This window comes from Chondrus crispus, genomic scaffold (assembly GCF_000350225.1).
Source record: "Chondrus crispus Stackhouse genomic scaffold, scaffold_31, whole genome shotgun sequence".
NCBI classification, from domain to species: Eukaryota; Rhodophyta; class Florideophyceae; order Gigartinales; family Gigartinaceae; genus Chondrus; species Chondrus crispus.
This window is the reverse complement of record NW_005179222.1, coordinates 46,702-118,790: the sequence shown is the minus strand read 5'-3', so window position 1 is coordinate 118,790 and position 72,089 is coordinate 46,702. Positions and strand designations below refer to the sequence as shown.

General features: G+C 50.1%; 2 protein-coding genes; one reads left to right on the top strand and one right to left on the bottom strand.

Moving 5' to 3' along the window:
* The first annotated feature begins 126 nt into the window (after positions 1-126).
* On the top strand, positions 127-354 carry CHC_T00005725001 (hypothetical protein). Its single transcript, XM_005717611.1, has one exon. It carries the CDS (start codon positions 127-129, stop codon positions 352-354), a length of 228 nt encoding a protein of 75 aa, XP_005717668.1.
* An 87-nt stretch (positions 355-441) lies between these two features.
* On the bottom strand, positions 442-1,513 carry CHC_T00005724001 (hypothetical protein). XM_005717610.1 is given in 2 exon segments: positions 442-1,051; positions 1,052-1,513. The coding sequence occupies 1 exon segment, from the start codon at positions 1,511-1,513 to the stop codon at positions 1,052-1,054; it is 462 nt and encodes a 153-aa protein (XP_005717667.1). The 3' UTR covers positions 442-1,051.
* Between the last annotated feature and the right edge of the window lie 70,576 nt (positions 1,514-72,089).

The window sequence follows — 72,089 nt, the reverse complement described above, 5'->3', positions numbered from 1 at the left end:
TCGGTCAGCACCCGCAAATGATGATGCCCTCCGCCCCCGGGCCCATGTATGCCCCGCAAGGCATGGTCATGTTTGCCGGTCCCCAGCACCCGGGCTTCCCTCAAGGCATGGTCATGCCGCCCGCCCATGCCGGGCACATGCAACACCGCCCCCAGGGCGCCGTCAAGCCCGAGAATTAGGCAGAGCGAAAGGATCGTATCGAGCACGAGAAGCAGGAGCTCATTCGCGAGTTTAAGAAGAAGACCAGGGAGGCTGCGTTGGTCAGGTTTAGGCAAAAGCGCAGAGAGCGCAGGTTTGGAAAACTTATTCGCTACGACTGCCGCAAGAAGCTCGCCGATGCACGGCCCCGCGTGAAGGGACGCTTTGTTAGGATCAAGGACGATGAGGATATGGAGCAGCCCCAGGTCGTCCCGGGTTTGAATCGGTGATACCTGCCCCTTGCGACGTTTCGTCTAATTTTTTCTCTGTCGCAACCTCGTGTGTGTATATAGTAGTGTCAGGTTTTTTCGCTAACAGTTCTGAATCTCTTCCCCCCGCGGTTGGGGGAACATAAAAACAAACTATTGACGTGTACATAATTCAACAACGACAGTGCCTGTTGCCTTTTTTTGCCCTTGTTGCTCTTGTTGAAGCCGGCGGCCGAGACAGGAGAGAGCGACGCGCCGTAGCCTAACATGTTACATACTTGGCACCCATCCTCTACTTTCTTCTGTCATTGAGTTGCACTTGCTTGTTTTTTTTTTTGATACAGAACCGTGCATCTCGCACCATCTCTTCAACGAACGCCTCTCATTCCCTTACCATACCATGATACGTATGCGCCCGTACTCTCTCTCTCTCTATATCTCAAGATCTGGCCAGAGAAGGGCACCGTGCCTCCTGAGGCACGTGCCTGAGCTACCTATTGCCACTGCCATTGCGCAGCAATTGGCTCGTTTCCACACCACCTTCAACAGCTGGCGGCCTTCACCACGCAACAGGCCTGCATTGCTTTCGAAACGGCATGTATCCATGTCCATCCTGTACCATCTTGTACCCTGGGTACAGTATCCTACCTATTCATCGTCAACCCGTGCATACGTCCCATGCATGCATGTCTCATGCCGATAGCATCGCCATGAGCGAAGTAGTGGCGCGCATCAGGCTGCGTTTCGCGCCCACTGACGCTTCCTAAACACAGACCTTTCCTGAAGACAAAATCACCTATTTCCCTCTTTTGTACGCTGCAGAAGATTCCACTCAGTCGACGCGCCCAGTAAACTGCGATTCTCAAGCCGCTATCCCTATGCTCCCAGAGTGATGATTTTTCAATCACTGAGAAATGGTGAGGGATGGTGACCAGCAGGTAGAAAAAGTGATGTTTTTTGGTGATTTCATCACTTGAATTTGAGTGAGTGATCACTTCAGTGATGTGAACATTCACAACAGTGTTGTGATCATCACTACTGTGCACGCAAAACGAGTGAGGTCGCTCAGAATCACTGCAAAATATCACTTTTTTCTCTCCGATCATCACTGAAGGACACTCAGACCTAGGTGACCTCACTTTCTCACCCCTTCCAGCTCTCAAAGTTCTGCCGCTCCCCCGAGAATCCTTCTACCTTTTGTCGCTCTACAATCACCCGGTCCATCCATTTACAAACTTCCGTTGTCTCCATCCTATTCTGTCGTCCCCATCACGTTTCCCCCAGTAACAATATGTCAAACAACGTCTACAGCACTAATCAGCAATCGAAAGCTGTAGTCCCTGCTGACCCTGTTCTCGGAAGTGACCATGGTTTCAACCACTCCTCCTCTGAAGACGAACACGTTGCTAATGCTGTCTGCGGGGCAATGTCTCATCAGGCGGAACGATCAGAATCTGAAAATGGAAATAATTTCATTGGCAATAGCTGTCATATGGAACCCCCTATGTGTGGTCAGGGACAAACCGGCCATTTTAGTACTCTAGATTCTGTTCATATTGAAGTGCCTGAAACTCCACCCGCCCTCCAGCCGCTACAAAACGCGAATGAGGCTCCACGAAGCCCGTCAATTGAAGAAGGAGATCGTTCTTTCTCACAAGAACTTGCCGATATGCAAGAAGTGTCATGTTCTGATGATGAAAGCATTTCGTCTGATGCCAGAATCACCGAAGAAGAATTGGCTGCTATCCAAAATTCTACCTCCTCAGCAGTTCAAAGAGATAGTTAGGCTGTGAATGCAGCTCAAAATTTTATCAAAGACTATTTCTCCGGCATATTTATGGGGGAAGATGCAGAACCTTTACAGGCTCATGGATGTACTGTGGATAATGATGATTCCGTTTCCATTCCATCCAATCAACACGTCTCTGGTGACACCGAAGACGCTAGGTCGAGCGCACAAAGGCGGGCAGGACTTCCTGGCTGGGAGTATTTATCTGCTTTTGCGAAAGTTGAAATAGTTGTGGATAATGTCGATGAGAATCTCGCCCCACTCTTTCTGAAGGAGGCCAATGCAGTTCTCAGCAATGTTTGCGAAGAAGTGCGAGGTGCAGATTATGATGGTCAGAATCGTCATTTGGGGAATATCGATGCATTCGTTCCGAATCGACTGGAACTATTCAAAGCTCCGTTGCCGAATAGTGTGCTCGAGAAGGTCCGGGAAGCAATAAATCGGGTGCTGGTGTCTCGTAACAGAACAGCGGTTGAACTCTCAGAGTTTATGGCTATTAATGCGCAGCACGTACTGTGCTCTTCATACGGTGAGTCAGTCACCACGGTATCGTCTCGCGAAAACAGCATTTTTTTCACATGGGTGTTGCTGCTGACCGCCACAACAACGTTTGGTCAGCTTTGAGCTGCACAAAACAGAAAAGGGCACGGGTCCAGTACACTACGATGGGATGGACTAACAAGCCACCACGAGGCAACGTGCTTATCACAGAAATGGAACAAAAGTGTGCTGCGGTGAACCGACGCCTTTTATATATACCTGGTGCCACGCTTTTCTGGCTGGATGATTGTAGCATAGACACCCCCCTGACGTAGAGGTGTGTATGCTTTAGCTCGACGTAGACCCTTCGGGGGAGAAGACAGGGAGAACGCACAGCTAACAAGACAGGGAAGCGGGCCCTGGTATCGTGGTAGAGCGGGACGGTCGGGGACGAGCGTACGCCCGGGCCGATCCACGCCTCGACGCCCCGGAGCAGCGCTGGGTAATGTACCAGCGCTGACGGGCGGAGGCGGATCTAGGCTCGCTCGCGTACGCGTCTGTCCCCTACTCGCTTTGTCCCGTTTAAGGCGCGCGAAGACGGATCGCGCGTGTTAAGTAAGCTGGAAGACGGACCTTGACTCTCGGTGGGTGACAAGTCCGTGCTTCTCCTCCTCCACCGCCGCCGGTCCGCGCCATATTTAAGGTACATAATAACCTATCATAATAGTACAGTACCGATGTACTGTAGCGACGTACTGTGGCGGTCGGTCGACACTGTAATACTGTCAGCCATCGGGGCTGACAGTACACGTGTGTGCGCGCTCTTCGGCCCCGCGCGTACACGTGTACACGTGCGCCCCCTGTACTTGGGGGTACACGTGGTGGTACTGTAGAGCATCGAGCCCTACAGTAACCGATCCGATTCTGAATTGATCTAATCTAAATTAAAGCCCCAGGGGGGGTTATACTACAACGATGATCACCTTCGGCTTAGCTCTAGAGCTATCACACAGTACACTAATTTACAGCAACTCAACAACCATTCTAAAGCACTGTGTGCCGTGAGCAATGCACTGTGCTCTGCGCTCAATCCATTAATTCTGGCATGCCATTACTCGAGGCCTCGACAGAAAATTGTTGACGTTTGGAAAAGGCTGCTGAGGTTCGTGCGAGGGGCTCCAACTAGGGGAGCCATAGCCCCCATGGCGGATGCTATTTTTGCCGCTGATCGCGGTTACAATGCAAGAGAGACAATATCGTTCATAAACGAAACCCTTGGTGCAACTGGCCTGGGAACGCATAAACGTTTGTAGTACAATTCCGCACCACAACCCCCCGGCGAGATGATAAACGCGGGGGAGGGCGGGTGCTACTGTAGCGAGCAGGCGTACACGCGCCCGCCGCCGTGTACAGTAGTACCCCAAGGGTCCGACGTGGGACAGCCGGTAACAGCGGGCGTGGCTACGGGTAACACGTGGCACAACCGTTAGCCGGGACCGTGGCCACGGGCACACGTGTATAATCCGTACGGTGGCTAACTAGTAATTAGTAGTTAATGGCACAAATTAGCCAATTTAGCACAGTAGCTGGAATACCGTAAGTAACAGCTACTGTAGCGGGACAGGTGTCCTGGTGTCCCACTTAGGGGTTAAGACCGGGGGCACCTGCCCCGTTCCAGTAAACGGAAGGCAGACTCGCCTCCTCTCCCTTTACGGCTAATTGCTATCCCGTTCCGGTTTCCCTTTTAGTCTCAGGCTTCTAACCCGTGACCGGGCGTCCGGATCTAACACTACCGACCGGCTGCGCGTCACCGGCCACGTGAGCCTTCTCTCTTTTCGAGTCCATCCGTACGGTCTGCGTGCGCGCGTGGGTTACCCAGCGGCGCGCGCTCCGTTACCTCTAACCCCCCTCGTTTCCGAGTGGTCGGGACGAAAGTAGTTATACCACATTTTGGTACTCTTGTGGAGGGTATAACTACCGAGGTTGAGCCCGCACTTGATCGCCAGCGCGAGCAATTGCCGATCGGATTGAAAGAGGTCGAAAATCACCGCGTCGATCGCCAGTGATCATCGACGATGAACCGTGCGGATTCCGCCGGAGAAGATACCGCCTCCGGGCGAGCAAGTACCCGCAGTGGCAGGGGCGCACAGCGCCCCCGGATCGACAATCCGGAAGCCCTGCCACGCCTGCCGTCTAGCAGGGGCCAGAAGACCCCTTCCGTTTCGGACACCACCGCCGGGCTACCGGCTGGTGGGGGGAACGGCGTACAAGTACTGTACGGCGTGTTACTCCCGCGACTACAAACCTGGATGGAGGATTTCCTCGCTGAGGAACTACCTCAGGTCGTGCAGGTTTGCCTCGACCGAACGGCACCAAGACTGGTGGCGGAGCATGCGGACACCGCGCTCCGCGCCCTGCTGGACGAGAAGATCGCCCCCCTCGTACGCGACGAGGTGGTGGCAGCGCTCGCCGCGGAGGAGGACAAATGTCCGACCGCATTGGCTCTAAAGGGAGCTATTAGCTCCGCCGTGGCCATCCGTCTGGCCACGACATTTACCGAAACGGGAGGCGCGGTACCGCCGCCGGCGCCGCGCCGTGAAACCGTTCCGGACTCAAGCTTTAATATCGCTGATCCGATCGGCGCCGTACCCGGGATTGAAAGAATGGACCCTCACCCGGAGTGTAGTGTAACTACAAAAGAATTAGATTAGAAATTGGATCCGGCTCTGTAAGGCACAAACCTTACAGACGGCCGGTACCACACGTGTACGGGGGCACGCGCCCCCACGTGTACTATACGTGTACAACACGTATACAGTCAGCCCCGTCGGCTGACAGTGCCGACTACAGTAGTGCCCCATAGTACAGTACGTACTGTACTAAGTTACGATAGACTAATTGTACATTAAATGACGGAGCGGACCGGCGGCGGCGAAGGGGACAAGGACGGACTTGTCCACGACCTACCGCCTAGGTCTGACTCCCAGCTTATCCTAAGGAAGCTTCCGTTAGCTACCTTAAGGCGAGACCGAGCGCGGGTAGAGGACGCGCGAGCACGTGAGCGAGCCTAGATCCACCTCCGCCCGTCAGCGCTAGAATGTAACCCAGCGCTGCTCCGGGGCGTCGAGGCGTAGATCGGCCCGCGCGTGTGCGCGTCCTCCCCCCGATCCCGCTGTACCACGCTACCCGGGCCCGTGATCCGGTTTCGCTATCTCGTCCGACTTCCCCCGTCTTCTCGTACGTACGGGTCTTCCAGGACTAAGCATACACTCCTATCCGTTTAGGGGTGTTTATGCTACACGGAGGGCAGAGCCATCTATCTCCCAACCGTTAACGGTGCTACAGGGAGGACCACAGAAAATGTCCTCCCCATACTCGCCGGTACGGGCGACCCCCGCGGGACAGACAACCGCCTGGGGCTCCCCGAGACAGGGAATCGGGACCCGTACCGGTTGAGCAGAAGACGTGCACCCGGCACGCACAGGACCGAAGCGGAATACACCCGGTATTCCGACGCAGAAGACCCCCGTCACAGGACGGATGAAGACCGCGAGGGACGCCGCTGGCGATGCCGCGATAACCGCGAGGCACACCACGGGCGATACCGCGATGGCAGAGGGGGAGGATACCCCTCCGATGATGACCCATCCGGTTCGGAAGACTCTCGCAGGTGGGGCCACAGGGCATGCCGCGATAGATGTCGAGACCTGCAGCGGCACGACCCGTCCGACTCGGAAGACTACCACACCGAGTCGGATGAGGAGCGTCGTCGCTCGAGCAGACACCGCCGGGCTGCCCCGAAGAGCGACGAGCGACGGCCCACGGTGATCAGGCCCCTCAATGACCTGTTTACCAAGGCCGTCAACTACAAGACCTACCGACTGGAACGGCGTAGCTCGCGCTACGACTATACAGTAGCGCGGCACATTAACCGTTACCGGAAAAAACTGGACGTGCAGATGAGGTCCCACACGTTCAGCGGTCAAGATCCGATTGCGGTATTGGGATTCCTCGCACGCCTCAAGATGGCGTGCGACCACAACAGGATTACCGAAGGAGCCGCCGTGTGGTGCTTCCAATTCTACCTGACCGGACAGGCTCACGCCTTACTCCAGTCCCGTCTCAATGGAAATACCATGGCGGTTGACGTGGAGCGGCGCGAGCTGCTCCGGACATACCCCCAGGTGGTCAACTTTCTGTTGCGCACCTATGCTACCGACGAGGTAATTTCCGAAGCGGTTGGGGACGTGACCTCCTTCCGTCAAAGTTCAAACATGACGGAGGAGGTCTACAGTAACCACCTCTGGGACAAGGCACTCCTCTGCGGTACGGTATTCTCGGACAGGCGGTTGAAGTCCTTGTTCGTAGAGGGGTTACTGCCGGCCACGTGCGCGCAGGTTCGTAATTACCTCGCCACGCACCCGGATGTGGACTACCAATCCGTTGCTCGTTATGAGCAAGCGATCGGGGAAACCAATCGGGCTTCCCGTCGACAAGGGATGTCAGCCATGGCTCACCGAGAGCCGTCCGGAGCGGCTAGAAGATTGGACCGCACCGCAAGGACGAGGCCCGTGCTGTCGGTTGAGTCGGCATCCAACATCCCGACGGCCGGGGGATTTGCTGAAGAAGCAATCTTGGCCATGACGGACCAAACCGCCACGCCGACCTCGATGAGCTCGCCACCGACGAGTTATTATCCGTCGCCGGCAGCTTCGACGGCGAGCGCCCCAGTTCCACCTGCCAACTCTGTCGACGTGCGCACAGGACCGTACGGGAGGCAAGGGCAGGATCCACGCGTCCGGTTCTCCGGCGGGAGATTTCCCGAACCGCCACCGTGCCGGTTCTGCCTTGACACCACGCACCAACAAGAGGGGTGCCCCGTCGTTGCCGATGCGGGCCTGCGGGCCAAGCTTCTGGAGGCACGAGAGGCCAACTACCAGAAGCTACGCATCCGGCAAGGCCTCTGCCTGGGATCCCTGTTCAACCGCCAGGGGCCGCTCGCTTGGCGAAACCAGCGTCAAACGGACCCCGCGGGCGTCAACGTGGTCGAGGAACCGCACCCGGACCATACCGAAGACCACGTAGCGCAAGCCGCGGATGAAACCCGCGAGCACTTGCTGCTGACGGGGGAAGCCCGGGAGGACGCGTAGAGGCGACGACGTCTCTCCCCGTGCCCAGCCTCAGAAGCTTAGGCACCCCCGATCCGGCTGCGCCAGTGGAAGCGCAGCCGGATAACCGAACAGAAGTCCAGGCCATCTGCTCCTTCAAGAAGCAGAATTACAAGATCTCCGCGACGGTTGGTCAGAAGCAGGCGTTGATGGTCGCCATCACGCCAGTGTTTGACTCAGGAGCCGGCCCGAACCTCATCCATTTACGGTGTGTCGCCGAGTCGTGGCGACCATCCATAAAACCGGTTCGGAGCCCAGCGCTTATCGACGCGTCAAACCGCGCGATGAAGGCACTAGCGGAAATCCCCCTGCTCGTCCGAATCGGTGAGTTTGTGGCGCGCGTCCCGTTCCTGGTAGTCACGAGCCTCGCTGTGGACTGTATCCTCGGTACGACTTTCCTGGATCGCCACGTCAAGGCGATCCTCCCACCGCAACGGAAGGTCGTGTTCCACGACGCGCCACCCGTGGCGTTGGTCGGAACAACCCCATCGAGGCACGACCGCAAGATGGCCTCGAGGAGCACCGCACAACAACTACCGCCGTCGGATAAACCCGAACGGAAGCAGGTGGCGTTCCCCGCCAACACACCGTCACGGAAGATCCGCCTCGTCAGAGGGGTGACAATTCCTCCGATGACGCAGGCCATGGTGAGGGTCGCCACGCCGGTGGGGGGGCTATGTTTTTTACAGAACTCCCCAAAAACCGCGCACAAGAATTTGACCCTCATGGCACAGGGGGTCATCGATGTTGCCCCCGAAAACCCGTTCTCGGTAATGCTCAGCAATTTTGGGCACCACTCGGTTCACATCCCGAAGCATACCGTAGTCGGACTGGCTCTTCCGTCGCCCACTCACATCCTGACCCTTGGCCACTCGGCCGCGGAAGCGGCCGAAGCTAACGAACGGGGAGGGATATTTAATTCCAACCTCTCAACCGCAAAGGATGGCGCGGAAGAAGTCGCCGACAACCGTACGGATAAGGGCGGGGCTGAACAAGCCACGCCGCCCAAGGCGCCCCTCGGGGCGGCTGGAACGGATAAATCCGAAGACGCCGCCGCCCATGAGGAGGACCCTAACGCCTGGCAAGAGGACGTCCACATCGGTGCCGAGGACGAGGAGGTACGCTCGGATGTCCTCGAGGTACTGTCCGAATTCAAGGGGATGTGGACCGGCCGGCTGGGAAAAATCGGGGCCACGAAGCACCGCATTGAGCTCAAGCCCGGTGCTCCCCCGATTTACCAAGCGCCTTACGGCGCCGGACCAACCGCACGGGAAAAAGAGAAAACGGAGATCGACCGCATGCTCCGGGCAGGGGTAATCGAACCCGCCACGGCCGAATGGGCAAGCCCCGTGGTATTGGTCCCTAAAAAGGATCGTACCATGCGGTTCTGTGTCGACTACAGAAAGCTCAACGCAGTCACCGTTCGGGATTCCTATCCGTTGCCGAGGATGGACGAGTACATCGATTCCCTCGGCGACGCTACTGTCTTTACCACGCTGGATTGCAACAGCGGGTATTGGCAAGTAGAAATCGCCGAGGATGACCGCGACAAGACGACGTTCGCGTCGCACTGCGGGTTGTACCGTTTCCTCCGCATGCCGTTCGGTTTGAAGAATGCCCCCGCTACCTTCCGGCGGGCCGTCAACATTATACTGTCGCGGGTAAAATGGGAAACCGCACTGATCTACCTGGGTGATGTGATCATCTACTCCAAGACCGTAACGGAACACTTCGCGCACGTCCGCGAGGTTTTGCGCCTTCTGCGGGACGCGGGTGTGTCGCTGAAGCTGTCGAAGTGCGCTTTCTTCGACACCTCGGTCACCTACCTGGGGCACGTGATCCGACCAGGTAGGTTGGAGGTCGAGCGCCGCAACGTGGTCGCCATCGAGCGCGCTCGACCTCCCCAGAACCAGACGGAATTGCAATCCTTCTTAGGAATGTGCAACGTCTACCGTCGGTTCGTGAAGGGCTTCGCAAAAATAGCCGCTCCACTAAACCGGAAGACGGGGAAGAATCAACCCTTCGAGTTCGAGGTTCTTACCGATGAGGAATACGAGGCGTTCGTGGAACTCAAGAAGCGCCTCGTGTCCCCACCGATCCTCGCTCTACCCCGTTACGGAAAGAAATACACCCTAGATACGGACGCTTGCGCGTACCAGGTCGGCTGTGCCCTATTACAGGAGCAGCCAAGCGGTGACCGCTTACCGATCGGGTATTAGAGCCGGGCTCTAACCGACGCCGAGAAAAATTACACTACCACCGAAAAGGAGTGCCTTGCTGTCGTGTGGAGCATCCTCACGCTTCGACCATATCTATATGGGAACACGTTCGACCTCCGTACGGATCACGAGGCCCTCCGATGGGTCCTCAACCTGGCGGATAGCTCCGGCCGGCTAGCGCGCTGGCGTCTCCGCCTAGCCTAGTACGACTACGACGTACAGTACCGACTGGGTATTAAGCACCAACTCGCGGATGGTGTATCACGCCTCCGAGTTGACGGCGCAACCTCCGAACCGGTTGACGACGAGGCCCCGTGTTTCGCGGTACAATGGCGAGAGGAGGAGCATAACCCCCGCCAAGGTACCGTACACTGGGAGAAACCCGTCGACCTGGGGAGAGCTGAGCACGCGTTCGCGGTTATACCCGAAGAACGCGACGTCTCATCCATAACGGTGGAAGAGTTCCTTCGGGAGCAGGCCGAGGACCCCTTCTGTAGGGCGGCCGCCGAGACCGTGGGGAACCCGGACTCGCGCTACGACGTCGACCGATACGGGTTCGTCGTCCACAAATCCCCCCTCGATGGGACCCTGCAGGGGGTTGTACCGAAACGGCTCAGGGCAAAGATATTGTACCTCGCCCATCATCCCCGCCTGGCAGGACACCCGGGCGGTACGAGGATGTATTATACCCTCCGGCGGGAATATTATTGGCCTCATATGGCGAACGACGCCTTCAGTACCGTACGGAATTGTGCCTCGTGCGCCGACACTAGGGGAACCCTGGTGCGGCATCAGAACGACCTCAAGCCATTCCCAGCGGCAGGGCCGCTGGATTTCATCGCCATGGACCTGCTGGGTCCTTTGCCGAAGACTGCGCACGGGAATCGCCACGTGCTCGTCATGACCGACCGGTTTAAAAATCTGACGCGCAGCATCCCGTTACAGACAACCACTGCGTCGGTCGTGGCAAACGCCTTCCTGGACAATTGGGTCTACGTATACGGCGCACCTCGTTACGTGCTAACCGATAACGGACCACAATTTGCCGCCAAGTCCTTCGACGCGGTGTGCGCCTTGCTGGGGGTGAGACACTACCTGACTACCGCCTATCACCCCCAGAAAAATGGGCAAACCGAACGGTTCAACCACACCCTGGTGCAGCGCCTCCGACACAACGTCGAGGAGCATCAGAGGGACTGGGACGAGTACATCCAGCCCCTGACCTTCGCGTATAACATGCAGGTCCACCGGTCAACGGAGACATCCCCGTTCGACCTGGTGCTGACGCGATCACCGCCCGGATTGGCACTGCCCGGTTGTAGGAACCAGCTCAGACATGCTGGTGTCGCGCGCAGTGTAGGAGCAGTTCTGTCCGTGGTGGCGAATACGGAAGGCAGAAAAGCCCGAGTATGCTACTCTCTGCACTATATTTGCTCTTCACCTCCGCTCTCGCTCTGCCTCCTTCCCTCCAGTGCTTCCGGTGTCTCTATCGCTCCATATGCATCACTATCTAGGAGAACAGCATGTCGCTCCTGCATTCAATTACCATTCTCGCTTACAATGGTCGACAATGCAATTGCCGGCTTTTCGCTACAGCTCGTAGACGTGAATTAAAACCCCATGCATGGGGATTGCTTTGCACCCTTTGGTCCTTTGCGCCGCTTGCCTCGATTAATCAATTCGTACCTCATGCATCCAACTACTACTATCCCATTCAATCCTGCCATGCTCTGTATGCTGCAAAACTGTACACGTTGCACAAATTGACACACACACCCCAGTCGACTGCGATCTGCTGTTTTCGGTCGCTGTCGACTCACCCTGCCAACCTCGATCTTCGCATCCCCCATTTGCATTGAACAATTTCGAAACTCCGGCTTAGTTCTCAGGTACTCGTTCAATTCGTGCACGTCCCTTTTACTTCCAGGTAGCGCTGTCCACAGCATATCCCAAGAAGAGATCGGGGGTTAGCCTGCCAGTGCCGCACATATCGTTGAGCTTTTTGTAAAGCTTGAGGTTTCTTCGAGGTTTCGAGCTCGCCTGACTCGAAGCTGTTTCTTATGCGTTGAACTGTTTGCCTCAAGCCGTATTCGGTACTTTCGTGCAGAGTTGTGACGGTGTCTTCCAGAGCTTTAGAATCTATGGAGAGCTCGTGACGTGTAGGACGTTTTGGGAATATGGAGTTGAATGCCTCCTTGAGGTAGAACCCGCGATCATCGGCACTTGCACAAGCCAGAATCTCGGCGCCGTAGGATGAGTAGCTAACCCTCTTTTGTCTGTGACTTGACCAATCCACCATGTGGAATATGTCATGGTTGTCCTTTTTTAACTGTTTAATTCTTATGACGCAGAGTATTCCGCTCTGTCCGTAATCTTTGTCTGTAGGGTGAGACGCATCAGAGAAGCTGCTTATGATGACTTTTTTAACGATTTTGGGTTTCAAGAACTTGAGGGTAGGTTCGAGTTGTAGAATCTCAGCAACCATGTCATTTGCATCAACAAGGTGGCGTATTTTGACGTCTGATATCTGCTGTTGCAGTACTGAAGTCACATACGACGCCTGTGGCAAAACTCCGTTTCCTAAGTACAGGAGAGTTCCCAGCTAGACTACGGTATTTCTTCTTCTCCATTTCAGATACTGATTCGTGGATTTGTCTGCGCCTTTGCTTTGACAGTGGTATATCTTTTAGCCTGTTTACATACCGGTTCATAGTCATTGTGATATGGCCTGTGTGATCTTGATCTACTTCGCATCCACCGAAGAAGAAACTCTGGTCGATCACTGTTTTACCAACCTGGAACTTGTCCTTCATTTTGCCAATGAAACGTGTAATGTCCGGAGGTAGTCGTCCTATGAGAAAGTCATCTGTGACTTTTGCCACCATCAGCATGATCTTTCCGAGTGTGTCACGTTGCACGAAGAGCTGTCTGAGGCCAAACACCGTCTCACGCCCGCCTTCCGTCAGCATCCATAGCTCTATCGTTTTTTGCCACTGTCTTCCCGCCTCCACAATGGTGTACGGGAGCTTGGTCAGTCTCCACAAAACTTTCCACAGTGTGCCTCGAGCTCCCTGCCATTCCCTCGGTGGTCCTACGTATATATCCCGTTGGATTGGACCGCTCTGGAGATAAGCACCTTTTATGTCCGCAAAGCCAAGTCGAAACCCCAGAAATGTAGCGATTGAGAGGAGTAATCTTATTTCGCACAATTGGGCAGTTGCAGAATCTTCGCGAATGTCGTTCTTCTCTACATCTCTGTTTACATGCGGCACGATACGCGCTTTGAGTGTACGGTCTCCGTGTTCATCAGTCTTAATTTTGTACACCGCATGTGAGGTGATAATATTAGCACGGCGTGAGACGTTGTTTTCTATCAGGGGCTCGTACGCATCTGACTAATTTTCTTCGTGCTCCTTCTCGAAAGCCTGATTTATGATCCACAGGGGCGCGAAGGCAAGCTTGCTACTGCTCACTTGCTGGGATCCTACGACGTCATGGATCTGGTCAAGGATGCGTGCCGTCTGGGGCTTCGTCGTGCACGGTTTCCGCATATCGGCCAATGTCATCTTCTGCCCCCTTGGGCTTATTTCCGGATGCTGATCCCATCAGGCTTGGGGTAGACGGATGAATGTCTGCCTCCGGTATGTTACTTACCCCCATCTGTCGGACCGTCATATCCGAGTTCATGTTCGACGGAGCATGACATGAGCTCCTGGGCTAGTTGTCCTTGAGGCGCGACACTCACGTCTTTGTATGCAACACGAATAGGCGGAACGCGTTGGGATCTACGGGCAATGAGGTGGTGCGGTTCGGCTTTGACGACCTTGGCCTGGACTCACTCCACTTTCTCGTTCTGTTTTGTCGTTGTGTAGAATACCCATACGTCGTCGTTAAAGGTGAACATCTCGGGTGTTGGCGAATCTGGTGCACGAGAGTGGAGAAGTCTCTGTGGTGCTCTGGTGGCGACCTGTGCCGCGTGCGCCTCTAGAAGCTGTTTTGTGACATCTGTTCTTGGGAGCCCGAGTAATGAAGGGCTGTATCCCCGTGCTAGCTCCAACGAGCTCATTAGTCGTGCACCTGAGAACACGTTAGACAGGAACGTTGCTCGAGCAACAATTGTGTCATGCTGTGCCGTGGTGATATCGGTGTCTAATTTACGAATGATGTCCTTCAAGGTCCCGTTCTTGCGCTCAACTATGCCGATTTTGTTATGGCGGCGTGCTGGCCGTGGTTTGAAATTAATGTCATGCACACGCAGGAAGTTAATGAGTTTCCTGCGATTGTACTCATCGTCAGCAGAGAAGTTTCGAGGTGCCCCGTGTACGCATATCCAAACGACTGTGAGTTTCTTCAAAATTGTGTCCATGTCTTTGTTTTGGACTATCGCTGTTTCGGTGTAGCCAGTGCCCGTATCGGTGATGACGAAAAGAATGCGTCTTTTCTTGCGCACTTCACAGTATGTAAAGTCTACTTGGATCTCTTGGTTGAATGCCTCATTAACGTGTGTGATATCTTCTTAGATGGGAGTGTGCGGCCATTTCGGACGCAGACCTCGCAGGCTTTGTCAACCTTGTCAATCGCCTTATCAAGCGTCTCAGTTCATATACCTGCTTTTACGCATATCGCTTTGACCTCAAGTGGTCGTGCGTGTGTGAAGCGAGGAATCTGCTTGGAAGAGAGCAGTAGGGAGCGTTGGGAATTTAGCTGCAGGTTTGACATGAGCGACTTCACGTTGGCGTTTGCCTGCATAGCGACAGCTATGCGGAGCCGTCTATCCGCATTGCCACGTCTCACCTCTGGGGATATGTCGGTGTTGAAGCAACGCTGGCTTACATCGTAAGGACGCTTGATTATGATGCACTTCTCGTTAAGAAGATTGAGAGTATTGGTAAATTCCTTCACATCCAGACCGATAAGTAGCGGGGAGCTGCCTTCTACCAGATGGAATGTGTAGGACGTCGGATTGTTACGTGTATTCATCACAGTAAGTATCCAAGAAGCTACGATTGGCTTGGCGTTGATGCACTCGTTGCCCCAGCTAAGGGACTGGTTGCTAAGTGGGGGATCGAGATTGAGTCTTTTCCCACGAGTATCGCAGAGGTAAGTAGCATTGTCAATGCCATCCCATGAGGTCGGGGCTCCTTCATCTAGAATCGGATTGGGGTCAGCGCGGAGCTTCGCTAACCCCTTTATTGAAAATATTGACTGCTAGGTTTAAAAGCGTCATTATTCACTCTGTCCGTATCGAATCGTATACGCTTAGGGTCTCTGCGGGTCTTGCATTCGGGGTCATTTTTCCAGTGGCCGAGTTTACCGCAGTCTACTCATCGCGTATTGCTTTTGGGACCTGTATTGGCGGGGATTCGTGCTTTGAACTTAAATCTCGGACCGGATGGCTCGTACGTGGTACTCAAATTGCGACCTTAATAGGAGTGGCGCTTCGTCATCATCGTGCCGGAGCGTCCTCCGTCATGGCTGCCAGCGTTGTTATAGGCTGATGAGGCAGGTGTGTGTGGTGGTGGTTTCAGATTTTGGTCTTGCGTGATGTCCTGAGACTTCACATCTTTCAAAGCGGCTACTACATCGTTCAAGCATATAGCATATGGGGCCTTTTCCTCTGTATCATAGCGAAATTTGTTCGTCTTTGCGGTCGTGATATTGAGTTTGTGCGCATCCCATAATTCCTGGACCTTCTGAGAGGCAACAGCTTGCTGTTCGTTGGAAACTTGATGCGTGAGGGACTTTTCCACATGTCGATGGCATTCTCAAAACTATTCTCAATTGCTGCAAACTTTTCTTTCGTAATTTTGAAGTACTGGACGGTCGACCAACTCTTATCTTTTGCATCCGCGATAAGGATACTGACAATGTTATTGAAGGTGGAGGATGGTAAGTTGGCGTTCTCGAGGAGGAGCATCGCAAAATTTTGGCTATCTTGAGATGTATCACCGGCATAGCAGGGATTACGTCTGACCAACACCACGAAAGCGCTCTGCAAATGAATCATACGTCTCATTCTCCTGTCTTTTGCGTGAATGAATCTTCTGGCTCATCTTTACTAGTCTACGCACTCCATCTGTAACAGAGTCCTTTGCGACTAGCTGGATGATTTTTTCGATAACATCTTTCTGATCAACAGCATCATTATCCTCATCGTCGTCCGAAACGAGCTTGAGCTCACTAGCTGTATTAGCGCTATCGATAACTTGGATGAATGAGTAGTCCATGGCTGAGTACAGTGTAATCCCTAGACTGTTGGCTTTGTTGTCTCCGCCTTTTGCGAACGACCGCATTTTCTGTGCCCAAATACGCACGGCTTGACGCCACATGAACTTGCCGGTTTCTGCATGAAGTTTTGGCGGGTCATATAGGCTCTTTGGAGCAGAATCTGCTCCTGGGCCCATAACTGTGGGAACCAGCTCAGACATTCTGGTGTCGCGCGCAGTGTAGGAGCAGTTCTGTCCTTGGTGGCGAATACAGAAGGCAGAAAAGCCCGAGTATGCTACCCTTCTCGGGGGCCAAATTTGGGACAGAGCTTAACTTGGGACACCTAACTTAAACAGATATGAACTGCTTCTCAACGCTATTAATCAACCGCAACTATGCATACAAGTGTTTGCCGTGGATTCGACAGCCCGTCAGAATTCAAACTGGCTGGCTGTTTGGGCGGGTAAACGATACCTGTTTTTTTTGTCCAGAGATACTGTCCTTGACGAGGCGGTCTACCGCTTAATCCTGAAATTACCAACCATGCCACATTCCATGCGCAGTCAAACGGCTGCCTATATCCGGCGCCAGAAGCAGGGTGAAGAAGAGAAGCAACGCCGGGCTCGTGCCTTGACTCTCTTAGGGAATGGAGGTCGGTAAGGGATGTCGCGTCAATTTGTGGAACTTCAAAGTCCACAGCAGGTCGCATTCATACTTGCCTGAAAGGCAAAGACAAGGAAAAATTAGAAAAGCTACTTAATCCTCTGAATAACCGGCGTGGTCGAAAGACTATCTGGACGAATGAAGAGTCTAAAGCTTTAAACGAACGCATAATTACTGCGGCGAGAAGAGAATTTGCTGTGGATGTTCCAACACTACAGTCGACATTAAAAGAAATTTGTGCAGATGGTCGGCAAGGATATATTAATGGGATCCCTTCTCGAGCTGCTATAAGAACGTATCGCGCACAGAACAGAGAATTGGTCTACAGAAACGCTGAAAATAAAGAAGCAATCAAGATAAAAGCCGAAAACTACTATCACGTCCAACCTTTTCCGAAACGCTCAAAAAAGTGGAGCAGCGTCATCCGGGAATCCTTAACGATCCAACAGAATCTGGAATATGGATGAAACGCATGTGGACGGAGAGTTTGGACGTCGAATTAAGGTTTTCTCTTCGGCAAACAGCAACCACGGCGGTGCAATTGCCAATGTTAAAGGTTCAGCAAAGCACTTGACCGCTGTTCTTATTGCGTCAGCATCAGGCCAACTTGCCCCCCTTTTCGCTGTAGGAGGCGGAAAGAACGTCATGCAGTCACGGATGGCACCCCTTCCGAAGAAAGAGTACACAAAAGACAACGTTCCCCATTGGTTAACAGACGAGTCTTGGATTCCGAGGGACCGTGTTTTGAGATGTACACAGAAGGGATCCGTCGAAATGGACACAATGCCTCATATTATAGAACATATTGATAAATTTGTTCGAAAGGCAGTCCCGAGGGAGAAGGCATACATTTTGTTCCTTGATGGCTACAGGTCGAGAAAGGGAATTGAGTGGCTTGAAAAGGCGAGGAAGCACAACATAGAAGTAGTTGTGCTCCCCGCAAACACAACACATTTTTTACAACTCTGCGATAATCAAATTAACAAAAGCTTCCAGAAAGCGGTCAGGAATACCAGAGATGAGCTTTTGTCATTGGCATCCACCAATGTACATGCCATGGGGTTTAAACTAAAGCTTGCAGTAGCGGGGCATGCTGCAGTCACAGCATCAATTGTGAGGGAGTCTTTCGTGAAAACAGGCATCTGACCAATGGACTACCGATTCTTAGATAGACTCAAGACAGAAGCATTTGAACGCGAACAGACCCGCACAGCACTAATCAATCGCATTGACAACGCAGGACCGACGTCGGCGCTTAAGAGTGTTCGAAAAAGGCTCAGTGACAGTGACACATGGGGGAAGCTGAAGACAATATTCACTGAGACTTCAGACAAAACAGATTCCATCAAACGCCTCCGCCTTGCATTGGCTGACAATGATTCTGTCAACTCGATATTATTTGGAATCAGTCGAAGGCCAATCGCCCAATGTGGCGGAGAGGCGAGGAGAGTGTTGGGGTGCGGAGCACCGTCGTGGTGCCTTACAGTTGGGGACCTGATTGAGGGGCGCAGACAGAAGGACAAAGAAGCAAATGCTGAACGGGTTCGAGTGGAGGAAGAGAACCGTTCGAAGGCAGAGGCGCGAGTACAAAAAAACGCGGTAAGGGAGCAAGGGAAAATGGAGCGAGATGAACTGCGTCGCCGAAAGCAGGAGGAAAGGGAGGCGATGACACGTGCGAAGTTGGGCAAGAGGTGTCGTTCCCCTTCATGTACAGGCAACCAAAAGGCAGAAAAGAGCGCGCAGAGCACTGGACAGTCGACGCCATCCCATTCGCAGGACGCTGCGGAGACTCTGATGCATTTAAGTAACAATAATTGTTAAGTACCTCAGATTGGCTACTGTCTCAAATAAACCCCTTTTCGAAAATTTCAACACTCTGGAAGCAGAACGAAGAATTTTAAACGTCTTGATTGACAACCCACCAATGGGCGGTGTTCCAGTTTACTTGTATTGGGGACTCAAGGACACTTGCCCGGCATATATTCGAGGGCTCTTTAAGGGAACTGTTGTCGATTTATGGGAGTTCCCATAAATTGTGTCCCAAATTTAGCCCCCAAGAAGGGTACTCTCTGCACTATATTTGCTCTTCACCTCCGCTCTCGCTCTGCCTCCTTCCCTCCAGTGCTTCCGGTGTCTCTATCGCTCCATATACATCACTATCTAGGAGAACAGCATGTCGCTCCTGCATTCAATTACCATTCTCGCTTACATTGGTCGACAATGCAATTGCCGGCTTTTCGCTACAGCTCGTAGACGTGAATTAAAACCCCATGCATGGGGATTGCTTTGCACCCTTTGGTCCTTTGCGCTGCTTGCCTCGATTAATCAATTCGTACCTCATGCATCCAACTACTACTATCCCATTCCATCTTGCCATGCTCTGTATGCTGCAAAACTGTAAACTTTGCACAAATTGACACACCGGTACTGTACCGCAAGACGCCGGATCCCACACGGAAGACCCGCGGACCCCGGTACAGTACAAGCGCGCGACGTTGCGGAAGCACCGGGATGCCCTCGAGCGCACGCGGGTGAAACTAACCGCGGCGCAGAGGAGGTACAAAGCCGACTTCGATAAGAAGGTGCGCTTCCGTCCGGTCATCGCGGTGGGAGACATTGTCTACGTGGACCGTCCACCGCGGCCGTTGACGAGCGCCGAGCGGGGAGACCTACCGAGCAACTGAGGAGGACCCTCCGTCAAGCTCTTACCGAAAACAGAAGGCCCTTTTCGGGTCCGATCCGCCACGGAGGCCACAGTGGTCGTCGACCAAGACGGGGTCTCGAACCGCGTGAGCATCGATCTGGTAACCAAGATGCCGCGAGGACCCCACGACCCCACTGTGGCCGCACTGACAACGGACCCACCGGCGGGAACACCTGAGCCGCCAGCGGAGTACGCGGTTTACCACTTGGTCGCTCACCGGGAGACCCGCAGCGGCACCCAGTACAAGGTCCGCTGGTATGGTTCTACCCCTGCGGACGATACCTGGGAACCTGCCGAAGGCCTCCCGCAACCCTTCATCGACCGCTTCTGGCGCGCGCGGACAACCGCGCGCCACCGCTAAAACGGCACGGGACAGGCCAGGCGCGGATGGAACGGACCCGCGGGCGGAGCGACCCGACGCAGCGATGGCCAAGGAAACACTCGGGCGGGCTACGTCTCACCCCCCTCGGGGTGGATAAAAGTGAAGCCCTCTTCCGAGCCCGGGTCAGCACCCGGGGGACAAGACCCAACGGGGAGATACCGGTGCGGAAATACTGTCATGGCGAGCCCTCGCCGGGCTCTCAAGGGCGCAGCGACCCAAGACCGATTGGATGGCAGAAACCGTGCCCGTGCGGATGTAGTCCGCAGAGCAGCGGAGGCGGATCGCGGCGCCTCCGATGAAGGGGAACACCCAGTCAGAGCTCGTCAAAACGCCGAAAAGGCACCCACCGCAAGGAAAAAGCAGGCGGAAATTACCAAGGAAAAGGCCGGTTTCGCCCCAAGCCGGTAATGAGTACGCGCACCGGGTGTTGCGGGCGGAACGGGAACCCGCCCCCGCAATGACCCGTCACGACGATAGTGCGGTCGCCCGCCCGTCGGGCCGCGGTACGGGTCAGCCCGACATGGAAGCGCGGAGGAAAACCCGCTGCGGTACCCCCGACCAGGCAGTCAGGAAGATCTCACCTCGACGGGCGACCCGGGGAGTAGGCCACAGGCCGCACCCGTTGCGGTAACCCGCCACCGCAAGAGCGCGCAGGCAACCGCGCGCTACCGCTGCCCCGCGCCGGATTGACCCGGCGCGGAAGGGCCCTGGATGGCAAGGAGGTGACTCCGATGGCCGGATTTTAATTAAGCCCAAAGGGGGGCTACGTTTTCCTCCCTAGAAGGGTGGAAAAAATCGTAGCCCCCTCCCGTTGACGGCATTGCACTCCCCGGGTCCGCCCGCGTCCGGGGGTGCCATGTTGAAAAAACCGCCCATATGGACCGCCAGGGAGGTTTGGGGACGGGGACGGCCCCGCCCTACCTCGACCAGAGCGGGATACAGTACCACCGTTCTTTGGAAACCCCCCTGTTTCCAGAGGGATGGCCCCGTTTTTAAATGCGTGGGCAGGGGGTACCTTCCCCCACGCCGGGGGTACCGCACCTCTGCGCGGAGATGACGCCCTGCAGTGACCGCGGGCGGGCAACGGCCGTCGTAGGGACCACGTCGGGAAACTGCGGGTCCACCTATCGCGACCCGCGGAGCCGACGGACTACCGATATCGGCTGGAAGGGATGAAATTAGGGGAAACCCGTAGGGGCCAGGAGAAGAAGGACGCGAACTCGAGCGACAGGGCCAAGGAGGGAGCCAGGAGAAGAAGGACTCATTTACTGAAAGGAAGGGACTTAGTCCCCGGAGGCGGTTCGATACTCTCCCCGCCTCCGGTACCAGCCTTAGTCGCGACGTTGGCGCTTGGCGGAGGGCTCCGTCCCCTGTGTCGTGCCCGCGAGGTCGACATCGACCGAACCGTACGGTCTCTTGGCAGCCACCTGCTCGCTCAATACTGCGAGGTGGTCCTGAGCGGCGCGGATACGAGCCATCGCCTCACCCCGCAAAAGGTCCTCGCCGGTGTCACGCTGGCGGATCGCGAACTGGAGGCCCGCCACCCGCGCCTTGAGGTGGGTCACCTCAACCAGCCAAGCTCGCGCGGACGTGAAACCCGCTGCAAGAGTGAGCGGCGCGGGTACACCCGCATATCCGCACTCCACTTGCAGGGCGCGCAGGGCAGCCTGCGCGTCCGGAACCGCAGCGGGAGCCCCTCCATTCGGTACGCTCTTAGAGGCTTCATCAGGGACCACCGAAGGGGTCTGAGTCCCCGTCCCGGTCATATCGCTGAAGGGGAAAGCGGCGGAGTCTGGTGGCGACGCGGGTGCCACCTCAGGCAGATTTACCGCCGCTGGCTCTACAGTAGGGTCGGAGGGAGGGGGCGCCACCGGGGCAGATGCCGCCACGGGCTCTCCCTCCTCCATGGCTCGCGGGGAGTCCGCAGCCACCGGCACGACCACTTCAGGCGGCGTCGACGGACCGACTGGAACACCCTCCGTGGTGCCGGTTGTACCCGGCATCGGCGAGAGCGGAGCAGCCGTGACCGGCAACGACTCGGTTGAGGGCTCGAATGGGGCCCTGGCGGAGGTGACCGCCGCGCTCCATCCGTCGCCCGAGGCAATGACGGCGCCGTATGACGCGGTATCCACGTCCGGCAGGGGCTCGTACCAGTTGGCGGCCTCCGCCGAGGTTCCATCCCAATGCCGCATCCGCAGGGAGCACCCGCGGGCCCAACTGTACCAGACGAAGTCGCCCCGCTCAGGGAGGGACCAGTCCAACTGCTCGGAGAGGTCGAGGATAGCCTCGGCGCCAGTCGGGTCGAAGGACGCACCCTCGAGGATGGCCGCCACTCCGACCGACCGGATGAGCTGCAAAAGCCCCGGAGATAACCGGAAGAGTGAGCCCCGCTCGTCGCGGTCATTCGCATTCCGGCTTGCCAAGCGGGGGTCCGGGCACCTTGTGAAAAACGGATGGCCGTCCCGTGCGGCGTGTAGAAAACACAGCAAGGCCAGGACGGCCCATTCCAAAAGAATGATCGCATCGATCAGCCGGCGCGTCCCCGCCGAGGCTTCCCGACCGAACGGACCCACCGGCATCCAGCGTGCGGCGACGTACGCCAGCACGCTGGGCGTGGGGACATAGAGGTACTCCGGGGCCTCGAGGCTACTCCATCCGTCCGGTAAGACGGGGTATAACTGACCCCGGGGCGACAGGGGGACCGCGAAGAATTCCGTGCTGTGCCACATGGGGAAATAGGCATCTACGCGGCGCCACCGCAGTCGGCTCTCCTAGGCGGAATTTTCACCCACCGGGCGCGGTTGGCCACACTGTACCACCTGTCGAACGGGCGGGGGAAGGCCACCAGTTGGACGCGGGGCCCGGGATCCACACCCCCGCCGAACCGCTCGAAGAGACCGAACAACTGCGCGTGGTACTGCTCCTCGCCCGCGCAGCGGACGTACAGGAGATTCGAACGAGAGTCGGCCATCACCAGATGCGGTGCATGGAGCCAACGGGTCCTCCACGCAGCCGAGCGGTGTTCTTGACAAACTCGTCCGCGAGGGGAGGGCGTGCGGATGCCCCTCCGCCTCGGGATGGCCTGAAACCGGGCGGAGTCGGGGAAGGCCGTACCGATGTAGGCATCGACGGTCATCGGCGGTTGCCCGTGCGAGGGGTTCCGACCACCCCGTGACGCCCGGTGGTCCAAATCGCTCCCTGGCAACAGAGACCGGACGGAACGCACCCCGGCGCGGAGCCAACCTGTCGGCGGCGTCGCCGCCGCCGAGGGCGTCACCGTGTACGGATCACGCCGCGCCGGCTGAGTTTCCCCTTCGGTTGCGGGGCGTCCCGCAGCTGCGACCCAGTCGGGCGACTGCCCCAGAACGGTCAACTCTCCGACCTGGGGAGCCGGGGCTGATCCTAGGGGGCGCGGCAAGGGCCCGCACTCGTCGGGAGAAGGGCCCCGAGACGGGAGGCCGCTCGCGTGGGGGCTGTCCCTGTTCCGTGCGGTGATCTGCCATCGGATTGGTAGGAGGAAAGAGAAGGGAAGAAGCGTGAGGAAGGGTGTGGATAGTGGTGGTTGTGGAGTGTGTCGTGGGGTGTGCTGTGGGGTGAGTTGGGAGGTTCGTTGTGGGGGACAAGGGAAGCGTGAGGAGACCTGCCACCGCACCGGAGGAACAGCCACGGTTAAATACCAAAAACTCCATAGGCTCCCCTATGGAGTCGACCGCAGTCCGACCGCGTTCCCGCGGTCGGCGCGGGCTTTTCCGTACGGTGGGCGCCGCTTGCAAGCCGGTCATTGCAGACATCGGCCGCGACGGGGACGTGTCGCGGAGTAAGGAAGGGGGTCTGTAATACAATTCCACACCACAACCCCCCAGCGAGATGAAAACCGCGCGGGAGGGCGGGTGCTACTGTAGCGAGCAGGCGTACACGCGCCCGCCGCCGTGTACAGTAGTACCCCAAGGGTCCGACGTGGGACAGCCGGTAACAGCGGGCGTGGCCACGGGTAACACGTGGCACAACCATTAGCCGGGACCGTGGCCACGGGCACACGTGTATAATCCGTACGGTGGCTAACTAGTAAATAGTAGTTAATGGGACAAATTAGCCAATTTAGCACAGTAGCCGGTATACAGTAAGTAACAGCTACTGTAGCGGAACAGGTGTCCTGGTGTCCCACTTAGGGGTTAAGACCGGGGGCACCTGCCCCGTTCCAGTAAACGGAAGGCAGACTCGCCTCCTCTCCCTTTACGGCTAATTACTATCCCGTTCCGGTTTCCCTTTTAGTCTCAGGCTTCTAACCGGTGACCGGCCGTCCGGATCTAACACTACCGACCGGTTGCGCGTCACCGGCCATGTGAGCCTTCTCTCTTTTTGAGTCCATTCGTACGGTCTGCGTTCGCGCGTGGGTTACCCAGCGGCGCTCGCTCCCTTACCTCTAACCCCCCTCGTTTCCGAGTGGTCGAGACGAAGGTAGTTATACCACAACGGTCTCTAGATTTCCCATATGTCTTTGGGGATGGCCCTGTCGCTAAGAGGCATAAAGGAATGCCTGTCTCGGAGAAGGGATGCTGTGCCATATACGGGGCAAGGAAAAAATAGCAGGCCGGAGCGGGAGAACTATAGAAGCTGCTGTCTACAGGGAGAGCGCCAGTGGCCGTGTTGCTGCTATGTACCACAACAACGAGAGATTGTTCTCAACCAGCAGATTTACATTACTACCACGCAGCACTTTCAGAGACGGCCTGGATGCGGCTAAGTTGGAGCAGTTACAGACAATCTATGAACGCCTAAACCAAGCTCGCACACCTGGGGACATGACCCGAACAGCCAGGGATCCATACAGCGTACGACGGAAAGTTGACCAAGTAATTTCTCGCGTACGACAGCTGACGTTGCTTCAGTCTGAAGACCGTGGGTGGTTTTTAGCCCGGGCGTTTGCTTTCACGTCCAGGACGTCGCATAGCTTCCTATTGGCTACGGCTTGTAATTATGAAAGAAACATCACCGGCCTTTCGGTTTTGCTAAGGGGAAGCAGTTAGATACAAACACTACCCGACTTCCAGACGATGTGAGTGACGTTCGGCAGCTGCTGCATCTAAAATGGAGCATCACGTGTGAAATTTTAAACATCTCAATGAGATCTGTTGGTGTAGATGTCGAACAGGGGGCTGTGACCGCATTTATGGAGGCATCGGAAGATGAGCTAAGCGATATGCGAAAAGACGACCTTCTGGGTATGCTGGCTAAGATCGGTCGGAGACAGCCCTCATCCCTACGAAAGCAGCAATTAGTTAACAAAATTATTTCAATTCAGCAATCTGTCCTTGCTGGAACAGACACTCTGCAGGGGTCGGAAGTGTTGGATGATGAGGGACGCATGGGGAGGGACGCCGAGGCTGTGAAACATGAGCTGCTGAAGGCTTCATTATCGTCTTGGGTAATGAAGCCTTTAGTTGCCACTGCTGGTATGAAGGAAGGATCTATTAATGAAACAGAAGTTCTAAAAGCTCTTCCTTCTTTTGTTGCGAGCACCCTGTGTCTCGAAGCAGGAGCAAACAATGGAGCGATAAATTCTTTATTTGTCGGGGACCGTGGTAGCACGCATTTGCGAGTGGACTACATCAAAGACTTGGTCTAGTATGTCAAAGAGGCAACGACATGCTCGGTGACAGTCCAGATGGTCTGTTCGGGCTTCTGGGAACTTCTAATGAAATTATTTGCGCGGATATTGAGGTTAAGACCATGACCTCTCCGCGGACCATTGAAGACGCAAAACAACTCACTGATTGCCGCGGTCGACTTTTTCATATAGCAGATATTGGAACGTCAACTGAAGATAACAGTTATTTTGAAGAGGTGGTACCGAGCACGCCTTACAGACTTCAATGTCTGCACCACACAGTTGTTTTTGGGGTAGACCAAGTTCTATTTGTAGTTGCAAAAGGGAGCTCCATGGGCACTGGAAAAATTCTGTATGCAGTCCTTTTACAGTTCTCCCAACTGCTGACAAATTCATACCAACATTGCCTTGAAGAAATTCAGTTGGCCGCATTTAAGTGGGTGGGATTACCCTCTTCAAGTATACCGCAAGAATACGACGATATGTTGCAGGCATCATTTGCTTCTGACCTCCACAGTTTTGCATCCTTCTACGGGCTTAGCATGGCATACAAAAAACTGGTACGAGATAGAGGCATGCCTCTGCCTCCTGCTCGAATGATAAGGCCTACACTGCTGGTTTACTGGAACTCTTTAAACGGCGGCGTTGACGAGTACAGTAGAGCAATGAAGTCTTTGACAAAGACCAACACGTCTGAGAATCCAATCGTTAGCGTGATTGGACGTATCTTATGTTCTCAGGTTAACAACGCGGCTATTTTACACCGCCTAGCAGTTGCAAGAAGCAAGGGGCTACTTACGAGTTGTTATGTGGCAAGCAACACCAGTACGTCCAGATATACCAAATTACGTTATGGTATAACGCAGTGTGAGACGTTCGGTGCTTTTGTTAGAGGCCTTGCAGCTGAAGTTAATGACTACTACATGTTATGTAGTGGGCGACGTACGTCGCAGAACGCTTCTTCGCCAGTCCTACATGGTCCAGAACCTATGTCTTTAAAGCCAATGTATGGCTCTGAAGCTGCCAAAAAATACAACAGAGCAACAGACAAAGCGCGAAGATTAAGTTCAACACCGATACATCGCACTGTCAAAGGACAAGCGACATACTGCTCTCTTTGCTCTTACACTCATGTTTTTAAGTATAGAGGGAAGCGCTATACAAAGAAAAATGGACCAAGAGAGCGAAAGTGGTGCGTAGTTTGTAGGCAAGCAATATGTACAAAATGTTGGGAAGAGTGGCACTCCGTGGACACATTGGTTCGCGCGTCTATAACGGAAGCAGAGAAAAGTACATTTCAGTATACAGTGAGAGCCAAACATAGCAGCCAGGGACAAGAATCTGAAGATGTTTGAAGAATATTTGCTTCTAACCTGTCTGCACGTCTTTTCGCAGGCGGGCATCGCCCGTATCAGTCCGCAAATAGCACCATTATGTCTATCTACTCAGTCTGTAAACTTTATCGGTAATGCATGCAGGAGAGTTTCCCCGTGAACTCGTACGGCAACAGAACCGCAGCAGAACGTGAAAAACTGGATTGATCCAGTGCGAAGCCACTTCGCACCTGGGCGGGCACATGGAACTTTATGACTTTCAACGTTTCGAGAAAGCTGCTCAATGCCAAACGTAGAACATGGTGACGCCAGAATGTGTAGACGTATCGGGCAGCGTGCAGGATTTTTATTCAGGACAAGGGAGGTCACTCGGGGAATGGGTCTCACTGAGTGATGATCACTTATCATTTGGGTAATGATCACTATGAGAGATGAACTCTGGCCATGAGTGATGTCACTGCCCTGTGTTGAACAGGTGATGTTGAGTGATGATCACGCTGAGTGTTTCACTCTTGCCATGAGTGGCGTCACTGAAATAGAGCGCTCATCAGCAAGGGCGGCATATCTCCGCATTGCAACTGTCAACTCAGCCCTCGCTGCCGAACCCTCACCTTGTGCTCTGCTTTTAGTTCTCCTTCCCTCGTTTTGTGCTCGTTTTTCTTCCCTTCCTTGAGAGCTTGCAAAACAAGTTCGCTTGTCAAATGAGCTCCATTTGCTGTACTGATCCTGACGCGCCCTTCCTCCTCCTCGTCTGCATCCCTAAGTAAAGATCGCTGGATTTTGTTGAAAGCAAAAATAAGTTTCTCTACAGTAACCTCGTCACCAATTTTAAAAAGTCTGGAAAGCGCGTTTATATCTGTTCCGCTTTTTCCCTCGCTCCAGAGCCCGTACTTAGAATAACCCACCTGAATTCTCGGGCGTACAAATGACTTCAAGTACGCGTTATGAATACATGACGCAACAGTAAAGGCATTGAGCGTTGAGTTTGCACGAACAGAACGATGCAACTCAGCTTGCAAGTAGGATTTGTAGGCCCCGAACACAGACACATCGAGCGGCTGGAGTTCATGGGATGTGTGTGCAGGAAGAGCAATAACTAGGATCCTGTTCTGTTTCATTAAGCTTAAAAAACGATACTGGACATGCGCAGAATACCTATCCAGAACGAGTAGCAGCCACTTACCTCCTTGACGAAGCACAGCTGTTTCCTCCACAAACTTGGCAGCCCAATTAAAAATTATTGAAGAGTCGGCTCCTGGCATCGGACGATAAAACAGGTAGCAATCCATCAGTACGGAGTGCAGGGTTTCCGTTTTTCCTCTAATCGTTCGGTAGTGTAGTCTCTGCCCTGGGAAGATGATAACCGGCTTGTATGGCTTGCCATCTGACACGATTGGCATTATAGTAACTCTATCAGGTGCACCCTTTATGCGAACTGTTTTTTGTAGCAGAACTACGTTCTGTCTTCTAACGCCCTTGCGAAGAGAGCGACCTACAATTTTGGCCAACGACATTCCAGACTGATCCATATCGAACACTTGAGCAGGAGATGAAATATTAAACCGAGTCATAGCAGCACGCACTCTAGATATGTGTGCCGTGACATTGAGAGGAGAGAGTGCATCCAACCGCCGACTCTCAACCTGCCTTACGTGATGGTACCTCAATCCGTTCCTTGCATGAAGTTATTGATGAATTTTTGAGAAGGTCTGTCGTGTTTGAATTTAAATTGACTTTGTTCTGCCGGAGCAAGCATTTCTCGGAATTGTACAATAAGGTCCATGACGCCGTTTCTTGTCAGTGGCGTATTGTTTTCCACATAGTAAGATGCTGCTTCAGCGAGCAAAAGTTCGTGTCGTTCTGGTATTGCGTGTGGCCTTCCAGGGGAAACTAGGAGGATATGGATGTCAGCAGGCGATTGTGGTTGAGAATTCGGGGCATTAGCGCACCAGTGACGGAACGCCGTTCTAATCTTCGAGACGGAAACCTTGTGCTTGATTGCTAGAGACTTGTAAGGGGTAGGGGACTCTGTCTTCCGATCGACAACCGCTTCCCGAAGACGAAACGTTTCGGAGTCCATCGTTGAAGAGGTGGCGGTTCTTTGCAGTTCTTTGCAAATAGAAGGATATATAGTGTCGTGTGTCACGAAAAGGCGCCAATTTTTGAATCGCAGGGGAGTTTGGCCTTTGTCCATTGCCATAAATCGTGGAATAGGGGACTATATTTTGAGAAAGACGAAGTTGTGTTAAGAGAATAGTGTTTCGGTGTCGGGGTTCGCGGGAAATGCTGGGCTGACGATCAAATTTTCGACATGTCAAATTTATCCGATTTGCTAAATTAAGGCATGTACTGTTACCTCGGAGTGGAGGCTGCGCTGCCGGTAATATATGAGCGCACGCGCAGAGATGAATAAAAAGGGGGGCACTACACGACCAACCCTCACTTTACACAATTCCCAATCCTTCTCCCCGAGCCCTCACCTTACACCACTTTCCCATCTCTCGTTCCCCTAAGCATACAACACTTTCCTCCAAGTTGGTTGGGTGGGACGTCAACACAGTAAAGTTAGATAAATCAATAACGTTGCCCGTAAAGTCGCGAAAACACGTGTTTTGGCCACGAGTTTGCTCGGATGTTCTAACGTTGTCCGTAAAGTCGCGAAGACACGTGTTTTGGCCGCGAGTTTGCTCGGATTTTCTGATTGCAAAATTTTCAGACAAGTAGGGGTTGTCTACTGGCTACGAGTGCAGACACGCTCCGAGTGCAGATATGAGCACCGAGGCTTCCCGAGGGCATCATATCGCAGCACGAGGCAGCGTGTCCGCACGATGTAAGCCAGGAGACAATATGCTTGTCTCCCGGCTGCTACCGCGACTGTCAGCCATCCTAATTACAGTGGGTTCGAGTAAAATTGTTGAATTGCTTATTGTCTGCACTGTGGTGCAGACATTTTCGGCAGTAGTGCAGACATCCGCAATTTTTGCACTGTGCTCAACCCCACCAAGCCCTTTTGAGTTTGCCCTCGTTTGTCCCCGCTGTCACGGTGCGTATGTCTCCTCAGCCGGTAGACAACGAGTTTTGCAAAACTCACAGCATACCGAAAACTCGGGACATGTGAGTTTTCCACGGGGTTTCACATCCGCCTGATTACTGTACGGCAGTGCCGGATCGACCCGTCTTGAAGGAAAACGAAGTGGGGTTTCCGCTCTCTCATCAGCACAAACGAGTCTCATACTGCACGGTTCGTACCGGTTTGCGTCATGGACGCCCCTATCACTTCATCTATCCAGAGTCTATCAACGGATCGAAGCACCACAAGATCTGCCACATATGCCGCTAAAGCAATCGCAGAAGACAGACAGGTAGAAGCTTCTAAAAAGCGGTCCTCTCTAAACGGCCCCCCTCAGGCCGTCAAGAAGACGAAACACATCGCCCTTTCGACTGAGAACTATTCTATCCTTGTGGCGAGCTACAATATTCGCTTCGGCGAGTATTGGCCCGGGTGCACGTGATCCGTCGGACGGCACAACGATGTACCAGACTTGCGTTTGTTGCGGGCAGGTACCTTGCTGGAGGTCAGTCCGCAAAACTGGTGGTGGGATTTTTCAAACTCAGGTTTACTATACGTCCAGCGAGTTTGTGGGCAAATGGAAAATAACGACCGTTTCATGATTCTTTTCATGTTTTAGGGCGGGTTCTCCCTGGTTGTAAATAAAGTTTTTTATCATACGCGATATGCACCGTGATTTTAATACAATTCTCAATAAACTCAATTACAGTAGGGGCAAAGGAAGCCATTGAATTTCTTGAAAAACTCAAAGTATGCAACCTATCACAGCACTCCGCCTGTCCAGTCCAAATATCCGTCAACAAGTAAACATTTACTTTCCACGGGGTAAACATTGACCCCCGATCAACAAGTAAACATTTACTTGCCACTGGGTAAACATTGACCACCCGTCTAATTTTCTAGTAAACATTTACTTGCCACTGGGTAAACATTGACCACCCGTCTAATTTTCTAGTAAACATGTTCCCGCTACTGGGCAAATCAATATGAGAATACCATTTCCACTGCTGCATGCGCATGGACACTCAATATTACCTATGTGCCGCACTTGATCTTCTGGATGATATAAACTGGACTGTTTTCGGTAGTGAAAAATCGATACAATCTTGGTAAATCATACAAATAGATGTAGTTTTAACAATTCTCATGAGTTCGATCTGTAAAGTCCAGTTCTCTACCATTGGTGAAGCTGTCACGGATTACGCTGCGCTAATGAGATTAAATTACTTAGTAATAAAGCGCAAATGAGAAGGCAACATCCTGCAAACTTTAATATACTTAATGCGACTTCAAGATAGTGAGTGTTTTTCTATGGCAAAGACGCTTGATCGTGGCGACATACATACTGTGCTCTCTTCATGTGTATTGAAACTCTAAAAAGGACCCAAAACTCATTATGAGATTTGGAAGGCCGAAAAGGGACCCAAAACTCATTATGAGTTTCGAACCCCCACAAAAAGGTATTCGAAACTCATTATGAGTTTCGAATACCAAAAAAAGGGGTTCGAAACTCATAATGAGTTTCGAACCCCCAAGAAAAGGTATTCAATATTCAAAATGAGGTTGACACTACATATTCCGTAAACAAGTTAACATTTGCCTGCTGCTCACTTAACATTAACCACCTCAGCAAAGGACAAATGCAAACATCGACCCTGAAAACAGGTGGCTTACTCAATTCATGAGTATAGGAGCCATGAAACAGGGCGTTCCATACTCGAAGTGGTAGTTTAGTCAGTCTTTTAACAGGACTATACGCTTTTTCAAAGTCCGTAGGTCGCTGGGTGATCTTCAGAAGAAATATGGGACTCAATAGGATAGCACAGATAGCTTCAACACATAAGTCTCGATACCATTTTACTTTCGTGCCTACTCAGAGATCTCTATCAGAAGCATCAACATCAATACAGTTTACGGCAGAATCATTCTTTTCCAAGCCTTGAGCATTCTTGATATCGTCGCCACTCGTTTTAATTTTCAAGAACAACGTCGAGATAACTTTGCGCAGGAGAAGATCCTGTGTTACTTCCTTCAGGCAACTCAGAATCTCAATTCGGGCATCAAATGCTGATAACGCATTTTCAACTTTCATTGTCAGATCGGTAAGCTTTTCCATCTGTACAGCTGAAGCTTCTTCGACAATTTCGTTCATTGCCTCAGCTACATTCTTCTGAATCATTTTCATTTCCAACAAGTCTCCCTTCATTGTGTTCCGACTTTTATGCTTCGTGTCTGAACGAGATACGGAGGCTTTAATTTTTCTTTCGGAACTGCCTGGGATATTACCGAGAAACTTGGATCTCTTCTGTTTTTTCTGCGGAGATCCCGATCCAGATGGGGCAACCAAAGAGTCAAACCGCTGTCGCTTGCGAAGGATGTTGTACGCGCCAACCCCGCTATCCAATCCAAGCGATTCCTCGACTGAAATGTTGTCGAGATCTTCGAGTCGTTTGGCGGCAATGGCTGGATTAATCTGCACGCCACAGATGTGATGTCCTCTCCTATTCTGGCTCTCAACGATGTTTGTGTCCTGAAATCCAGTGCGGAAATTTTGATCAGCCATATTTGAAAACGCTGTAATTGCCAACGTCTTGAAGGGGTATTTTAGTACCCAATCTGCCCAAGACCTGTCCAGCGATCTGACGTAGTCCAGAGCCTCGTTTGCCTCCATAACGCTTCTGCAGTTGCGCACTTTCATCATCGTTCTATAGAACACATCTCTGATATTCACCGGTAGTCGGGCCGCTCGTCGCCTTGCATCCCTGTCAAAATGAACAGTACAGCCAATCATGATGTTCTCCACATGCATACGTGCTGAACCTCCGATTGTCGATTGAAGGGCCAGGGCAATTCCTTCTATTTCGGCGGCATCGAAGTCAGTAGTTATTGACCTGATTTCGATGCACCGGATCCCGCATTGGTCTACATTGAACACGTATGGTACGCGTATTAAGCATAAACTTTGCGGCGCACTCACAGCTCTTCTCCAGTATGTCTGCATGTGATCCAGGAACAGTTTCCATCCCATACAGTACGAATCACGCGTAAGTCGGTTCATCATGAATCTGGCGACGACAATTCCCTTCGTTCCTGATAGGCCGGGATGAGCTTGTGCTACAACATTGTATAAATACCACGAAACTTTAGCCGACAATCGAAATGGCTTGAAACTTTCTTTTGTCGACGTGACAACCTTCACCATAGAAACGTCATTTTCCAATGTCTTGAAGGTCGCATCTCCGGCAAAGCTAGATGACTTCGCTCCTTTTGCGATCATTGAATTAGTTGCTAAAAGAACCACCGCTCCTCCTTTTTCCACAGTTCTGGCTTCTCTCACATATTCGTTTCTCTCATCCGCTGCCATTTCAAACAAAGTTCCAATGCTTTCTCTTTCTTTTGCGCCAGATTGCATTGCCGTGCAGATATCGTAAATTCTGTGGTCACTTACAGAAACCCCGGAACCTCTAGCTCCAAATCTATGCAATAGTTTCTTCTGAACCTGCAATTTGATGTGGGCTGCGGGGGCTCCTCTCGACTTGCAAGCTTCTTCAACAATAAGAGTATCTTTCGCGAAAGAGAATACAGGCGGGGGTAGCAGGGGATGGTTTTGTATACCTTGAAAGTAGGCAAAACAAATTGTGTTTTGTTCTCGAGGCAGTCCTCGCAATATATCAACTCTTTTGTAGACTGCGGTATCGCACGACAACTGACCGACCGGTTGCATGAGGATTAATCTTACAGGGCAAGCCCCAGTCTCGATAAGAGATGTTCCGTGATCCGGACATTGAGCAGTTCTCTTTCCCTTGCTGAGGAAGAACATATAGTCCTCTTTGCTGCAGTCTGCGACTCTCCCGCTATGTAAAATCTCTTGCAATTCAACCAGAGCCTCATCTGTCAACGCATGTAGAGATTGAGATGAGTGCTTCCGCGACGCCCAACCTTCGATGCTAGACCGTTTATCCCCATCTCCCTTTCGAAAACCAGAACAACCAAGGAAATATTCTCCAGTGGATCTGTTTTTCCTTAATTTAGGGACTCCTCGACATTTTTGCACTACCCCTGGAGCTCCTTGTGATGCAGTTGGAGTCCTGATGTATTGACAATACCCACCCGCACTGTTGACTTTTTTTTGCACCGACAAAAACAAAGTCCTTGCCAAACGCTTAGCGGTATGCTTCGCAGAAGCGCTACCATCCTTCCTCTCCCTCTGTTCGGAAAGAAGCTGCTCAAACGTTTCACTATTTCCATGGTTTCTCCCGCTAAATGAAGATGGTACCAGCGCACAATGCTTCACTCCGAGGCACTTGTATCTCCGCTTCTGCATGATTTCGCTGCTTTCCAGAAATGGAACGCGCCCATCCCAATTTCCGTTAGCCTTGAAGCGATAAACCAATTGATTTAAAACCTGACTGCTTGTCTGACCGCGGATTACATGCAGAACGCCATCTTCACTTGTTTCAAGCATGGAAATAACGAGAGAATTATGAGATTGCAGGCTCTCTGCCATCATTCTTGAACAAACATGGTACATGACAGACGCAGACTCTCTCATAATCCCAATAACAGAAGTCTTTGGGAGCCACTTGGTCTCCTTCACGTCCATGACCGAAGTAATTTGTGACTTATCATGACATGACGATGTCAGTATAGGAGTTCCAACATCAGAAGGGAAAGAGGAGACTCTCTGGTCTTCACTTTGGGACGTCTGTGGATGAGTTAGATCAATGACTTCCTCTAGCTCATCCACTGTTGCGTAATTGGTACTGCTCATCCTGTTCGATCTGCAAAATGCGACTTTACAAATCAGTGAGACTATACTTTTCTGAAGATAGGGATTGACGTACAAATCTTCTCTGACTCTACACAGTTTTGGTAAACAAACACCACACTAAAATGGTCTCAATGAAAAGGCTACACTCGACGAAGAACCACAAAAAAGTAACGTTACAAGCGAGTACAGGAATTGTATATTCTACAGTCAAGAGTTAAGAGTAAGCAAGAGTTATAGCTCGGGCTCGAAAAGGTTAACGGCTTCAAAATGGTCTAGATCAAAGAAAGGCCCACTCTACCCCTCTGCGTGGGTGCGGGGTGCGTGGGGGTATGCCATACCGTTCTCGTTGGGGCATTCAACCCAGCAACAACGGTTCATTAATGATCAAAGGTACAGGTATATAAGTTACAAACCACATCACCCACGGGGTCCCGACCCACGGCAGCTATCCTGGCTTATTTTTGGTCCAAAAGCAAACGCAAATAACACTGTGCGTGGATTATACAAATGAAGGACAGATGATGTACTCTCATTATGAGTTTACCAAAAAAGCAAAGCAGGGGACTCGAAACTAAAAATGAGAATGGCCTCGAATCATGCGCCGGGCCCTTTCAGGGGCGGGGCAGGTACTGTACTGTACTGTGCGCATGTACAGTATCGCCATTTTGAGTTTCGAGTACCAAAAAAAGGGGCTCGAAACTCATTTTGAGTTTCGAGTACCAAAAAAAAGGGGTTCGAAACTCATAATGAGTTTCGAGTACCAAAAAAAAGGGACTCGAAACTCATAATGAGTTTCGAACCCCCGAAAAAAGGTACTCAAAACTCAAAATGAGAATTTTCTCGAAGTATGCACAGGGGGCCCGGGGGGCGCTTCAGGGACGGGGCAGGTACTGTACTGTGCGCATGTACAGTATCGCCATTTTGAGTTTCGAGTACCAAAAAAAGGGGCTCGAAACTCATTTTGAGTTTCGAGTACCAAAAAAAAGGGGTTCGAAACTCATAATGAGTTTCGAGTACCAAAAAAAAGGTACTCGAAACTCAAAATGAGAATTGTCTCGAAGTATGTGCATGGGGCGCTTCAGGGGAGGGGCAGGTACTGTACTGTGCGCATGTACAGTATCGCCATTTTGAGTTTCGAGTACCAAAAAAAGGGGCTCCGAAACTCATTTTGAGTTTCGAGTACCAAAAAAAGGGGCTCGAAACTCATTTTGAGTTTCGAGTACCAAAAAAAAGGGGTTCGAAACTCATAATGAGTTTCGAGTACCAAAAAAAAGGGACTCGAAACTCATAATGAGTTTCGAACCCCCGAAAAAAGGTACTCAAAACTCAAAATGAGAAGGGACGGGGCAGGTACTGTACTGTGCTCATGTACAGTATTGCCATTTTGAGTTTCGAGTACCAAAAAAAGGGGCTCGAAATTCATTTTGAGTTTCGAGTACCAAAAAAAGGGACTCGAAACTCAAAATGAGCTTGAAACCCCCAAAACAAGTGATTCGAAACTCAGAATGAGTTTCGGAGTTTCGAACCCCACGAAGGGACGCGAAACTGAAAATGAGAATTGACCTCGCAGCATGCGCAGGTGTGCTCCAAGGGCGCAGCAGGATTTGCAATTTTCGCGTGTGCTGAAGGTTAATATTGCGTTTCGCAGCCTCAAAATGGTGCGGGCGATTCTCATGTTGGGAATGCCCTTAGTGTGTGCTTGGGAGTGTGCTGGGGCCCGTAGAACAGTACACTAAATATGCGTTGGGAACCCATGTTTTTTTGCTTTGAAACGCAAGATATGTTTCAATAAGTCAGATGTATGTTTAGTTAGAAAGAAGGTTCGGTCTCTACAGCTAGCGTCAATACCTCTTCCCGTCTGCGACTCTTCATTTGTGGTTCAAGGTACAAGAAATCTTTGACGTCAGAATCATCAGATTGAGGGAAATGCCGGTGACTTGTCAGGTACTTTTTCCAAAGGGGACTCCCAACAGCAATTTTCTGAAGCTTTCCTAAAACGACTAGCACTTCTCTTGCGCGTGAAATTGCCACACACGCGGAGTGCTTGTCGTTTAGAAAAGTCAATTGTGTAGGCTTGTTTCCGGCACCACTGTGCTCAACGTATGTTCTCACTAATGAAAGGAAAACAACATCAAACTCTTTTCCTTGGGCCGATGCGAATGTCAATACCGACGCATTGCGAAGGTTTCATTTTTCCAGAGCCTGTGTCAGAAAGTTTTTCTGAGAAATATACGGAGTGAAAATTCCAATCGACATCTTACTTGATGGGGATGCCGACTGCCATTCTTTCAGCATTTCAATGATGACATGACACTCGTATTCATTCCTATAACCGCCTCTTCGATCATGTACCTCATTGTTTGTGGCATTCAAGGCATAGCATTGCTTCGTGTTCACGAAGTTCACTACCCGCAACGGAAAGCGGTCGGAAGAAATAGTCTCCATACAATTCTCAGTTGCGCAATACCTTTGCGGTAACCGTGGTCCATTCAATATTTTCCCAGCGTAGAAGTTGTCGCTGACATACCGTCCGATAGATGGCGCACTTCTCATCTGCTTCTGAAACTGGAACATGACACGTGGTGTCTGCTCCCACATAGCTACATGGTGTGCGCTCGTTTCTGGAGGAAACGAGGGTTTCATTGTCATCACAGACATCGCCTTGGAAAAGAAGTGAGGAGTACTAGCTCTGTGTCTCGTCCAGATATGAAACGTCTTATCGTCGTATGGCGGAAGCTGAGCTTGATCGCCAACCAAGACCACAGAGGTACCAAGCACCGGTTCGACAACGTTTTCGAGAACCCGGCAGAGTACCGCAGTTGTTTCCGTTTCACACGCGTAAGCAGCCTCATCAATAACATTGAGATCAAAACCATGAATGTTTTGATTCCAGTCAAACGACATTGCTGACCCAAGAGTGCTAAAGGTTGCTTTTCTCTCGTTGATGATAGCGTCCGGTCCCAATTTTTCGGATTGAGATAGTTTGTGTATCTGGAACTGCTGAGCTGCCTCTTCTGTACTCATGGAACCCAGACGCAAGGGCGAGTACTCAGAATCAATGTCATTGCCGCCTGCTGTGAAGTAGTTCATCAGAAGATCATCGATCGCGGCGTTTGTAACTGTCAAAACCAAGGCCCTTCCAGTTAGGAGATCAGAAACACTAGAATGCCGATTCCTCTCATCTCCAGAACCAGGAATTAACAAAGAACCGAGAGATTTTCGAGTTGTGGCCCAGACAAGAATCGTGACGACGTGAGACTTGCCAGTACTGGGCGGGCCTTGGCAGAAAAACATCGATGATGAAAAGTTCACGTCTCCCTTTCTCCCTGGACCAGTCGAGTTGCCAATATCGCACCACCACCTTTGTGCGCTCTGGGAAAGAAGATGGTATGCTGTGACATGAGAACACCACGACACAAGAAACTGGAGCTGACTGTCGTTGACTGTGGTTTTCATAGCCCGGAGGACTTTAAAAATCGACTCACGGGCAAACCGGAGAACTGTTTTGGCAACAGCACAAGGGTCGACTGACAAAACGGGTCGATGTTGAACGCTGGTTTGATGTAATGCTTTCCGTATGGTTAAGCAATGCTTATTTGCATTTTCCTGCACCAAGCGCCATTGAACAATCGAAACCATGTCCCAGAATCTCTGCGTATACGAACAAACGAGAGAAGACGGGTCCGACAATCCAAGAATCTTGAAGCGATCCAATTTGAAAAAACTCTTCCATATTACAATGAACGATTTCGAGTATTGACGGATGCTTTCGGTTCCAAGTTTTTGGATGAAAAGCCTGTTTTCCATGTCCCTATTCTTCGAGAAAGAGAGTAAATTATGGAAAACCCCGAATCGCAAACCACCTTCTTCGTTGTTTAGGATGGCAACTCGAACCCTTCGAGTTTCTGCGTTTTGCTGAACATGCGTGGGGTTTTCCAACAGTATCGCGAAACGCGTTTCGGTTGCACCTTTGTCAAGATGCGAAAGAGCCACGAGGTCTACTTCCATGAAGTCAAAAGCACGTCCTCAGGAATCTTTAGGGACTCGCTTTCCACTAGGGCTCCATACCAATTTGTACGATACCTCCACTTCTATCAGGTTCGAAGTTGAAAGCTTGCCATCCCTTCCGTCAGTTGGAAAGCATATCTCCTCGATTGCAAGTGAAGAAGAAGTTTTCCAGGTTGGGTACGAGTACGATTGTGGGCTTTTACGGATGTCCAGCACGTTCCCAGCCCAGCGGACTGCTCTCCCAGAATTGTTCGTAACTATCTGGCCGATGGAACTGTACTGAAACGGAAACGTTGCATCCTTTCTTCTTTTCGGAATATTCACCGCCTCAATACACGCGACATTAGGAATAGACGCAATTCTCATACTTCCAAGAACAATTGCATCTCGCAAACGTTCGAGTCTGAAAACGTCTGATTTCGACATGTTTGAGGTCATCCAACTGTGCTGTTTCCACTGCAAGAAGGAATTAAAGGCTCCCGAGAAAATTAGGTGGTTCCTTCTTGAACACGCCGTTTTGCACCTTCTGGCTTCTGGGTGGCGGAAATGCAGCACACTGAACAGGAGTTCAAAGACGCATGGTACATATATCACATCATTTGGTGAAAACGTTTCATGGTGCCTCACCATAGTGTGAGCAGAGTCACTAATCGTCACCGACAGTTCCGGACTGAACGATTTCGATGATGCCAGGCCTTCATTCAATTTCTCCGGAACTTGAGTTCTTCTGTCTTCATTCGTCTTCTGCCGAACTTGAGTTCGGAAGTCTTCTTTAAGATCAATTTCGATTCTCTTCAATGCTTCATCTTTGCTTGGCGTTTCCAGAACAATGGCCTCTTCCTGTTCGGGCTCATGATCAAGATCCTTTAAAGAGGCCAATTTAATCTCCTCAGGGGGCGCTAATCCGTGAGATGCAGCAAAGCATTGATTGGAGAAAGAAAAAAGCTTCTCTACGCCTTTCAGAGTGGCACTACCAACTGCACAACCAAGAACAGACTGCATTCGGTCTTCGATAGCAGAAAGGGTTTCGGGAAATACCGCATGCGGTATTTCTCGAAGAAGGAAGGGTGAGGGCACGACGGTGTTTTTTGGCGTTTGCACAGCCCTTGCGGTATCTTTCTTGTATCCTTGAGCCACACGCAAGGCCGAAGCGTTCATGATTCTCACGCCGAGTTCCAATGAAGATCTCATTCGCATGAATGTGGCCTTCCCGAATGGTTCTTCTGATACAAATTCGGAGTTTTGAACAAAACGGCCTGAATTACGATGCGGCGCATGCTCTAATTCGACGAAGCCGATGTTTTCGAACTGGATGGCCAGTGCTTTGTCTTTTTCGGAAGCAGACATAGACGAATCGGAGACGACAAGGTCCACGCATTGCAAAGTGTATTCCACAATGGCGACGACGTGGACGCTTATCTCTTGCATGATGACTCGACTTCGTGAGCTGAACTTCTTCGAAATATGCTTGGAAGACTTCCTACTTCCTTGAAAAATGTAGAGGAGCTGACGAACATATTTTTGAAGTGGCGATGCTTTCGAAGAATCTCCCTCCTCGCCGATAGTGATCTTCGAACAAGAACCGGCGTTGAGAAGAAGGTCACATGCTCTACACCAAACTTCCGACTGTGGATAGGTTTGCATGGCAATGAATATGTGCTCCGATGCATCTCTTCCCGGCAGAGCATAACAGCAATCCACGGCTTGCATTATTGCCCCCATGCTTAACGACAATACAGTTCTACGGAGCCCTGGGCGAATCTTGGGGCCTTTTTGACCTTACCGGCATAAAGAACCTTGAACTTGGTTTTCAACAATACTTTTTCAGATTCTTCGCGAATCGGAATTTTCTCCCTGTCTTTCCCGCATGCGTTCCAAAGGCAACTATCAATCCAATGGTTGCATAGCTGAAGAAGGTCCGCGGGAGACTTTGATTCTATAACGGAGTCGAGCTCGATGCGATAGTAGTTCTCATCGAGCTCGTCTGTTATGGAATCTAACGAGCATTTCCGTGTGCGCTTCCCAGCAGTCGGACTCCGCTGTGGCGTTGAGAAACCCTTGCGTATGAGGAAGGAGTCGTATTTCAACGCCACTTTGTGCTGAAGGTTGTGTAGCATGTCCAGCAGCAGTTCTCTCCTCTCCTCCTTGTTTGATTGCAAGGGAATGTTGTGCAGATGTTGCCTGAAGTATAGTGCGACAAATGGTTTACACGTCACATGGCCGGACGGCTGATCCTTTTTTTGTGATGCGAGATATCGAAATGTGCGCTTCGATATTCGACTCGGAAGAATTGAGTCCAATTGAAAGAAGACAATCTTGAACCAGCCTTGACACAGCTTTCTTCACAACGCTTATTTTATGTGTTGTGTAGAGAGCGAGGCTGTCATAATGACAAGCTTTGATAGCTTTCAGAGGCGAGCATTCACAGGCCTCCCTCTCGACGCATGACAAAAATTGAGAAAGACCCTCGATGACGACCAGGGAGAAGTGCTCTCGAAAGTGAAGTGGCACGTAGACAACGACATCCTTTTTGAGAACTGCTTCTGCCGTCTTCCGACTCATAGAGTAGCCTAGGGGCATGGAAGGTCCACCTTCGCCGCACATGTATGCACTTGAGCGATGGATGATATCGAATAAATAATGCTTGGCCGGATCGTACTTTCTGAGCCCCACCGAAGACATGAACCACAAAAGAGCATCCGAAGAGATGAAAGCATGGGGTTGCTTCAATATCTCTTCGCAGTCAGTTTTTGTTAGAAACTGACTGTGTCTATTGAGAGTTTTGAACGAGAGGACAGAACTGCTACTCGAATTATCTCTTTGGGGGGCCTCGAATCGCCGCTGACGGGAGTGATGGAGTTGTCGTTCCCGTCTATCACCTCAACCGAAGAGCCCGAAGAAATCAAGTCTATCTCTTCTTCGGAGGTTTTTATGGCGGTATTCTTCGTATTTGTCTTCTTTCCTTGGGTCTTCTTTCCTTGGGTCTTCTTTCCTTGGGTCTTCTGTCCTTGGGTCTTCTTTCCTTGAGTCTTCTTTCCTTGAGTCTTCTTGCCTTGAGTCTTCTTTTTTCTCACACCCATGTAGTCCTTGCTCGACTTGTCAATGTTGATTCGAATTGACTTCAAAGGAGGTAGCGGGATTTCGACTGCTTCTTCACTTGATGTGTTCCCATTGGTTTCCGTTCCTTCTCCGATTTCCTCTGCAAAGTCCAATCTCCTGGGCATTTTTGTGTGTTGAGGTGGCCTCACCGCGGACATCATCACAATGCTCTTATTCGGGTGAGGAGATTTGGATATTGGTGGCTTAGGTGACCTCGGCGACCTACGGATCCTTTTCTTCCCCTCCGCATCGGCTGTCGGAGGAGAAGAGCTGCGCTTCTTCAATTTCGGGGGGAAATGTCGGAAATTGCGAACAGCGGCCGCAGTGTGCGACAATCCTAGCTGAAGATCGAAGATGCCAATTAGGCTATGGAAGAAATTTGACGGAGAGGGAGAGAACCGAGAAAGTGTGGATGTATTAGGAAACAAGGGAGAGGACGCTTGATCGCAGAGATGTAAAGGAATCCCAAGTCGAAACAATGGAATTGCCAAAGGTCGCAAGCTCGAAGGAATTCTAAAATTGAGTTCAAACTGAGACGGTATCAGCACCAGAATCCAATATCCAAGCTGCTCTCCACTCGGGACGTCTCTCTGCAATAGGTCTTACGCGCTACAGAAAGGTCGTGAAGGGTGCAAAATTCCGGTAAATTCGGAATTATATTCAGGCTCTGGCGCGAAGAACTGCACAGAACGCTCATTTTCCGATCCAACCCTTGAACAAAGTGAGTGAAAATCATTCGAAACTCATTTTGAGTTTCGGGTCCCTTTTTTCAGGGGTTCGAAACTCATGAGTTTCGAGCCCCTTTTTTTGGTACTCGAAACTCATTATGAGTTTCGAACCCCTTTTTTGGTACTCGAAACTCAAAATGGCAATACTGTACATGCGCACAGTACAGTACCTGCGCCGTCCCTGAAGCGCCCCCTGGCCCCCCTGTGCATACTTCGAGAAAATTCTCATTTTGAGTTTTGAGTACCTTTTTTCGGGGGTTCCAAACTCATTATGAGTTTCAAGTCCCTTTTTTTGGTACTCCAAACTCAAAATGAGTTTTGAACCCCTTTTCTTTGGTACTCGAAACTCAAAATGAGTTTCGAGCCCCATTTTTTGGTACTCGAAACTCAAAATGGCGATACTGTACATGCGCACAGTGCAGTACCTGCCCCTCCCCTGAAGCGCCCCATGCACATACTTCGAGACAATTCTCATTTTGATTTTCGAGTACCTTTTTTTTGGTACTCGAAACTCATTATGAGTTTCGAACCCCTTTTTTGGTACTCGAAACTCAAAATGAGTTTCGAACCCTTTTTTTGGTACTCGAAATTCAAAATGGCGATACTGTACATGCGCACAGTACAGTACCTGCCCCTCCCCTGAAGCGCTCCATGCACATACTTCGAGACAATTCTCATTTTGAGTTTCGAGTCCCTTTTTTCAGGGGGTCCAAACACATTATGAGTTTCGAACCCCTTTTTTGGTACTCGAAACTCAAAATGAAGATACCGTATGCGTCAACAATTGCAGGCTATTCAGACATTGATAGTTGACAACGACGGCGTAGCAGATAGAAAGAAGACGATGGTACGAGTGAGTCAGCAATAATTTCTGGGGTCCTTTATCACTTTTTTCTCTGCCTAATTTTAGTTATGCTTTATTAAATAGACGCTTCTTCACTTCAATGCCTGCACTGCTCTTCCGCTATGTCCTGCTACCTCCGTCGCTGCAGGCGCCGCATTCGCAAGTATTCGGATTATCTGTCACCCTCGCAATCGCATGCCTGCGCGTTCGTTTATGTAACCCTCCGTTTGCTCCTAATTGGGCGCCCAGCTAAGGGAAACGTTTTTCACACCATGACGAAAGTGTTCCGGCGAACAGTCGAGATTTGCTGGTCATGGTTCGCGAACCATGACCAGCAAATCTCGACTGCTATTTTTTGTTAAAATTACAGATGTTTATAATTAGCTGGTCATGGTTCGCGAACCATGACCAGCAAAATCTGGACTGTTAATATTTTGTTAAAATTACTGACATTTGTAATTTGCTGGTCATGGTTCGCGAACCATGACCAGCAAATCCCGACTGTTCGCCCGAACAGTGCGTTGGCTAAATTTACTTGATTACACTTGTTGCTGTCCACGTCGATCAGGAACACCACAACAACAATGACCATCCCATTACTGCAACTGACCCGGATGACGAACATGATTCTCTATTCCAACGTTCCTCCCTTCCTCCCGAAGACGACTTTCAGCATCCCACCAACAACACAAAACAAGTAACCTCCTGACATCTGCAGCATAGCATTAAGGGCATCGATTTGCTCAGGGGTGACACAGGAAGGTCAGATTTATGATAAATTTAATAAAAGCAATGATGTTGCTATTTTTGGGGCCAAAAAATGCTGGATTTTTGCCAGCAATGAACGGTGGCCCGTGGGTCATTGGTTCGCGGGCAGCCATATTTCGCCAGCTTTTTTGGCCGTTCCCATTCAGCACGGGGATGAGGGGCGTTTCTGGTTCCGGCCAGTGACTGGACCAGAATTTTTGCTGGAGTACCATAGTTGTAACGGAAATGTTTTTTTGATACCTCGATGTAGCAAAGTGATGTGCTATTCTGCTGCCTACTAAACCAGCGCTTGCCCGTGATGTCCTTAACCTTCAAGTGCTCGTACCAGAATAAGCTCATGCCTAACCCGCGCTAGTACCAGAGGCGTTCATCGACCTTTTCACGTTTTCTCAACTGATTGAGTCCTCTCGCCATCATTTTTCCTTTGCTTGCCGACTTTGCGCATCCTGTGTTCCTACTGAGGCTTAATGACCCCGCGAAAAAGGTCTGGGAAGAAGGCAGGGCGTGCTCATTCGCGTTCTGCAGCCATGAAACCCGCTGCTTCAGGCAATCAGCGAGGCCGCTTGTCTCAGCAGAAGGGACCTCTGACATCTCGGAAGTCTAACAGCCAAGCGCCTGGGGCTCAGGTCCCCGCGGAACGCCGGTCATCTCCTCGTGTTGCGGCCGAAGCTACTCCCGCAGCGGCTGGGCAGGAATCCCGGCGGGTTTCAAGCAATACAGTCAGTACATCCCAAGGCAGTCCGCCATCTCACACGTGCTCGCTTCCCGTTCGAAGTCAGGGAAGTGGTCCGTCTGATGCAGCACCTCCGCGTGCGGGCAAGCGCAAGCGCGCCATCGGTTCGTCTCCGGGTGAAGACGTTTCCCTTTTGTTCGAGAATGGAGATCATGGCGAGGAAGATGAACACACAGAAAGCAAACGGGCGAACCGTCAGTTGCTCGAGCTCCATGGACGTGAGCCAGAGGAGTACGTAGACGAGAGTGTGCAGGCTAGTGGAGCAGAGATGGACGGGGTCGCCGAAACTCAAGATGTGGAAGACGTCGTCGTTCCCACGCGTCGTGAGTGCATGGCAGGTTCCTTGCCGAGTCAGTCCCGGGGCCCCCATTTGGCTCGAGCACTTGGGGAAGACTCTAACCACGGAGTACTTCGAGTCATGCGGGAACTGCATGCTGGTTTGGAGAAGCAGCTCGCCATTGAAAAAAAGGAAATTCTGGGTGCAATCAAGGCTGTATCTTCTCGTGTCTCAACCTTAGAGCGGACGTTATCACGCTGCCAGGACGCCGTCAACATTGTTCTTCTGAATTCCGCCCTGCCGAAGACAGGAAAAGCAGCCGAGAAGGCCTCTTTAAACGACCTCCTTAGGCCTATGGAGGACATCTTTGCAGGGAAATTCATGTGCATTATCTTCACAAGAGCGTTGATAAATTGCACTATGAGAGTTCTTCCTCAGAGAAAGGAAGCGACTGAATCGTTAGAGGGTGTGAGTCGTGACACACAATTTTCCAAGCTTCAATTGAACGTCAATAGTTCCGAAGTGTTGGGGTTCGGACTTTTACTTGTCGAGGTCCTTTTGTGGAAAAGGGACCCAAGCGAGAAGAAAACCGAGGAGCTGCTGGGTACGAAGCAAGCTCGTCAGTATCTGGTCCTGCGAAAGGCTTGGGGAAAGAGCTTGATTGCAAATGCAATGAACAACCCGAGTATTGGGACGAAGTCACTCGAAATGGTACATCCGAACATCCGCCGGAAGCTGAAGACCGCTGAGAAACCTTTTTGGCTGAGGCCGGGCTACATAACAATGATCACAGTCGAGTCTTTCTTCAACGAAGAATTTGCTTCAACGGCCATCAAGAAGGCCCGGCGTGTGGCTCGGCGTCGAAGCGATAAGATGGGGGAAGATGAGCCAATTGGATTCATCAAGGACGAAGACATTAGGGTTGAGATCATTCGCCGCGTTTTCAAGATAGGTAATCAGTTTCTGAACAAGTCCAGGGAGCTTGGGCGGAAATCCTTCTTTCAAAACTTCTCATATGTTTTCCAAAGTGAAGTGGGAGTCTCATTCCAGTATGAGAATCCACCCCGCCCGCACATGAACCTCCAAGATATCCCAGACGGAACCTGTCGTACTGCTATGAAGTCGGTCGCTGAGGTGAACCCCCTGAATTTGATAACATGGAAGAAGCTGATTTCTGAAAACGATCCCTTCATATTTATCACGACGTATGACGTTGAGACGAAAGACAAGGATGGAAGGAAGGAGACTCGAAAAATTGTTATCCGACTCAATGCCATGCACGTCGCCTTGAAGTTCTTGGTGGCTTTTACCAGGTGTGGCAGTGATGAAGACCTCTATTCAATATCCAAGGAATCCTTTCGTGTGATTTACATGACTGCTGTCCTGTTTCGGGAGATCATGCTGATAAAGGTGATCGAGGCGAGGGGTGCATTTTCTCGAAACGAGCAGATATTGCATGAAGTGGATGGCCAGGATCACCACAATGGATCATGGCGGTCGCGACTGAGATCGCTCTACTCAGATCTTTTGACTGGAGGACAGGGAGAAAAGCGGGGTGAGCTTCCACAGCAACTGTCCAGTATTTTGAATGAGAAGCTAGTGATGTCCGTGGATATGTACAACTCCGTGCACGATCCCCCGGTCGGTTCAGGTTCACATCACGACGATAATGATGATCTGAGCGTGGTGGATGGTGAGGATGAAATCCAGGCGGATCAAGTCGAAGACGATGAGGATGTGGTCATGGTCCACGACTTCGATTTATAAGGGGTCGTATTTGATGTGATAGTGAAACTTCTTAGTTCACCAAAGTGAAAAATGAGTAAAGCGGGAGACTGCTGTAGCATGAATGAATTGAGTTTACTTAAAGAGGCCCAGAACTTTGGCAACAGTGATGAATTGCTTCACATGGGCAGACCCTTTGATAGAGATGAATGGGACATGCACTTGAAGTACTCCTAGTACGTCGCTGCGATTTACATCAGCAAATATAGACTGACAAGGATTGGATTGAAGATTTCATCGCAGGTAGAACGACTCCTTCCGGTCCGATGGTCCGCTGACCACTTTTTCAGCACTCATTACCTTGGAAATGCGTTCTTGGAAGTTAAGCTCTGATAGTCTTATGTCTTCCAGTGGATAGGAGTAGGTCTGCTCTATGGAATCCCAAGTGCAATCCCGACGAAATACAACGTGCCGTTGTTCATCCTCGTCATCCCTTATAACAGCAAGAGAATCTCCAATTGTCATATAGCACGGGTCAGAAAGAGATTCGGTGTTGGGACCGGCCATACAGCCTATCACTCTGGCAGATACATAATTGTCGGTACCTTTTTCCAGCCTTTTTGCGATGATCACGTCACTGACAACTTGCGGTGATGCTGGTCCGAGTGCTTCTGACAAGTCTAGGAAGCTCCTAAAGTATATACTCGTCTCCTTCACAACTGATTTCCGGCACATATAATCTTCCGGAAGAATAGAAACCTTTGTTCGTAGCTGAGCTTTGACTCTTTCGGATATAGAATCAAACTGGAGCAATGTGCAGTCTGCTCGCGCCTTAAATGAGTCTTGTACAAACCACTTCGTCCCACGGGTTATTTCAACTGGGGTAGGACGTGTCGGTGTCTTGAGTAACCAATGCTCTAGACGCAACGAAATAAACTTAAGAGGAATATTGGAGCCTGCATCAGAAATGAGGAGCGGATTCTGAGTCCATAGTGCAGCCGTAATCGAGGATTGCTGTCCTTTCACCACTTCCTCAAGATATTGAAGGCGTCTGGAAAGAGCATTTAGCTCACGTGTATCTTTGATTGTATTCTGGTCAAGTGAGACAGTCGTCGTGTGGTTAACCTTCTTGCATTTTTCTACCATGGCACTACCTGGAGCATAGTCCATATCATCTGCATCCATCGATGCGCTTGCCACGTCTGAGCTTGCGCTGTTATCCAATCGCACGGATGTATCTTTGAGTCTCCAGCTAAACTTTTGTCCATCTTGTACAAACTCGTTTCCCTCCTTGAAAGTAACCTTGCTTTTACATGCCCTGAATCCAAACGCTGCCTTGTATTGAATGGTCCCTTTGAGCACCTCTCGACGATCATCATGAAGGTAGTTGAGACTAATGACTGTTGCTGGGAACCATGCCTTGCTTTCTTCTTCATTCTCCAAGGTATAGTAGACCTCTATATCACTCCCGAATTGGAGGCCATTGAAAAGATCTGATACCATTATCAACTGGTGGATGGTATCGTCCTCTGTTAATTTCCCTTGGAAAGTGATACTTGAGAAATTTGTTTGAAATATATACCGAAGACTAAAGAGTTGGGGGTAACCATTGGAACGTAGTCAGTATATAGACATATGTGTTTTTTGTGAAATCGATATTTTTGTAACGGTCACATTTAAAGATGCACGGCTCTGTGCAGCATCTAAATACCATGGGACTTAGACGTGCAAGTGAACAGCTGGGTATGGGCTCCAAAGGTACCGACATCATCCAGTCCCGATTGCATTGAAAGTCAGTCATGTGTCATTGAATTACTGTTCTTTTAATCATAGTTGCTTTAGATTTAATTGTGCAATGAAGATAGAAGTGTCACTACAGAGTGATGATGATACTGTTCTCGCTATTGAAAGTATGAATTACCCAGTACCTACTCTTAGATGTCGTCCTCATCAGTGCCCTTCCTCTTTGAATCACTGTCACCACTAGAATCACTTTATTTTTGTGACATCAACATCTTGAAGTGCTCTTTTGTTGACTGTTTTGTGATTCACACACAAATTGTTTTGTGACTCTCACACCATTGTCTCACAATCATCTCCAACATCAACAAACCATCACAAACCCATTTAAAAAGCATAGCTGATAGCCTTGTTCTACAGACATTTTACGGCCTTCACTCTCGGGCTTGTGAAGCCTGCCTTATTCGTTGAAAAGTGCGTCGCCCAGAGTCAAGCTCCCTCTCATAGACAGGAGAGGGCCCATGGTGCTTCAGTGTAGGGCGAGAATGCCAGACCGTCCGGCAGCTGCAGCAGATAGCTTGCCTACATGTAGAACACCACTGCACTTGGCGCGAGCCCTTTCTAAGTGCCTTGGGCCCGTCTTTTGTCCGTCTTTTGACCCCAATACAGAGTACGCAGTAGGTTTGGGTCCCACTGACCTTCTCGTGCAGTACATTCCGGTTCAACTTACGCAGTTGCGAACACGAAGGGAAGGGAAAGTGTCTCTGGAAATTAGCCGTAGAGGGCTGGAAAGGGAGATATTTTTGTGTGTGACGTTGTTCAGTTTGTTTGCCATTTGAGATGGAGAGCATTTTATATGTGATCTTCGTGATGCCCCCACACAACTCACACAAAGCCATCACAAAATGCACACTGCCATCACAAAATGCACACGGTCAGTGTGAGAGTTTTGATTTCAAGGTTGACGCCACGTGTAAAACATTGCATATCGATCCACACGTGTAATACATTGCATTTACGTCCACACGTGTGATGTGTTTGTCGCGCGACAAGATCTACAAAAGCTGTATGGGTGGCTACCCATACTAGAATCAACCTCTAAAAAAATTAACAAAAATTAATCTAGTTCCAGTATGGCTGGCCAGCCATACAGCTTTTGTAAATCTTGTCGCGCGACAGCCATTACATATTACAGGGTCGCTCAATAGTGCCTACTTTAGTAGTGTTTCCCTCTATATAGTGCTATGGCTCACTCTCTGGCACAAGTTATCATACGCTCACGTGTACCATCCGGCATGGTTTAGTATTCAAAGGATGAAGTTATTTAGTTGTGTTATACAGGCTTTGTTGTGTTTGTGTTAGCAGTGTGCATTGTCCCCAAATATATGTATTTGAGCCTCCTTTCTATAGCGCCAACCTCCCAATAGTGCCATAGCTAGAGGTATGTCACGCTATAGCACTATATCGTAGGAGGCACTGTATACGATTCCGTATCATAATCGGCCAATCATCATCCACCAGCTTCTCGCACGTGTAAAACATTGCGTTTTGGTCACCACGTGTAATACATTGCATTTTGGTCGCCACGTGTAAAACATTGCATATCGATCCACACGTGTAATACATTGCATTTGGGTCCACACGTGTGATGTGTTTGTCGCGCGACAAGATCTACAAAAGCTGTATGGGTGGCTACCCATACTAGAATCAACCTCTAAAAAATTAACAAAAATTAATCTAGTTCCAGTATGGCTGGCCAGCCATACAGCTTTTGTAAATCTTGTCGCGCGACAGCCATTACATGTCATTCCAAAGAAACTTGTCTGCGCATGCAGGCCTGCGCGGTATACCCTTCCCTAAAAGCATTATTTGGTAAAAAAGGCTAATTTGATGATTCAGTTCTCGTTGCTGCCAGTGCGGACAATGGGTGCAGTCTTTCATCCCTGGACTCCAGGGAAACGCTCCGGGGCCTAAGCGTTCACCTCTTCTACAGTTTCCCGCAATGTTACCTCCGTGCCTCTCCGCGTCCCGCCAAAAAAGAAAATAGCCGGCACACAACACCGTTAAAGGCCAAACAGTAGTATTTGATCCACAATCAAACACTTTCTCGTCATGTTCACGAAACAGGCCTCCAGTTTCCCGAAATGTTACCTCCTCGCTTCTCCCCGTCCCGCCAAAAAAATAGCGGGCACACAGCACCGTTAAAGGCCAAACAGTAGTAATTGATCCACGATCAAACACCTTCTCGTCCTGCTCCCGGGATTGGCCTCCAGTTACGGACAATTCACGCCCCTTCCGATGTCGATTGGAATGCGTCGTCAGGCAGCGCGCGCCAAGCAAGGGACAGACGGGACGCAAGGGCCAAAGACAAACGGCAGACAGCGGTAAATTTATTGAAGATGAAAAAAAAGTTGCCGATGTGGTTCGCCTCACAGTCGACTGTGAGGCGAACCACACTGATGATCATCAGTCGTGGGACAGCAGACCGATTACAAAAATGTCTCAAGACCAAGGACGACGACAAACTGTCCCGCCTTCTTGACCCAGCCAACAACCGTCCCGGAGCCCCCCGTGTCGTCAAAGCGGACGAGGACAAAATCATTAAGCAGCGCATTAAATACACTGCCTCCCGGGGATTTGCAATTAACAATTATACATTGCGAGCTATCATGGCTCGCATTGCCAATGATGGTCGACGCGGTTTTCAGACGAAGGACAACATGCCCTCCCCGGACGTTATTCGTACCTGGAGAACCCGAAACAGGGATATCACGTTTCCAACAGCCGATCCCACGAATCTTCTAATCCTAGTTACTCCCCGACTCCTCTAAATCTCCGAGGCACTGCGAATCCCTAAAGTACAAAAACCATCCTACTCCTTACTCCTGAATCCCCTGCCGGCCTGTGACCAGTGGCCTCTGATCACAGCTCCCCACTGATCACCGGTCCTAACTCTCAAAATTTGCACCCCCATTTGCAAATTTTATACAGCAATGACGATGTCGGACGACACCCCCTGCCGGCCTGTGATCAGTGGCCATTGATCACAGCTCCCCACTGATCACCGGTCCTAACTCTCAAAATTTGCACCCAAATTTTGCAAATTTTATACAGCAATGACGGTGCACCGGTTGACAAGGAGAGTGGGTGTATGGTGAGGGAAACGAAAAAGTTAAGGATCAGACTGGCTGCGGGAACTAGAGAGGTGTAGGGACACGGACCTCGAAAGGCGGGGATACATAACGAGCCCCCTTGCAACAAGCCCACAAAGGTAGCAGACCTGAATTTTGTTTGCAATAACGATACAGTTTATATGTCGCAACTACGGATATAGAGGCCGGCGCAGAGCTTATAGTCAGTGCATAAAAGTATGCAGAGCTGTGTGGTAGTACTAAAAACTGTTGAATAAAGACCAGAGTTCTTGTTCCGCACATATACTTATGCCTGACGTGGCGGATACCCTTCCTTTCGCCCCCACACATGATAAATTCCACCGTCTGGGAGACTCCTGTGTTGTACTGCTGAGTTTGATGTGCATATGAGACACATATGGTCGTCGCTTTCGGCGCTGTCCTGCTCGCAGTAGTGCATAACTAATGCCTTTCGAACGTAGCTTCCAAGCTCAACCAGCGCTCTTCTTTCGTTTCGTTGTTGTATCATCACCCCGTATCCATCTTCTTCAGCTTCGCACTCCTTCACTGCGCAATATCGTGTTGTTTCTTGACTTTCTTTCTCACGAGCGTCCAGAATCCGGACTTGAACCACGGCTAGCACCATCCAGAACCTTCTGTCTTCATCATGCTCAGAATCATTGTTCTCATGAAGAGTGAATGGGAGATCAGGATCTGCGGTCGAAACTACAGAAGAATGCAAGGCTTGAATCACGCTCCCATAAGATATAGTGGCCAAAACAGATGTCTGGTCTCTTTTTCGCCCGTCTGTTATTTTGCACCACTTGGCAGTTCCATATATCTGTACGGTTACGGAATTTCCATGGTCCGGCCGGCCACTTCTAAGACGTAGCTTTTGTTTCCGTAAATGCTCTAAAACTCCCTTGCTTTCAACAGAAATGCAAGGTCAGTTGATTGGAACATTTCCGAATGTTGACCTCCGTCTGCAGTGTTTCCGAGGTTCATAATTACTGAATTGTCTACGCGCCAGTCCTTCCTACTAAGAGACGACGATAAGAGTCCTTTCCGATGTAATCGAAGATTCTGCAGAACAGGAGTTGGGAAGCAGTCCTGAAGCTTTTGTAGAAATCTTCCCGCATCCTGAAGCCCAGAACTGTCGTAGCCCAAGAGATTTAAAACCGACTTCGCTGTCTCAAAGCTCCAGCCGTTCTCACTAGTGTCAATGCCTTCAGTTTCAATTGCCAGACGAGTCTTCCAGTCGTTGGCAAGACGATGTTCCATAGCCTGTAATTGTGAGTTTTTCATATTGGATTGAGCTACCCCCCTCTTCAATGGCTGATGAGCGCTTTCAAACAACAACTCTTGTACATGTCTTACACTACCGAACAGTGGCAATGTATGTGTGAAGAACTCCAACAATCTGTGAAGGTTTGGTTTGTCCAAATGAGTGGAGGCAAAGCTGTTTGTGCGACACAGCTTATCTACTCGAGATAGGTAACGAAGTGCCATATTACGAATCTGCAGAAGTCTCTTGGTTCCTCCTTCTTCATTGTGTGTGTCTAATGACCTCTCACCATCTATCCTTGAGTCCGGAAAGTACTGCGTTCTGCTCACGAGAGAGGAAAACAGGTCGAGGAGGTCGAGAGCTTCATCGATAGTAGCACAGTTTCCGCTCTCTCTCTCGCCTGTGATTTTGTTCACGTACCAAGCACTCTTCATCGCCCGTGGTGCTACCAAGAGCAGGCAGTACATAGACGATATCGTCATTGAATGTAGCACATGCTTTTCATGGTTGATTAGGCTCTCCTGATATATGAGATAGCCATCCTTCAAAGCCATCTTGGCAATTGCCTCGGCATCTTTGCGTACATCTTTTGGTAGCAGTGTTATACAGAGATTCATGATGTCGCGACCAATCCCGAGGAAAAGATGATCGGGAGCCACAACGCATGAGCGATACGAATCGAAAACAGAAGGAACAACCGGTTTGCTACTGCCGAGTACACGAGGCACACGAGCGCGAACTTGTCGCAGTTTTTCAGAGAGTTGATGAAGTGCCTGCAGACTTGTCTCAAACGTATCTGCGTCATCCATTCCGAGGGCTTTCAACTCTTCCCTGGATAACTTGGATCTCCTCAATGCAGTAGCCCGGTTCTCATCTCTCGCGAAAGATGGATGGTCGGAATGGATGCGGGTTGTGTAACAATACTTGCTTCCTTGAAATCCAGACTTGTCGTACCTACCATAGCTGCATAAGTGACATGGAACATTGGAGCAGTGCCCTAGTAGGTCCAAAGTGTGGGACACTGCAGGATAGTCTCCAACGTACCCGACGACATCGAGAAAAAGAACAACCTTCTCTCCTTGTGCAGTGGTCATCTCAAATCCCTTTTCTGTCCCCTCAATGATATCATCAATAACTGCCGCCAGTACCTCGTTTGTAGATACCCCTGGAGGAGTTAGCCCGATAGGTCTGATGGCTCCTGCTCCATTGCGGTTCTCCGGAGCCATACCTATTGGCAGCATGTATACACCACCCATGCTTCCTTTCTTTCCAATGTACGGCGTAAATCCATCAGAGTACAGAAACATTCTATACACAACGTACTTTCTTCCATCTTCCAAACGTCCACTGCTTTCCGCATCGACGCGATGACCCTTGTTCATTGGATTATCATCGGCAGATACTCGTTTCACTACGGTTTTGTCAAACATCTGGTTGTAAACGCCCCTATTCGTTCCGGTGAGATTCGAAACATTTCTTTCAGAAGATACAACCAAGCTGGTGGCGTAGTCGTCATCACAGTTCTGTCTTCTCCACATCCTATACACAAGGAAGGGTGTTTGCGTTGGTTCTTCCGAATCTTCGGCGTCTGGCTGTCCTGGGAGTGCAAGTTCGACGACCATGTCACTGGGAAGGAATGCCCGAGATTCTGATCTCTTCGTCTTCATCGTTTTGGTACGCTTTGAATTGGACTCCGCCTGCGGTTCTGTCCAGTTTGGCTCATCGTAAACAAAGAAGGAAGATACAACTGCATGAAATCTCATGTTCGTTGAGGACGTTACTGCAAACTGGGCTTGCATCAATCTGCCCTTCACCGCGTCACTTGTTTCGACCGTAATGTTAAGAAGGAGCCCTTTTCGCAGTTTCACTGTCACACCATCTTCGGTTGGAATCCGATAAACAGATAGACTCCCAGCCCTATCCTTGATTATTGGAGTGTCCTCAATATCCGAGAACCTCGGTATCTCGATTGACGGATCCATATCATGCCGTCTTCCTTGCACCATCTCCCGCAATTTTGCTGTCGAAAAGTCAAGTTTTGCCCAGTTGCTCGGTCTTACAATCATGGTCGGAGCGCTGTCCTGTGAGGTATACTTTCCAACGCCAGCCTTCGACCCAGACTTCGACAAATCCACAGTAAACATTTCTACATGACAAGGAACGAAGAAGTTGGATTTCGCAAATGGACGAACACGTCTCTTCAGAGTAGATGTACTTGGCAGTTTGAGAGTGAGCTGCCTTTCATTCGGTCTCCAGTTCCTAAAGTTGGCAAGTGTCTGATACGCAGTCTCGCTGAGACGCGTGCTCCCAGTTGCTGTTATCAGTGATGCAATATTTGTCCAGGTCAATCGAATTCCACCAGAAGCGCTTTCGAACATGCTGTCTATCAGCTCCTCAGACTCCTCAGCTTCGTAGGCATTGTCCTGCTCAACGCTCAATCCAATGTCTAATCCAGAAATTCCTTCGCTTTCTTCACAACGGATCGTGTTATTTCGTTCGGGGTGAGGACTTGATGGAAGTGCCTCCACACCGTCATGCATGACGCCTTGGTATTCTTGGAGGTCGCTTAAAAGCCCGTCTTTCAAAAGGGAAGCGTAGGATTCTGACTGACCGTCTAGTAACATGAACCCATCTCCTGGACGTTTAGCTGGCTTTGTAGACAGTTGCCTACATGGCCTTGCTCTTTTTCGATTTCTTTCAAGCTGAGGTTCAGAAGAAGATGGTGCGTGCCCATCCGAAGTAGTCCCTTGTGATGCAACATCTTCGGAACGCTTTGCATAAGGTCCGCGTTTTTTAAGAACCCAACGACTCTTGCTTTGACGCCCCATCTGTGACAGTTTCGACCAGGTCCGCAACTAGAAGTGGGGCTGCAGTGAAGTTTGGCATGGACCTCGGCATTAACAAGATTTCAGCAAGCTTACTGCTCTACAGCCGAAAGAAGGTCTTTTGTTACATTTGGCGATGCATACGGTTGTGCCGTTAATATTAAAGCTTGGTTCAATGAGTAGAAACGGTAAAAAGGATATGCTCCTACTCGCATTTTGATGTGATGCCGCATGCAAAAGCTCAATGAATGGCTGTCGTTAAGGACAGCCATGCCATACCGAATTCGGTAATTTCAAATTGAGATTTCAGTACGACACGTGCCCATGAACAGTTTGAAATATCTAGCTACCGGTTTTTTCTGAACATTGCATATATATATGCAGCAATATAGTTCCACGACCAGATCCAACTCTCTGCACGCCCGTCGTCCGCAGTCTTGATCCACCATGCATCCCGTTTTCTGACAGTTTCCTTTCTGCGAGTTGCGTGTTCGGTTGAGATATCATCCACACAGTAAGTGAAGCTACTTCTCCCACAGTCTTGACCCACAACGCATCCGTTTCTCTAACAGTTTCCGTTCTGCGAGTTGCTTGTCTGTTTGAAATATCATCCGCAGTAAGTGACGCCACTTCTCCCACAGTTCTGACCCACCACGCATCCATTTTTCTAACAGTTTCCTTTCTGCGAGTTGCGTGTTTGTTTGGGATATCATCCACAGTAAGTGACGCCACTTCTCCCACAGTTCTGACCCACCACGCATCCATTTTTCTAACAGTTTCCTTTCTGCGAGTTGCGTGTTTGTTTGGGATATCATCCACAGTAAGTGACGCCACTTCTGCCACAGTTCTGACCCACCACGCATCCATTTTTCTAACAGTTTCCTTTCTGCGAGTTGCGTGTTTGGTTGAGATATCATCCACAGTAAGTGACGCCACTTCTCCCAGAGTCTTGACCCACAACGCATCCGTTTCTCTAACAGTTTCCGTTCTGCGAGTTGCTTGTCTGTTTGAAATATCATCCGCAGTAAGTGACGCCACTTCTCCCACAGTTCTGACCCACCACGCATCCATTTTTCTAACAGTTTCCGTTCTGCGAGTTGCGTGTTTGTTTGGGATATCATCCACAGTAAGTGACGCCACTTCTCCCACAGTTCTGACCCACCACGAATCCATTTTTCTAACAGTTTCCTTTCTGCTAGTTGTGTGTTTGGTTGAGATATCATCTACAGTAAGTGACGCCACTTCTGCCACAGTTCTGACCCACCACGCATCCATTTCTCGAACAGGTTCCTTTCTGCGAGTTGCGTGTTTGTTTGGGATATCATCCACAGTAAGTGACGCCACTTTTCCCACAGTCCTGACCCACCACGAATCCATTCTTCTAACAGTTTCCTTTCTGCGAGTTGCGTGTTTGGTTGAGATATCATCCACAGTAAGTGACGCCACTTCTCCCACAGTTCTGACCCACCACGAATCCATTTTTCTAACAGTTTTCTTTCTGCGAGTTGCGTGTTTGGTTTAGATGTCATCCACAGTAAGTGACGCCACTTCTCCCACAGTTCTGACCCACCACGCATCCATTTTTCTAACAGTTTCCTTTCTGCGAGTTGCGTGTTTGGTTGAGATATCCTCCACAGTAAGTGACGCCACTTCTCCTACAGTCCTGACCCACCACGCATCCATTTTTCTAACAGTTTCCTTTCTGCGAGTTGCGTGTTTGGTTGAGATATCATCCATAGTAAGTGACGCCACTTCTGCCACAGTCATGACCCACCGCCCATCTCCGTTTCTGACAGTTTGCGTTCTGCGAATTGCGTGTTTGGTTGAAATCTCATGCGGAGACACGAGTGCGCTGCAGACGTTTGGTAAGTGAGCGCTTTCTCTAGGCCATGCCGTTTTGCGATTACCTACAAAGCTGTAACGTAAGTTCGCACATTCTCTAACACATTGAAAGTTTCGAAGAACTGTTCTGACCAAGCTTCACAGCGTTCCTTGTCTCACTGCAGGTCAACCCGCCCGTCTTCTAACTCAGGATCAGGTAAGCCATCAGTACACCCTCCTTGGTCTATCAGAATTCCAATCCACCATCATGACGTACTGTGACCGTAACTGACCTCTCTTGTTATGTTTCTTGGCGTTGATTATTGTATTTAACAGAAGCGCAATGAACCACTGCTGCGGTATTCCGGTATTTGGACGGGGTAGATGTAGTGTATGTAGCCGTAACAATACTCTTTGGTTGCTACAAATAAATGTGATGTGAACGCCGCTGGAACCGCTATCGGTTTCATCCTTCGGGTTGGGACCGTTTCTGGACCGGCGGGGTGATATCATCTTTGCAAGAAAGGTACTGGATTAACATTTCATTGACTGAGAGTAGGTCGGAGCATTACGTCTAGTGTTGCATTGGAGCTGCGAATGGAGACATATTTTCACTGCCCTGGAGCAGCAAAACATGGTCGTCGGTGGCTGCCCATATGCAGCGATGATCACCGTCTCATCATTGCATCAATGTAAAAGCGTTTGGCCCTGCGGGACCTGCCCGTGTACAGCGCCAGCCAGCCATCTACCGCCGCAGGCCAGGCAGAGACGCTGTGCCATAACTATGCTGCTTTTCAGCCAATGGCTTTTGGCACTGCGAGACTTACCCGTGTGCAGCGCCAGCCAGGCATCTCCCGCCACAGGCCGCGCAGAGGCGCTGTGCAATAACTCTGCTGCTTTTCAGCCAATGGCGTTTGGCACTGCGAGACTTACCTGTGTGCAGCGCCAGCCAGTCATCTACCGCCACAGGCCAGGCAGAGACGCTGTGCCATAACTATTCCGATTTTCAGCCAATGGCGTTATTGGTAAAAAATGTGCAAATCGCGACATGAAATCAACAAGCGTTGCTACATTTATGACACATTTTTTGCTGGCCCGGACCAAAATATTTGCGCCGATTTTTTATTGCCTCCGATAGGCTGATTTGACCTTCCTGTGGAAGGCAGTTGGCGGAAGGATTTTATTGAACTGTTAAGCAAGAATCACCATCGCTTGCATCGCTTTTGGTCTGGAAATCGTCGTCGTCATCATCAGCACTGGCATTCCATTCGCTGTCTTCATCATCATCAGCATTGGCATTTCTTTCGCCGCGGCTTCTATCCACATCATTTCCGTCCTCATCATTGTGCTCTTCCGCCAATGGCCCAATTCTGGCAGCGGTCCTTTCTATCCTATTCTCACCTTCTGTCCCCTTTTCGCACAGCTCCTTCTCGATTATTTCCAAAACATCGTCCCCTTCGAACCTCAGCGAATCCCCGAAGGCAAATGCTACTGAATCAGGAAGAGATACGTCTTCTGGAATGAAATAGAGATGGTAGCGAGTGGTGAGCTTATCTGATAGGCGACTTTCATAACCTGCGCCAGCATGCGTTGCATAACCATGACCGACAAATACGGAGAAGGGAGGAACGGTGAGTTTGCGTAGTGTCAAATCTCTTGACAGGTGTCCCAGCTCAACCACGGACTTGAATACAAACTTATGAGAGTACTCACAGAACCAGATAGGGAAGGGGTCATTATCGTTCACCATGAGGAAGTACCCCGAGCACTTATCTCGCTCATTCCGACTTCGCACCTGAAAATCGTTGTGCGGTACTTGGCGAGGGCAATTCTTGCCAGTTAAAAGCAGGCGTCCGCCTGTCACCGGCGTGCGCATCTTCCCAAACACTCCATCTGTGAGCCCAATCAGTACAGCCAACTGCCCCAACCATGCATCAAGCATAGCTCGACGAACAGAGGCCCACACATTTTCTGGGTTTTCTTCGGTTTCTTCCATGAGCAACATCCTGGTGCTGGAATAACGGGCCTTGCCTTCGTTCCGGGATTTCTTATCACCTTCTGACTCCCCCAAGTTGACTATCGGGTTCCAAAGAGTGCGATTCTTCTCCTTTTTCAGCTCATTCTCTCCTGGAAACGTTGAAAGATAGTGGTCGAATAGCTCCTGAATACCAGTGTCCGTGTTCACAATGCTAAGAGGGGGTTGCCGGGCCTGTATCACTTCTTTGGCCAGCGAGTGTGGTTCTGCAAAACCTTCCAGTATGCAGAACCCACGCTCCTGCAGTAGCATTCCTTTCCTCATAAAGTATGCCCTACCTTCGCCTTTCTCAAAGGACGACGTTACCGTATCCCAATCTAGCTCACTTTCTGAGTCACCCAAAACGGGGTTTGCCTGCCTCACTGATTCGAGGTGCTGCTTTTGAGCAGCCATGAGCCAGGCCACTCGATGCATATAGGTCAAATCTTCAACGTCCACGAAATTGTGAGCTCTATGACCTAAGGGAATATGCAAAGCTTCTAGCAATGGAGTGTGGTGCAATTCGCCTCCGTCCGCTTGCACTTTATTGGCAATAGAGACGACTTCGGAGGGAGTCCTCAACAGGGCATCTTTCCACCAAGGGTCAACCTCACCACGGTAAACGGGTGCATCTCTGTAGCCGACAGGGAGCAGAGGAGGCAAGAAGTCATCGAAAGGCACTTCAGATTTGCGTAGGAGGGGCTCACGAGACCCGTCCGTATCAACGATTTCGATCGGAGGTCGGACAGGTTGGACAGAAAGCGGTGTGTTCGTGGCAGTCTGCTTGGCCCAAGTGGCCTTCTTCTTCGCCTTCTTCTTCGCCTTTGGACGGGATTCAGTCGTGGTGAAGACTTTAATAGGAGGTGAAGGAGGAGGTGAAGCTTTCCGCTTACGACCACTGCGACGAGATGGGGCTGGTTCGGGAGATGATGTGATGGGCGTCCTCGAGCCTGTTTTCGCGGGTGACAGCACGGGTGTCTTCGCACCACCAGAGCCATTTGACTTGACGACGACGGAAGATGGCACTGCCGCTGTAGAAGTCGATGCACCTGCCGCTGGCGCTGCCTTGGGCTTATTCCCGGCTTGTTTCGGCTCGAAATGGGAGATAATCCTTGAACCAAAACGTGAGGATCTCTGCGAGTTCTTATCTTCATCTACCTTCTTGCTGGAAAACAATCTCATACTGTTCACGAAAAGATCACCAATGGAACTTGTCTTGTTTTTTGGTTGCTTCACTTGTACTTCTAGGAACTCCGAAAAGGACAGTCGTCCTGGAATGCCATATAGGTTGAACTTACGGCGAAAAATCTGGTAAAGTTCCATAGCCGTTCCAAAGAAGGGAGTTGCGTCAAATGCCCCTGAAGATGCAGGGTTGCGGACACATGCATGTATGCTATCCAGGAAGAGCATAACACCGCACTCATCGACCTCGTAAAACTTGCTGTGGTCAAGATGCACAGCCCCAATCTTCGGTCGCTCATCGGGTTTGAAGGACAACAGCCTATCAAATGCACGGGGATATTTCGCGAAAATCTTGGCAATCCTTGCGTAGCGGCGATACGTGGGCTTCTTCATGTTCGGAATAATCTCCGATGTGCACATCTCTGCGGCAACATTAGACGGCCTTACTTCATCGACGGTGAGGCCAGTTTCTAATGCGAAAGACTTGAGATAGGACAGGACACCGTGAATATGTTCTTCCAAGCTCTCGAAAAGACGCACTGTCGATGCTACCTGATTCCGATGGGAGCCAAGGTGAAGCATCTCGGTGCTGTTCATGTCCTTCCCATCACGGCGAAGAATAAGCACCATACGGAGCGGTTCATGTAGCCATTTCAGCCCGGGTTCCTCACCTCGAGTATGCAATATATTCTTCATACTCTGTCGACGATGAAGACCATCGACAACAACCCCACGTATATCACCCCCCCAATACCTTGAGACGACCTCACTACCGTGCCCATCATCGGCCAACCGATTTTCCATGACGAGGCCACCAAGGTCCACATCACCCACATTCGGGTTCTCAACACGACGAATAGTTATTGTCATCAACCCGCTTCCGTAGTCGTAGCCGTAGGTTATGAAGCCCTCCTCAAGCCGTTTGACATACTTGGTTGCAGTATCCCGAAGTGTACAAGGTGGCTGGAGAACTTGGGACAGCATAACGCTCACTTCCACTCTCACGTAGGCAGACATGTCGTAGCAGCGGATATTGACATCTTTTCCATGCTCAGCGAGCTCGATCGTATCACCTAGATCCTCATATTCTGGTGCGGCAGGAACCATTTTGTCAACGTCAATCACTGGCGCAGGCATAGCAGGGGTAACTTCAATGGCTTCGTCACCTTCTGGCGCACCTGGATATGGCTGCGGCACAGGCGTCGCAGCGGTATCAAATTGCATTTTTCCTGCTTCTTCGGGTTTCTGTCTTTGGTCAGCTGGTCTCGGTGCGGGCGGTAGTTCACACGAACTTTTCAGACCGGAAGGATTGTTCTCTTCTTCGGCCTGAGCTTCTACTGGAATCATCATCCTCGTATCCCAGGCGTAGAGGCCAGCAGTGTGCAAATCACATAATTTTTCAGGTGGTCCCTCACCTCCTTTGAATTTGTAGGGATAAGGATGATTACTTGCATTCGTCGTGAGCGATGCACCCGTTACGACCACGAGGTCTTGTTTCGCGGTTTGGGGAAGTTTATGCAAGTGTAGTCTGCGTTGCACAATTTCACTCTCGTCCCCAGCTGTAGACAGTTTCGCAGTCCCCACTTCCATAACTGCATCTCTCACAACTGCGAACAGCTTGACATGGACGCCCTTCTTGATGCCACGAGCTTCTAAACCCTTGCCATAGTCACGTCCGAGGACTTTGCGGACAAGGGCTTCGTTAAGGGCACTCCCTGTTGCACCACTGCTTCCGGTACGGGCACCGCTACGCCCACGGCGTCGAGATCTTCGACCACGCGTAGTTGCATTTGGCATGGTTTTCACAAGGGTGTACTTAACGCGGAAGACTGGCTTTCCTTGCGAGGGATATGTAGATAAGCGGGGAAGACAAATGTGATAGAGACGCAAAGAGATGGATGAATGGGGGGTTCCGAATGAAAGCTGTCCGTCGCGCCACGCCGTTAAGAAGAGATGAGGTGCGACTGGCTAAGGGCCAGGCTTTCTTACCCGATTTTACGGATTTTACGGATTTTTACCACCTGGGATGGTGGTACTTGGCAGGCTTCGTCCCGCTTTGAAAAAGTGTTCGGACGAACAGTCCAGATTTTGCTGGTCATGGTTCGCGAACCATGACCAGCTAAATAATAAACATCTGTAATTTTAACAAAAAATAACAGTCCAGATTTGCTAGTCATGGTTTGCGAACCATGACCAGCAAATCCCGACTGTTCGCCCGAACACTTTTCCGAAGCATACCCTTTTCTTCACTACGCCGTCTCTAACAGCCCATCCAGTCCTTACTTTTCCAGACTTCACTTCGGAAAATAATCACCATTGAATTATGACTTCCGCTCCTGTCAGCTTCACCCAGTTGTGTCTCACTCACTTGTTTCACATTCTGAGAAACGAGAAATTCAGAACAAATTTCAACCTTCGCGAATCCAAGACGTCTGATGTACTACGCTGGATACACAAGCAAGATGATGACAGCGCGGTCAAAGAACTAAAGGCGTTACTGCTGAACAAAAATAGGGAGCGAAGAGATCCCGGAAATTTTCGATCTTTATTCAACGACGGACCACCTATTCTCAGAGAGCTCGGTACAGAGCAGGTGAAGCAAATCTTCAAATCTGCAGTTTTCTTTGTCATGTACGGGGAGAAAGACTCTCGAATCCTCGAACTTTTCGAGATGCTCTTCGCGTCGGGTAAGATCAGCCCCTCGTTAGTGGTTGGGAGCAAGTATATTCCAGCCAAGGGCAAAAGATATGCTGTGCCAAGTTCGTCTAAGTCTTACTTCGCTACAAAGCCTCCTGATACATTCGAGGTTATTATCTACATTCACGCCTTGAAAGTTGCTGTGGACTACTTTCAGAGACAACGGAAACGCCGGAACAAGATTTCGAGTCCGTTTCGGATAAGCTATACCTGCGGAAATCGTCTGGGCTTCGCCGTTCAACTCATTGTAAAGGCGTGGACATCCTTGGCGAAGAAGATAGGCCTCGAGAGCTGCGAGTCAATGATTTCCCCGTACGTTCTCTTCAAGGAACCAAGTGGAACCTTTATGGTTCTCGGTGAGAGCGACAGCGGCTTTGCGCCTACGTCACAGAGCCATACATTCCGGGGACACCGAAACGCCGCGATGGATTTGAAGCTTGCGGATCCTACTGCTTGGAAGAGGACCAAGGAGCAAGATTACGCGTTTAGGGAACTCACTGCTATGCTATTTCACCACTTGAAAGAGGTTTCTACGCATGAGTACCTATACGAATGTGCGGAAGACACGGACTGGGAATTTGTCAAGAAGTACAAGTGCGAGAAGAAAGACACCGTTGCTCCCGTTTTCGCTTCCTTATCTGCACCTACAAAAGCAGCGATAGGGTATGTTGACAATGGTGTCACTGCTATTGAAGTCGATTCTATGGGCAATACTGAATACACCGTTGATATAGGCGCAATGGAAGCATCGCAGGACGAAGATGAAGAAGAAGGTATCAAGGAAGAAGGTAATAGGGTCCCTATGGATCCTCAGGATACCAGACCAGAAAAGCGTCATAAAACGTCTGGAACAAGGGGTGAAGAGCGGTATCAGTTCGCCTACGACAGGGTCATGAAGACGATGAGTCCTTTCTGCCGCATTCACGACGTCCCAATGACCGATGTCCTTGAGACAGATGCCGAAGAGAGTGGCTTCTACCTAGATGGAAAGGTGCAACTCATCTTGACAGACCCTCCCTATAACACGCGCGGGGAGGTGGAATCTCCCAACTCCAGCCATGACAAGCTTTCCGGATCTGACATGTTGGAGTGTGTTGCTATCTTCGACCGTGTTCTCAAACCGGGTAGACACGGGATTGTCTTTTGCTCAGCCCTCCAGTTCGCAGAGTGGTATTTCATGCTTAAGAATCATAAGCGCCTCAAGAACGGTATTGATGAAGATGATGCCTCACAGCCTTTGAGACAAGTCTACAAGAAGGTATTCAACGTTGAAAGAATCCCCCTCAACTTCATACGGGCACCGGGTCACTACTTCCAGAAACGCCACCGGAAGGGATGCAGCCACATGTCAATTGTGCAGACGGCGATTCATTTCTGGAAACGAGGCTTGGAGTTTAAGGATGAACTCGAGCAAATCAATTACATACCTCATGGGTATGTTCCATCTCGACACGCCTCATGGACAAATTGCGTTGACGGGATACCCGGCATTGAGGGTGATGAGCGTGTAATGTTCCCAGAAGCTGGGAATAGCTCTATGTCAAAGGGAGGGAGTGATCACATTTCAGTGGATGAGAATGTCCGAATGTTCCTTCGACCCGAGCAGAAGAGCATCAGACTGATGATGGAGATGGTTTCAAGGTTCTCCCAACCTGGTGATATTATGTTCGACCCATACGGAGGGACTTTCGCAACAGCGAAGGCGTGCCTCACTCTACCGATGCATCGAAAGTTTGTTGGTTGCGATTTCGATGAGAGATGCGTCGAGATCGCGGTTGTAAGAGTCCTTCAAACCTTTGCGAAACAGCTCACCTCGCCAGTATCGGATATCACTGCTTCTGTCGAGGAGATTGACTTTGCTATTGAATTCTTGGCTCACCCCAACTTGGAAGCTAGGGAAGCCGCACAGCATGCATCATTGTGGGACGCACCTCCCGGCCTACCGATTTATCAGAGGCTCCCTATACATGTTCACCGTTATCTATCGTGCATGAATGGTAATGTGGACCTGGCACTCAAGTACAAGAATACTCCTCCGGACTTATGGCCGAGCATTTACAGAGCATTTCTCGATACAGTGGACACAGAGGCTCTCATGAGCCTGGAGGCTGCCGCGAAAGGTTTCGTTGTTTGCGAGTCCACGATAAGGCATACTTCTGCTGGGAGGGGCGTTTTTGCCATGCGTTCTTTCAAAAAGGGAGAAGATATTCTCACCTACTACGGGACAGTGGTATACAAGAACTTGAGTGGTCAAAATGCAACCACCAAGGTTTACGGGAGTGGTATTCTAGGGGTTCGAAAAAAGCGATTCGCTGAAAAGGCCGTCCAACTGCGCAGTAATGCAGTTGACGCCGAAGATAAGGAGCATCCCATATTCATCGTCCCGGCACCGTTTTGCGTCGCAGGCTACATCAATGATCCGCGGTATCTTCCGGACGACAGGGATGTAGAAGAGCGTCATGCCAAGCACTCCCGTACAGCAAATGTCCGGTTTGTGGAATCGGTGGCTTCTCCAAGCAAACATAAGCTTCGCTCGAACAGGCTTGTCATCATTGAGACCATACAGGAAATCAGCACTGGCGAGGAGTTGTTCCTAGACTACGGGAAGTCTTTCGCCCATTGGGGCTCGGCTCCACCCTAAGTGCGTACGGAAAACAATAATATCTGTTACAGTATCGGAAGAGAATGATAAGACCGTGACGTTATCTGTTTAGATCTGGGTGGTGTTTCTCTGCGAGGACGGTTTCAGGGGCATGTCAAAGAATAGACAAATTTCGTCAGCGAGGCTTAATTTCTTGATTTAGAAGGCCAGGAAGAACCCCAGACGGGAAGAGATATTGACGCTAGCTGTAGAGACCGAACCTTCTTTCTAACTAAACACACATCTGACATATCGAGACATATCTTGCGTTTCAAAGCAAAAAACATGGGTTCCCAACGCATATTTAGTGTACTATTCTACGGGGCCCCGCACACTCCCAAGCACGCACTACGGGCATTCCCAACAAGAGACCCACTTTTTTGAAGCTGTGAAACGCAATATAAACGTACAGCACACGTTAAAATCGCACATATTGCTGCGCCCTTGGAGCGACCCTGCGCATACTTCGAGACAATTCTCCTTTTAAGTTTTGAGGACCTTTTTTCGGGGGTTCGAAACTTATTATGAGTTTCGAGTCCCTTTTTTTTGGTACTCGAAACTTATTATGAGTTTCGAGTCCCTTTTTTTTGGTACTCGAAACTCATTATGAGTTTCGAACCCCTTTTTTTTGGTACTCGAAACTCAAAATGAGTTTCGAGCCCCTTTTTTTTGGTACTCGAAACTCAAAATGAGTTTCGAACCCCTTTTTTTTGGTACTCAAAACTCAAAATGAGGATACTGTACATGAGCACAGTACAGTACCTGCCCCGTCCCTGAAGCGCCCCTGGCCCCCCTGTGCATACTTCGAGACAATTCTCATTTTGAGTTTTGAGTACCTTTTTTTCGGGGGTTCGAAACTCATTATGAGTTTCGAACCCCTTTTTTTTGGCACTCGAAACTCATGGTGAGAGTACAGAATTTATTGCGCCCCGCTCAAGCGTTCTTGCCTGGTAAGGAAGTGTGGTATCATTATTTGTGTGCACTACCACCTTTGCGTTCTGCGCCGATAATATGTGCAGAACCCTACATTGCTGATATTTCAGAGAAGTTCCATGTGCTTTTTCGCTTCAGCAGAAGCAGACAGGGAGCGTAGAAAGATATATGTCATTGCTTACGGTTATGTCTGATGGATGTAAGATGTTTGAGCCCGTGTACTGGGAAGGGCGATCACTTCCAGGGAACCTCCCGTCATATGACTTCTACATTATCAGTGAACAAATTGAAGAACAACCGATTTTTACTTCATTGGTCATACACTACTTTCATTAGTGAGTAACTTCCATTCATGCCATTTGCACAGCATACTCGGTGGCAGCTTCACGAACGGAAGAGAACTGGTCTGTGCAGATCAAACTCATGAAAAAAAATTGAAGCAACATCTTTTTGTATGCTGTACCGAGGACTATCTCGCTTTTTCACTGCCAAACCAGTCCAATATGTCTCATTCAGAACACCGAGTGCACTGCGTAAATCTTTTGTTCCCACGCCAAACTTTGATGAAAGGGCTTCATGGACTCGCACATTCGCACGCACCGCTGACTTCCAGACGCCATGGACCATGTTCTGTAGAGGAACATTTCGGATATCAAGTTCAGTGTCTTCTTCATCTGGCATGTAGCCATACACACTCAATGTCTTGTGTTTCATCTTTGCGATTTCTGCGCACATGTGACTAATGACGGCTAGAGCAGATAGCTCTGTCTCAGCATCTGCTTTGGCTTCTTTCGTTTTTGTCTTACTGGATTCAATACTCAGCATCATGTGACGAAAAATGTCCATGGGATTTCCGTTTTCATAAAAAACAGCAGGTCCAAGGTCTTTCTTCTCTGGCTTTCTCCATTTCCAATTGGTGGAACTACCCCCTTCTGATCTCCAAAGGGCACTAAGCGTTTCAGAAAATTGTTGATCTACAACACAAATGAGCGGCACAACCTCATTCAGCGCGACAACAAGTCCAGCGACACGGTCTAATTCTTCGCTTATGTCATCACTATAAACCTCACTATCTGCAAGCTGGCCAGCGTCAACAGCGGCGGGATCATATAAATCGATGGAAATGTCGCCGTTGTGAACGAATCCGAGACGAATGGACAGAAGTTGTGTTTGAACTCGATTCTTGACCTTTTCAACCACATCGCGGATGTTGAACTTGTCTTCACGAAACGAATCAACCATGTCGGGAGTATTTTGAATTCCAAACCCCTCATGATTGATAACATTCTGCCAAATAACGTGGCAGTCTATCGCACAGAGACGAATGAAGAGAAAAGTAAAAGGAGACGACAAGCGCAACCACCGAGGCAGGCTCCCAGCCACTGCTTTGAACAGGGAAAGTTCGGCGACGAGGTGCTGGCATGCGTACTTAACCCCATCATCGCTGCAGTTAGAATAAGGTTCGTCACTACCCACCGATATTGACCATGCAAGGTTCACGATGCGGGCAGTTATTCTACGCTTATGTTGCGAACGTGCGGCAGGCATATAGCTTTTCTTGTACGTCTTGCTGTCCAGTGTTTTCGAAACTGTGGTGGCTACGACATCACGCAAATAGTGGATCGACCTAGAACATAGTTCTTCAAATGCGTCATTTTCCTTTAAGTCTTCGGGATGACATGAAAACCCAATACCACGAAGGAAATCATCGGTAGATTCATGAAAGAATTCACATACACGAGACCACATCATTCTCTCTCTCACAATGTTCTCCGTATCTTCAGCTGGTACGATAGACCGCCGTCGGTTTCCGCAGGTTGGTAATGAGCTCATACTCTGAACAGCATATTCCGTCAATGAAAATGGCTCAAAAACGCCTTCGCACTCAAAGGATATATCGCTGTATCGGGGAACTTAGACAACAAGGTTCATAATTTTCATGTCGGGTAAGTAAAAATGTCGATATGTACGACTTGCATTCTTTCTAAAGAGCCACACAGCTGTGGACTGCAAGACAAGCAGACCTTATCCCCTGAACCCTTTTCTATCTGATTTTTCTGGGGTTTTCTTGGGTCCCGATTTTTCTACATGCCTATCAACGGCGTTCATCTCTAGACGCGTGAGACCTCCTATAAAGCGAAGCGACGTTTTTGTACTCCCAGAATCCTGCAGGCTTTTGATTCTCTATCCATTCAGTCAGAAATGCAAAAGAAGTTCAAGGCTGGAAGATCCAGCACGAGTAAGCGAGGTACCGTAGGTACGTGGGTGCGTAACCGGTGTCTCATACGAAGCCCAGGGCCGCTTCTTTCGCGAAGTGCTGCATCCATGACATTTAATATCCTTGTTACGTATTTTTTATAGATACAGTACATCATGATTTTAGTCCCGTTTTAGTGGACCCCCCTTTTTGTGGGTTGCCCGTGGGTGGCCCGGTCATTATGCTGATCACTTTGGATGGAACCGGAACGGATAGAACTCTTTTTATCGTACGCTGTACAGTCCGGGTACCCGTACATCACTGCCAGAACGATGAATCACTCTCAACGTCCATTGCATGGTTCGACGTTTGTCGAGAAATCCATCACCCGTCATTGGCAAAGAAAATTTCAACTCTTTTTGAAAGGGCGCAACTGACTACAGCACGGCAGATAAGCTTCTCATAGGTTTGACGAAGTAGAAAGAGTTCAAAAAAACTACAAGTGAGACTAAAATAGAAAACGGACAAAGAGATGCTGGTACAGATACTCATACTGTACCAATTACTGTAGGTCTAAACCTCAACCTCAATTTCGAATCCCTTTTTCTGCAGGTTCAAAACTCATTTTGAGTTTCGAGTCCCTTTTTTTTGGTACTCGAAACTCAAAATGAGTTTCGAACCCCTTTTTTGGTACTCGAAACTCAAAATGAGAATACTGTGCATGTGAACAGTACAGTACCTGCCCCGCCCCTGAAGCGCCCCTGCGCATGATTCGAGGCCATTCTCATTTTGAGTTTCGAGTCCCTTTTTTCGGGGGTTCGAAACTCATTATGAGTTTGGAGTCCCTTTTTTTGGTACTCGAAACTCATTATGAGTTTCAAGCCCCTTTTTTTTGGTACTCGAAACTCAAAATGAGTTTCGAGCCCCTTTTTTTGGTACTCGAAACTCATTATGAGATTTGCACCCCCCTTTTCAGGTTGCCAAACGCAACATAAACACACGCTACATGTGAACATTTCAGATCCTGCTGCGCCCCCAGAAAGGCCCTGCACGTGATGCAAGGACAGTATCAACTTGTGTGTTTGGCAGCCAATTGTTCGGGGCGCTAACGTCAATATGAGCATGCCAAACCGACAGCTCGATTTGCACATGGTTTTCGCACAGCGAGCAGAACCATTTTACTACTATGCGGCATGCTAGAAATAGGATTCCGCATTCATGAGCGTAGGTTCGAAATCTTTGGAACTGCTTTCCCCAAACGCGTCGCAGCGCATAGTCCATGCATTCAAAAGCGTAGGAAAGGGGATATATGATCTTGCATTCCAAATAAAGTTCACGCTATTTTTTCGTTTAAGATATCATTGCTTACTTCCACTTAATAGAAACGACAGCATGGAGGCCTTTACATGCAAGGGCGGGGGCGTTTCGTTTCACTGGGGAAGCGAAACTCGGAGAGGGCCTGTCATCCTTCGTTTGGTGCTTGACAGCGGGATAGCCCCACAGCCTTGACAGACTCATACTGCGCCCTGTAGCAACTTGCGGGCTTTAGAACTGAGACTGGACGTGTAGCGAAAAAGGGGTTATGGAAGTGGGGACACTGAGTTGGCTCCACGCCTCGAGGCTTTCTTTTTCTGCCGAGGGCTCCCTTTCTTGAAGCGTATCGAAGGCCCCAGCGGGCTCACCCGCTGTGGCTATAGCCCCGCCAAGGTCAGATTTCTCACCTGGCGATCGACCCCGTGAGGGGTCGACTCTGTCCTCTCGGCCTCGACGGACACAGATCGCGCTATTTTTCCTGTCTGCACATGTCGGTCAGACACAACTCGGAGGCTAAAAAATCAGTTGAAATGTCAGATCCCTGATTTGTCTGTCTAGAAAACGAAACACAGAGCGACACATACCACACCCGTTCTTGACAACAGCAAGCGGTCAAGTGTGAAAGAAACCAAAGCGCAAGAAAACAAAAGAGTGACGATTTCGAAAAAACCAACGCGCAAGAAAACAAAAGAGTGACGTCCGTGAGAATGATGGTGGGCGCTCGATATAAAAAACTTCGGGTCCCTTTTTATATGGAACCTAAAAATCGAACTGTTCGCAGCAATACGAGAGGATTGTTCCGGTTTCGCGCGCTTTTATCCGTAAGTAAACGTTAACTGTCAAGCAAAGCGAGGAACAGTAAACCTATACTCGATATCATATCGTCGAATAAACAATCACATGTCACTCAGTTTATAATGACTGTATGACATGTCTCGTAAGCCATTAAAGGCCATACAGTAAAGGTTAACCTGGTTGCGGGTAAATGTTTACCCGGAAATGTCACCGAGTAAACATTTACTCGCAACCATCAACTCGACACCGGGTAAATGTTAACCCAGGAATGTTAAGGAGTAAACATTTACACGCAACCATCAACTCGACACCGAGTAAATGTTAATCTGATTGCGAGTAAATGTTTACCCGGGAATGTCACCGAGTAAACATTTACTCGCAACCATCAACTCGACACCGAGTAAATGTTAATCTGCTTGCGAGTAAATGTTTACCCGGAAATGTCACCGAGTAAACATTTACTCGCAACCATCAACTCGACACCGAGTAAATGTTAATCTGCTTGCGAGTAAATGTTTACCCGGAAATGT

Coding starts and splice junctions, on each gene's coding strand:
- CHC_T00005725001 (XM_005717611.1), top strand. CDS start 127: ATGCCGGGCACATGCAACACCGCCCCCAGGGCGCCGTCAAGCCCGAGA.
- CHC_T00005724001 (XM_005717610.1), bottom strand. CDS start 1,513: ATGATCGGAGAGAAAAAAGTGATATTTTGCAGTGATTCTGAGCGACCT.